The following is a 71,810-nucleotide window of genomic DNA, read 5'->3' as shown; positions in this document are numbered from 1 at the left end:
ACTCTTTTCAGCCTGTGACCTCCTGCCTCTGAAGGGGGAAGATAGAACCAGAACTGAGGCTAAAAGCAGGAAGCCCTCTGTGTGGACAGGGCTCCAGACAACGTGATGCTTGGTTGCAGCCAGGAGACAAATGGAGTCCCAGTGAATGTGGGCCAAGAGATTTTGCCTGTCTGCCCTGAGCACAGCTCCTGCTCTCTGTTCACGACTGTCTCCTCAGCTCCCGCTCTTAGCTCTTCTCTGCCTTTCCAGTGAAGTCTTCTCTGCTCTCTCCCACTGCCCCAGACTCCATCACCAGACAAATGAGAACCTTGCCAGAGATGATCAGATCGTTGCATAATTTTTCTCCATATATTTAAAATTTTTCTATTTAAAGTTTTTTCCCCACACAATATATTTTGACCATGTTTTATCCTTTCCCCAGCTCCTCCCTGATCCTCTCTAATCTCCTATGTCTCCGTGTATTGATAGCAGAGCCCAGTCTAGTTTACTTGTGTTTCTAAATGTGCGTCTGCTCGACTCTGCGAGAGCTGAGATCGTGTAGGGTTTCGCACAGTTACAAACCCACCTTGTCAAAACTCGCTCCAAGTCGGGAGCTTTTCTGAGCATCACTCGAACTTTTTGTTCACAGTGACACCCTAAGTTCCCAGAACTTAAGTTTCCTTCCACATTAGCACAGGAGCCTCAAAGTCAGTGACACACCTCCTTCAACAAGGCCACGCCCACTACTCCAACAAGGCCACACCCACTCCCAACAAGGCCACACCTACTCCAAGGCCACACCTACTCCAACAAGGCCACACCTCCTCAGGAGCTTTTAAGCGGGGCATTTCACATTTAAGAGATCCTACTGACTACCCTAACAGCACTTCAACACCAACTCACTGGTACATTAAGTAAACTGATACAGTCTTGCACCGGGATGCACTGAAACAATTAGAAATCTCACACACACACACACACACACGCGCGCGCGCAAGCGGGGGCAGTGAGGTGACACTGTGATAAATATCCAGACGTATGTGTCCTCTACCCAGCTCCCAGCATCTCCTACAGTCTCCTACAGTGACTCAGTCACTCAGTATTACGTGACGTGGACCATCAGTTATTCCAACTAGAAGCTATACTAGCTTCTTTTGTTCCTGCTATGACAAAAGCAGCTTAAGGAAGCAAGGGTTTGTTTAGGCTCATAATGACGGTATATAGGTCGTGGTGATGGTGAAGGTATGGTGGAAGAACGAGAGGCAGCTGATCACTTTGTGCCTAAGGTAGGAATCGGAGAGAGATGACAGCCCAGCTCTCTTTATTTTATTCTGTACAGGACCCCAGTTAATGGGATGACACCACTCACATTCAGGAAGGGTCATCTTACCGTAGTTATCTCTGGAAACATTCTTACAGAAGCTTACCTAGGCTTTTCATTGTTGGTTGATTGGTTGGCTGGTTGGTTTTTTCTCTATGTAGCCTTGGCTGTCCTGGAACTCACTCTGTATACCTGGTTGACCTCAAACTCAGAGATCCACCTTCTCTTGCTTTCTGTTTGCTGGGGTTAAAGGCATGCACCAAAATTGCCTGGCAAGTATAGGTGGTTTTAAATCCCAACATATAAACATTAACTATTAACTATCAATGAGGGACTGTCATAATTTTGTGTTGCTTTAATAAAAATAAAATTCTTTGAGAAAAGCACCTTAAAGGCTTATTGTGGTGGTTTGACTATGCTTGGAGAAGGGAGTGGCACTATTAGGAAGTGTGGCCTTGTTGGAGTAGGCGTGGCCTTGTTGAAGGAAGTGTGTCACTGGCTTTGAGGCTCCTGTGCTCAGGCTCTACCCAATGTGGAAGGAGAGTTTCCTCCAAGCGGCCTTTGAATGAGAGTCTCCTGGCTGCATTCAGATCAATATGTAGAACACTCAGCTCCGTCCCCAACGACATGTCTGCCTGAATGCTCTCGTGCTTTCCACCATGAAGATAATGGACTGAAACTCTAAAACTGTAAGCCAGCCCCTATTAAATGTTTTCCTTGTCAAGAGTTGCCTTGGTCATGGTGTTTCTTCACAGCAACAACACCCTAACTAAGCTAACCATCGTTCAAGTCATGACCCACCATTGCTAGGAAGTCACAGCAGCACGAACTAGAAGCAGTTGGGCACAGTGCATCCACCAGCAGGAAACAGAGAAGGCTGAATGGAAGTTGCTGCTGCTTGGCTCCCCTCTCCCATTCATGTAGTCTAGGATACTAGCCAAGGGAATGTTGCCGCCCTCAGTGGTAGGGTTTTTGTTTTGTTTTGCTTTTATTTGGATTTGTTTTGCTTCAATTAACATAATCAAGTTAATCCCTGCCACTAGGACTTCATAGGGTCTATCCCTCAGGTTATTTTAGATCTTGTCAAGATAATAATTAACACTAAGCATTACAGAGACAAGTATTTTTTCTCATCTCTTGTTCCAACCACTAAGATATTACCCAACCCTCCCACTGGTTTTGAGAACATCACTCCTATTTTCTCCAAGCTAGGGGAAATGGTTCAGGGGTTTCTTACTAGTATTAGCACACTCACCAGGGATGCATTGAGACCAGAAAGTTTGAAACTCTCAAATTTCTAGTCATTCTTCTTTCTCCCACCCACTGTCCTCTCTGTTAAGCACAATTACATCAATATCCCTGCTCTTTCACAAGTCCCAACCTCACAGCACAAAGCCTTAGACTCTAAGATTATCCACTTCCCTACAATGCTGAGAAGTGAGGGAAAGAAGAGGCCACAGTTCCAGGAAGTATCTAAAATCATTCCCAGTGGGGTTCACTCTCTGTGGGGAGTGTGCCCAAAGAAGCAAGTCCTCAAATTAAAACCTGAGGACTGCCGGGGTACCAAAAATATTTTTTCAGGAACCAAAACTATTTTCCTAATCATACCATGATGTCATTTGACCTCTTTACTGGGTCAACAGTTTCACTAATGGCACAAAATTGATGACCAATAAAACTCCTAGCTCCTTCCCATAAATCTAGGCAGAGGCAGCAAACCGGACCTATAATTATCGTGTCTTTTGCATCCGCGAGCTTGTCAGTGTTGCTGAAGAACCTCCTCAGGAAGCAATGAACTTATTACTATCATTAAGTCTCAACCCCGAGCAAAGAGCTTTTCAATATTTGCTCTGACAGGAGAAAGGGTCTGCACAAAGCGTTCCTGCAGCATGCCCAAGTATCATGTTTATCTTAAGGAAAAGCGTTTTGTTTTTTGAGCCGTATGCTGAACTAGCCACTTTTCTCATAAAATATTATTTTTCCTTGAATGAAAATTGACAGAGAAACTGTGACTATTTAGACCTGATAGTTGGGAATCATTTTCCCAGAAATGAATAAATTAGGACTGTCATTGCAAGGAAATAAACTGATAATATTTACTGCTAACCAGAGACAGTTTTTCCGGTGAAAATTAGAATTCTTGAGAAGAGCCTGTCTCTTTCACCATCAGCTTGACAGTTTGCTAATCTCTAAAGGTTCTTTTCAGATGTTAATGCATGTAATTTTGATATTGCGTCAGATGGATCAACACTAGGAGACATACAGAATTCAGATAACTGATAGTTTCCTCATGGACATTCAAACAATGCTATGATACAAAATTAGGCACGGGTGGAACCCAGTCAGAACTCAAAATAAAGTGAGAGACTTCAAAAATGATTTAGAAAAGGGTCTACGGTATGGTTTCAAATGCTATATTGCAAAATTTGAGTGTAGTGGTGTCTTAGTTGGGGTTTCTATTGCTGTGAAGAGATACCGAGACCACCACAATTCTCATAAAGGAAAACATTTCATTGGGACGGACTCACAGTGTCAGAGGTTCAATTCATTATCATCATGGCAGGAAGCATGGCAGTGTGCAGGCAGGCATGGTGCTAGAAAGGTACCTCAGAGACTCCTACATCTGGATCCACAGGCAGCAGGAAGTGAGAGTGAGCCACTGGGCCTGGCTTGAGTTTCTGAAACCTCTGGAGCTAGCCCCCAGTGACACACTTCCTCCAGCAAGGCCACGCCTGCTCCAACAAGGTCATGTCTACTAACAGTTCCATTCCCTATGAACATACGGGGGCCATTTTCATCCAAACTACCACAAGTAGCAAATGAAAAGACCCACATTTATCCGAAAAGGCTTTCAAATACCCTTCTACTATGCAATTCTTTATGAAGTTGAATTTTCATGTGTTTTAACCAAATAATATACCACAACATACAGAAGCAAGTGTTATTTTATTTAGGGATATACAGGGTTGAAGAGGTGGGTCAGCAGCCAAGAGCACTTGGCAATACTTCCAAAGGACCCTAGCAGCCATAAAGGGTGGCTCATAGCCACCTGCAAATCCAGCTCCACTGGACCCCATGCCTTTTTCCAGCCTCTACAGTCACCTGCACATATGGCATTCACTCACAAACACACACAGACATATATTGATAACAATAATAGCAATATATTAGATATACATAATATATATTAGAGAACAGTTCAGTAGTTCTTTTTTAAAAATAATTATTTTGCTAAATTTTTTTTTAACACATGGATTCTTAGCTGTGAATCTAACCAACTCTACGGTGGATTTGCATACCAAAAACTACAGAATCCGTAATCATACTTTGAAAGAAATAAAAAAGATCTAAATGTGGCAGCATACCATATTCATTGATAACAAAATTCAATTACCAGTGACAGATTCATTCCTTCCAAAGTGACGCATAGATTTCACACAATCTTAACCAAAATTCCAGCAGGATTCTTCATAAATACAAAGGAGTTGATTCTAAAAGCAATATTGTTAATGTAAAGAAACAAAGTAGGCCAAACAATTGTTTACAGTAATTTGAACATGGAGGATTCACTTCACCCAGGTTTAAATCATACAATAATTAAATGGGTGGCATTGATTAAAGGACAGGCGTGTAGGACCCAGGTGTCAGAGCTCAGTGATGGAGCTCTTCGCTTGAGGAAGTGAGTCTTAACTACAGGGAGACACCCTGCCCCCAAGTGAGACACAAGAACAGAGTTCAATGCAAATGCAAGAGGTTCATTTTTCTGGCCACATTGGGTTCAACCTTCAATCAGCCCCTCATGGCAAGTGACTAGAAGGTGACCTCGAATGGCTATAACAAGCTGTTTTTACACCTTTTACGGGTACAGGTTACATCAGCAAGGTTACATTTAAACTTATTTTCTAAGCATATTGACCTTTGAATCTCTTGGCTAGCAAGCATATGGCATGCATTTGAACTCTATCTGGGACCAGAGGGTCAGGTGACTGACAGTCAGTACATTCTGCAGTTTTTCAAGAATGTCCCTATTCCTCCCGAGAACTGTGGGTGGAGAATGGAACTCAGCCTAGCCTTGACCCAAGGCGGGAAGCTGGTACTTGGCTGAATCTTGTCCTGAGGTGGTGGGTGTAAAACTGGCGAAAGCCCCCAGTGTCCTTCACATGAACCCCATAACCTACCTAGTTTCTAACAGGCCAATCCTCTTAATAGCTCTTACACTTCAGTAAGAACCAGGGTCCTGCATTATATCATTCCCAGCACTGAAGAACAAATTAATAATAATAATAATAATAATCAGATCAATGGACAGAATATAAAGCTAGATATACATGAACACTAATCCACTCTATTGCTGAAGTACAGTAATGCACTTGCTGAAAGACAAAGACGATTGGATGAGAAACTTTAGACTTTTCAGCACAGAATGCTGGGACCTCGGGACATCCTTTTGCAGTCAAGCAAAACCAAACCTTAATCTACATTGGTATGAACGTGAATCGCTATCCTGATTATAAGACATAAAACATTAAAAATGTTAAACCATCAAACGGCATCCTCGTGAGCTTGGAGTTGACAGTTTGGGCTGCGAAGAAAAAGCTAATGAATTGATGTTAAAACGTTGGAATAATTTGTTCTATTAAGGATACAGCTGAGAGACCCCGGCAAGTCACAGAGAAAGGGTTTGCAAAGCACATTTGCAACAAAGACTCCAACTCGCGTATGTATATGCAGAACTGTGAAAAACTTGCATTAGCTACTTTTCTAATTGCTGTGTCAAAACACCAGACAAAAGTAATAATTTAAGGGGAAAAAATGTCTACCTTGGCTCACAGTGGCTGCGGTGCGAGGCAGCTGGCTGAGAAAGCAGAGAGCTGACATACAGCTTGCTTTCTCCAGCCACATTCAGGGTGGGAGGATCTTCCACCCTCACTCACACACCTGAGGAGTTGCCATGGTGATTCTAAATCCGGTTAAATAAACAAGGAAGACTTGCCATCACACAACTCAACAAGACACAACCAAAGAAATGGTTAAATATATATATATTTAAGCAGTACCTGGCCGAAGAAGATCTACAGACGGCAAACAGACACACAAAAAGATCATCGGTATCAAAAGTCTTTAGGAAAAGACAAATCAAAACGGCAGAGATGTCATTAGCTATCGGTTATACGCCTTACGAAATACTGACTATACCGAGTGCTGGAGAGACTATGAAATATGGAACAGACACTCTGGAAACAGGACATTTCTCTGTTAAACGCACAGTTGCAAGTGACCAAGAAGGGCTGGAGAGACGGGAGAGCAATTAAAAGCGCATTCTGTTCTTGCAAAGGACGGAAGTTTGGTTCTTAGCATCGGACCCACAGTCCCCTTAGCTCTGGCTCCAGGGGTTTCAACACTCTCTTCTGGACTCTTCTGACACATATGCTCATATGCACACTCATGCACACTCAGACACAAACCTATATATATATATGTATATATATATAAATAACATATGTATATATGTATATATTACATATATAATATATATATATACCAAAGCCAAGATGATTCAAGAAGAATCCCACTTGTAGTCCTTTGTTTCAGAGAAATGAAAACTTATGTTCATGTAAAAACCTGAGCATAATTATTGTTACCTGCGCCCATCTTGTTTTTTTTTTTTAATTTTATATTTAATGTATGAGTGCTCTGCTGCACTGCACAAACATGCATAAATAAAAGCCAAGATGAGGGCTGGTGAGATGGCTCAGTGGTTAAGAGCACTGGCTGATCTTCCATAGGTCATGAGTTCAATTCCCAGCATATCTGTATATATATATATATATATATATATATATATATATATATATATATATATATATCTGTAGGATGTCATACAGGTGAGGATGGGTACAGGATAGAACGAGGCCTGCCATTGGATGAGAAGGAAGAATGGGCGGGAGAAAAAGTTTGAGGGAAGAGGAAGAGACTGGAACGGAGAGACTGGAGGAGACAGCGGAAGCCACGGAGAGAACATGGAAGCTGACGTTAAGATTCCACGCTGTGCCTTTACGGGTTGTTTTGAATGTTCTTAAGGGATGGATGTGTACAGGGCTTTGTATGTCTAGGTGGGCAATTATATCTTATCAACCGGATCAGAGGTTATCGTGTTGTGTATCCTTTCTTGTGGCAATTTGAGTTGGGAGAGTGCGTGGCGGCAGAGACACTGGGCCGACATGGAGTTGGGATGTGTGCTTCTGGTAAGATATCTAGCAGATATCTTGGGGGGCACTACAGTTCGAGACCTAGCGGGGTAAAAGACAGCTCACTTTTATAATTTTACAACAACATATATCTGCCTGCCTGAAAAGGGGATCAGATCCCATTACAGATGGTTGTGAGCCACCATGCAGTTGCTGGGAATTGAACTCATGACCTCTGGAGGAGCAGTCGGTGCTCTTAACCACTGAGCCATCTCTCCAGCCTTCATCTTGGTTTTATTTATGCATGTTTGTGCGAAGCTCTTAAGAGAAGCAAGCTGTACCTGCTGGGGAAGTGGCTTTGGGGTTAGACAGAGGAGAGCTACCTGAGTCTGAATTTCTGAGACTGCGGGAGGTTTTCTCCACTTGTGCATTCTTCCGGGTGGTGCCCATGCCGACACCCAGCCTGGCAAGCAGTCTGCCCTGTGCTCCCTGAGGGAAGAACAGGAAAAGAGAAATCGTTCAGCCGTGCTGCAGCAGCTCAGTCAGATTAATCTGACTTAAGAAGAGATGTGACTTTCCTTGCATCTCAGTGATATGAAGCAAATCCCTGCCAGCTCTGCAGAAGTTCTTTAGAAACCCAGGCAGAGAATGAATGGACCAGCGAGCACAGAGCATTAGTACAGCTCACTGCTATGCTTTCCTATGGAATGATCCTTACAGGTTCATATGCTTCAACATTTGTTTCCAAAATGCTCGCAGGTAGCAATGGTATTTGGGGGGCGGGGGGCTGTCTTAGTTAGGGTTTCACTGCTGTGAACGGACACCGTGACCAAGGCAACTCTTATAAGGACAACATTTAGTTGGGGCTGGCTTGCAGGTTCAGAGGTTCAGTCTATTATCATCAAGGCAGGAAGCATGGCAGTGTCCAGGCAGGAAGGTGCAGGAGGAGTTGAGAGTTCTACATCTTCATTTGAAGGCTGCTAGCAGAAGACGGACTTCTGGGTAGCTAGGATGAGGGTCTTAAAGCCCATTCCCATAGTGACACACCTACTCCAACAGGGCCACATTTTCTAATAGTGCCACTCCCTGGTCCAAACATATACAAACCATAACAGGAGATTTGGGGTAAAATTATGGAACTTTTAGGAGGTTGTGATTTGAATAAGAATGACACCCATAATTCATATATGTGAATGCTAAGGGACCGGCACCATTTGAAAGGATTAGAAGGTTGGCCTTGTTGGTGGAAATGTGTCATAGGGGTGTGGGCTTCGAGGTTTCGAAAACCAGAGCCAGTCTCAGTGGCTTCCTCTTCCTGTTGCCTGTGGATCCGGAAGTAGAACTCTTATCTACTTCTCCAGCACTGTGTCTGCTTGTGTGCTGCCAGGCTCCCTGCCATGATGATAATAATCTAAACCTCTGAAACTGTGAGCCAATCGAATGCTTTCTATTGTAAGAGTCGATGTGGTCACAGGGAAGAATAGTGACAACGATGGAAGTGGAGCCTTGCTGGAGGAAATGGATCTGATGTGGATGTTGCCAGAGGCAGGGGCAGAGGAGTGGATAAGAGAGGTTTCTAACAGAAACCCGCTTCTGGTCTAGTAATAAGCCACTCTGCAACCCTGGTCCACTATGCCTTCCCTACCAGGAGGGACTGAGACTCCCTAAAACCATGAGCCAAAATAGACTCTTCCTCTCCATGCTGCATCTGTGGGGGGATTTTTGCCACTGTGAGAAAAGATGTAACCAACATAATTATGTACCAACAACACCATCACGGAATCTATGCACCACCACAAAAAGTCAGCCAGAAGCCCCGAGGAGAGAGGGAAAGAGTTGGTGACATGGAAGTTGGTGATTTTGTCAAGGAGGGAGTGCTCTACCGTGAAGAACCACAGAGACTTCAGTGAGCTGAGAACTTACACATGACCACTGGATGTAACAACATGGGCATTCATTAGCGTGGGCCAATGACTGTGGGAAGAGGATGAGCTTGAGGACACGTGACCCTCACAGCTCTGAACTTGTCAACTCCATTAGCGAGTCAGAGGCCATCGGTCAAGACATTAAGCTCTAGAGGAGAATTCTTCCATGTGACAAAGGGGACAGGTGACGTTCACTTGCTGTTTTGTGACTAGAGAGATGGCCTCTGGATAGCCACCTGCGCTAGGTAATAGTATCTGTTCCTGAAAGAATAGCCCACTGCTTAGAAGCTAGGAGAACGCTCATACAGAGAAATGGTAAATTTACTAGCACTTCAAGATTTGCTCACATGACGTCTCTTCTTTGTTTCCTGAAGGTACACAGTGACAAAGGAACTAGACAGTCTCTTTGTGTCACTTGCTTGAGAGATATACACACTTTGTATATGAGGAAACAGGCTTGCCCAGGATCACATAGTTCAGTGAGTGGCAGAGCTGGAATTTGCATCTCCAGGTACTCTGGGTCCAACCTCTATGACAACAGCGTAATTAGGAAAGCACGGGTGTGGCTGCCGCTTGGAGACTCTGGGTTGAGTAGGGAAGGCATCCTGTGAGGTCTACCTTCCTTCTCCTATTTGGAGGTGCTGAGCTGGTGAGGGTCAAAGATCAGGCCAGGCCTTCATCTTTCTGGGAGGCCTATTTTTAACAAAGCTTTGTTTCTGGGTGGTCCAGGAATGATCTTCTTGTGCATGGCCCTTCCTGTTTTCTGGGCAGATGTGCTGCAAGACCAGGATGTTGTTTACTTCCTGGACTGAGCCACAGCTTTTCCAAATGACAGGAGGTGAGGACCAGTGCAGAGGAAGAAGAGAATGAATGGTATGTGCCTTTTAGAGCCATTGACCCAGATCGAGGAGACAAAGAGGTGTACTGAATGACAGGGCTTTCTGGAACCATCCAGAGGCCTCTTCTGACTCCTGATGCCCTTCTCCAAGATTCTGGAAATTGCCAAGTCTAAGCTTTTGGTCATATCCAAGGGTTGTGCCCAGCTGTCCCTGGGGCATTGTTCTACTCCTCCTATCCAGAAAAGATACACAGAGCCAGACCCTACTGAGGTCTCAGGTTGGAGGGGCTTCGCATGGGTTTGGGAATAAGCAGGGTACAAAGTGTAGGGGGGAAGCTCCAATATCCACAGAACCAAAGTGCAGCTCTGGCTCCTGAGAGCCTGTGGCTTGGGAGGTGCACCTCCCTGTTTCCTTGCTTACAAAGTTGGGATAGCTCCCACATGCTTTGTGGGATTACAGGTTTGCTGGAGTAATGGATGTCAGGTGCCCTGCACAGCATCTGACACAGGCAGATACTGAATTGTTGTCCCAGGCCTCCTCATTGTCATTGCCCGGAGCATATCACGAGCATCTCCTCCTGCTCTCCCAATTACATCAGAACAAAGAAGAGCAATTATGGGAAACAACGGCCCTGGGAAGCTAATCAAACCCCAAAGGCGACCAGATCCTCAGCCAAGCTGTAAGTGGCTCCAATACCGAGTTCGCCAGCCATGTTCCCGACAGTTCCTGGGGCTTTCATTTGCATCCTAGATAAACTCATTCCGCAGATAATGGAGATGCCAGCCAAGCCAATGGGGCTGATGGCTATCTGGAGATGTTCAGGGATCTGGGAAGCTGGGACAGTATTCCTGTATTTGACCCCTTGCCACCACTTCACAACTCCCTGGGGATTCTGGGCTAGTTTGGGAAGTTCCACCCCTCTTTTATGTGAGATTTTTTTAGCCTTACAGGTGTCCTGGAATAAAGAAACATTTTCCGTTTTCATTGTAGAGCTTGATGTTTTTTCCTATATGATTTCCACGCCTTTCCCTATTTGCCTATCAGCTTACCCTGCAAAGAGTTGGTTATGTGTGGAGAAAGATGTACAGGAATGGCCAAAGTCTTGTTACTCTGCCCCAGTTTTGGGTTCAGGAGTAAGAGTGAGCTTCTTCAAGTGGACAGAGATACTTGGCTGTCCTCCAAAATGAGCATGTACTGTCTTCTGGGGCATCGGCCATAGCCTGGCCCCATAGCCTCTCAGTGACACTGGGACACGCTCAACGAGTATCACCTCTGAGCCAGGCATTTAAGAAATGGGTGTGTCTTCTGCATGGTTTCCTTTTCCTTTGGACCAAAAGCAGACAATACGGCCATGACAGTCCCACAGTGGATAGACACAGGACCTGGAAAGCCCACAGGGGAGAAAGCTTACAGTTGACGGAGTACCCCAGGGGACTGTTAATGGATGAGAACCACACTCTGATTGAATTAAACTGTGGACATGATACGCAGGATTGGAGCCCTGTTACTGTGCCAAGGAATCCAGTAGCCACAGCCACCACCATCCTTACGCCTTCTTGCGCAGACAAAGCAAGAAAAGAGTCAGAGAAAGGATCACCTGGGCACCGATGAGAGCTACGAACGAAATAGATGTATCATAGGCCAGGCACATGCAGATCTGGAAAATGCTGGCTGTGGCAACAGGCATGCACATGCGTGGTACATGTGTGGTAGTAGTGCTCGACAGCCATTAGTGGAGTCATAACTGTTACAGTTAGTATAGCAAACACTTAAAAATCGAGGGAGCAGCTGGACAGTGGTGGCGAACACCTTTAATCCCAACAGAGACAGATGGATCACTGAGTTCAAGGCCAGCCTGGTCTACTGAGCTAGTTCTAGGACAGTCAGGGCTACAAGGAGAAAGCCTGTCTTGAAAGACGAACAAACAAACAACAGCAAAAGTTAGGGAGCAGCGTGAAGGGGTAGATCTTGCAGAAGAGGCCAAAGGCTACTGATTCATCCCTCTTGTGAAGAAGTCGGTAATCACTGGGTCTTATAAGCACCCTTCTTGCTGAGATAACAAAGGCAGAGGGAGAGGACGGGGAAAAGACTGCTTCTGGAGTGCCCACCCCATGCCACATCTACTTTAGGAATGTTCACCTCTTTAAAGCTCAGCTCAAACCTCTTCTCCCCGGCCAAGCCTTTCCTGACCTCTGTGGATGAGGCCAGTGGCTCATATGTCCATGTTCCAAGCATGGTATCCACACAACCTTCCATCACACAGAGCAGAGGGTGCCGTGCTGCTTGTGGATCACCCAGACTTGGCATGAGTACCTGATATCACTAAGCTCTGGTATCACTGGGATCTGGGAACCTGGGGAATCATCGGGGAAGGAATCAATGAATGGGTGTGAATGGGTGAGCAGAATCCAAAGATGAGAAGGTCAACAAGAAGCGTGCCTGAGATGTCTGGGTGCTGGGGCAGAGTGCAGGCCATCCTGATATTTTTCTACACACGTCATCAAGGAAGCATTCAACAACTTCTTTGTGCCACACACTTTTATTATGGAAGCTCATTGCTGGGATCTTCTGCAGACATGGATGCTGCCCGCCTCCTTCCCAGCCTTGAAGAGATTCCCTAGTGTTCCAGCCCTGTCTGATGCTGCCCAATCACTCCAGCTACCTCCAGATGTCCTGAGCTGTCCTGAGCTGAGCTGATCGCCTTGAACTTGCCTCTGAGACTCAGTATCACAAGAGGTCAGGTAGGCCCACTGGAAGGTTGAAGAGAGTGGAGCTGAGGAACAGCAGGTGACCAAGAGAAAAGGCCCAGGGAAGACCAGGAGCATGGTCAACTTAGGCTGCCCAGAAGGACTGTTTAGAGGTTCTGAGGACAGTTCTTGCTTTCTCTTTATGGCCCTTTGAGTCAGTACAAGGCTGAACAATGAAGGATGACAGAAGCAAACTTCACAGTCAGCCCTTGGGTGTAATGGACGCTGTCTGTGTAGATTCCCTCAGAGGTGGAGGCGAACCAGGGCAGTGCACACATCTGACTGGCTAGAGTCCTTGGAGGCCAGATCAGTATGCACTGGATTTATTGATCAACCCAATCAAATCGAGGGTTTTCTTCCCTGAGTATTTCAAAGGTCCCTAGTCTCTACACCGACTTGGAGGTGTCTGTCCTGAGGACTTCATCAGGGCACCTGATTTCCTAAACCAGTAACTATCACAGGATGCTACAGTGGTACATCTCCCACAGGTCCCCTGGAGTTCATGGGGTGATTCATGCAAAAACTGCCAAGGTCCCTAGGAATTTTGGAGACTCTTTAAAGTTACATCTATTTCTATATTTTAAATATAAAAATAAAATCCATCCCAACAGCTTGCAACCAAACGTACGCAAGCCTGAATCACAGTCATCACCCAGAGATGGACAGCTACAGCAGAGCCCAGCTCTGGAATCCATAGCAGCTGCAAGGGACTGAGAGACCGGATGCTTGCAGCACAGATGGGAATGGCTTTCCACTGGGGACAGATGGTCCGGGCACTGAAAAGACAGCCTCTGACAAAACTTTCTGCTACCCCAGCACAGCAGTGGTGTCACTGACGGCTGAGGGTCTGACCAATCCATGCTGGTCTTCAAGTTGGAGTCAGAAGAGCGACAACTGCTGCTGTCATGTTCCAAGCCCTTCCTGGGCTCATTTTTGGCTCCACCTCCACTTATGGACTCTTAGGGACACACCTGGTGCCCAAACTCTTAACTCCAGATTTCCAGCCTGGGATTCTGAGAAGAGTTGAGTTTTCCTGTTTTCTGAAGAACTTGTAAAAATAGTAAGACACACACACACACACACACACACACACACACACACACACACACACAACCCACTTAGACACTCTCACAGAGACAGTAAGCAGCAGAGGTAGAAGGAACAAAGAGGCCTGGTGGTCACTGGTCCAGATGTTGCCAATGGCCAATCCCTTTGGCCAGGATCTTCATAGCAGTCACCAATGTGAGGAGGGCATGGCTAAGATTTCCGGAAACGTACCTCACTCTGAGGAAGAGACCAAGAAACAGGGGAAGCATGAAACACAGCAGCTCAAGGACTAGAGAGCCTAGGGCCTACCATTCAGTCCAGCCCAATGCTAGTTAGTGCATTCTCTGACAAAGAGGAAGTGTACCCTGAGGCTTATGGCAGTGTGTGTGTGTGTGTGTGTGTGTGTGTGTGTGTGTGTGTGTGTGTGTGTGTGTGTGTGGTGGGGTGTCTGATGCGGGTTTCTCTCTGAGTCCTTTATCATCTTGCCCACAGAGAGAGGGAGGGTTGACCATAGCCCTGGGCCTTACAGTTACAGACAGGAGAATGATAAGGAAGCAGGGTTGGGCTGAACTGAGGGGCAACTTCATGCCATGGAAGGTAACCTCTAGCACACTCTAGTGGCCAATGTAGATACCTTTGGGTATCACTGGGAGAGAATTATGTTGGTGTTGACCTCATACCAAAGTTCACCCTTTCACAATGCTACGGGCTCTGTTCCAAGGGAGGAGAAGGAGGGAAAACTGACATCTTGGGCTGGTCCCATGCCTGACATCTAGTCCTGTCTTGGAATCCTCAAATGTGCATGGCTCAGATGGCCTCTGACTGAACCCCCTCCGCCCTCCCCCAGGCTCCATCCCTGAGCTGAACACTCACCTCCATCTTTCTATAGATCCAGGGAAGTACTTCTGTCACTTTGGTGTACACCCCAGGCTTGTTTTTCTGGCCACAGCCTGTGCCCCAGCTGGTGACTCCTGCCAGGTACCAGCGGTTGTTTTGCTCACAGACGAGGGGTCCTCCACTGTCTCCCTGCAAGGAATAGCCAGAGGGTGTCAGTCTGGTGCAAAGGGAGGGGGTCTAAATCAGGAAAGGGTGTCTCTGAGATCCCCATATCAATCCTAGCACTCCAGCCCTCTCCCACCTCCAGGTTCATGAGACCTGAGCCTCACCCACAAGGACCTCACCTGGCAGGAGTCCCTGCCTCCTCGAAGGTCCCCCGCACACATCATCCTTGGGGTAAGGTAACTGTCATAGACCAAGTAGTCATTGCACTTCTTGAAGTCGATGAGGTTGACCTGAACCTCTCGGAGGAAGGGAGATGTCTTCTCTTCAGTGAGGAGAATTTGGGGAGAAAGGATAGGAAGCCAATGAGACCGTGAAAAGCTTCATAGCCATCAGCTGCACCCTCAGGACCCAGACCCTAGCCTCCTGGGAGTAGAGGGCACTACATCCATGTCCTAAACACCCTTCCATGGTAGGACGCACACCCTCATACCAGACACGACTCACTGGCCATCACACAGACACTCACAACCCTCTAAGCTACCTGACTATGGTGGTTTGTGTGAATTGTCAACTTGACAGGACCAATAGTCACCTGGGAAGGAAGCCTCAGGAAATGCCTGTGCGAGATTTTCTTGGTTAGGTAAACTGAGGTAGGAAGACCTATCCTAAATATGGGCTGTGCCACTTCCTGGGCTACGTCCTAGACTGAACATAAAAAGGAGAGGAAGCTGGGTAGCAGTACTTTACTCTGCTCCTGACTGCCACGCCACTGCTGCTGTGACATCCAGCCATGAGGGACCATGTCCTGTGAGCTAGTAAGGCCTTCTTCCTTAAGCTACTCTGTCAGGTATTTTGTGGCAGCAATGCGCACAGCGACTAACACACAGACTTCGCACACTCATCTGCATTCCAAGCGCCATCTCTTTGTGCCATTTGTTTTCAGATCCCTAAAGATTTTAGGGTATGCCTTGATCTCCCATTTCTATGTATAGAAACATAGGACTGAAGAAACTGTTTACCGGCCTCTGCTCTCTAATCGGTGAAACAGGTAAGGTCGGGAGGCTGTGTCCAGGTCAGTCAGCTTTCTACCACAGGAAGCCAAGGAATAGAGACTGCTGGAATAGGCCTGAGTGTAACAACCAGGCTAGCCAGACCAGTGTCCCTCTGAGAGACACAGATGTTATCTATAGCTGAGGACATCTTGCCTCAGGACAGGTGAAAACAGTGTCCCAGCCAGGCCTCATGGTGCCGCCTGTAATCTCAGCTGCCCTGGAGGCTAAGGCAGAAGGATCAGATCAGAAGCAAGCCAAGGCTGTAAAATGAGTTTAATGTCAGTCAGGGTAACCTACCGAGACCTTGTCTCAAAATAAAATGTAAAGAAACACCTGGACATGAGCCAGAGGCTGAGTTGAGGACCCAGTATGTAAGAAAGTCCTTATGTAACCCACAAACATGCTCTCTCCCAGTCAGTCCAGGGCCCCACCGCTCCTCTTCCGTTTTAGTCTTAGATTCCGATTTAGTTTTAGAAGAGATTAAGCTTTCCAGACACTGCTTCTCAGTAGTATCCAACATAGAGAGAAGTAATGCATCCTTGCCCTCTCCCCAAACTACCCTCAGCCTATGATAAGCCTTTTCTAATGGTCTCTTTAATGATATTTATTTATTTCATTTTATGTGCACGTACTCTTTGTCTCTGTCTATGTACCCTGTGCCCCTGGAGGCCCAGAGAGGGCCTTGGTTGCTCTGGAACTGGGGTTACAGGAAGGAGTGAGCCACTATGTGGGTGCTGAGAACTAAGCCTAGATCCTCTGGAAGAGTAGCATGGGCCCCTAAGAAACTGAGCCACTTCTCCAGTTTCTCTGATAACCTCTTCATGAAATGCGTGTTTCCTCTCACTGTCATGAGCAGTAAATCCACCTAAACAGCTGTGGGGGTTCCTGGCAGTCTTGCCTAGGTGTTACCATGTGGACTGTGCTGAAACGAACATAGGTGTCCATGTTCCTGTATTAACTATGAATCTATAACCCAAACTTTCACCCAGATAAGCCTTCATGTGCGTACCCACACCTACACACACACACACACACACACACACACACACACACACACACACACACACACACACACACACATGCACATGCACACACGGAGAGAGAGAGAGAGAGAGAGAGAGAGAGAGAGAGAGAGAGAGAGAGAGAGAGAGAGAGCTTTCATTTCGGCCTCTCACCATCTGTTTCCTTGGTTTTGCCAAAGCCAGTGATCCAGCAGGTCTCATTGAGGCCGAAGGTCTGTCCATGCAAAGGGAGGCAGGCAGGGTGGATGTGAGCTGCAACAAGACATTGAGGTGTCAGAGAAGCAAGGCTGGGGTTTAGGGTAGAGGGACATGGATGGGGCAGAGCATCTATCTACATCCTTGCTCTCTCAGCAGCTCTGAGTCCACCAAAGCTTTGGAACCACCGGATATGCAAGTCAGTCATTTCATCTGAACCTTGGCAGCCATCAGTGTGGGTTGACAGCACCCAGGAAGCCATTCTCCTTCCAGGGCTATTGCATACACAGACAGACAGCTTCAGGAGATTGTTTGAGCCAAGCTGACACAAAGTAGAGGAAAGTGTCTCCATCAAGAGCAGCTCTCCTGGCTAAGACTCTTCTAGACCTTTCCCTCAAAGCATGGACAATGGAGGATAAGTTTCAGATGTTAGGGCCATATTGGATGTCACCTGATCCAGGCATGCACCTATTGGATGGCCACCACTGGGGACTCTCTGTCTAAACATTCATCTGACATGGAGAGAAGGTAGGAAGGTAGGAAGAGTACATACCTTAAAGACTGAGACCACAAACCCCGGCTAACTAACTCTCACGTGGGCTTTATCTATCGAGTGTTTCTGTGTATCCCTTCTTAAGCTCCCCTGGCATGGGATCCCCTTGGATGCTCTCAAGTCTGAGTTACAAGAGGAGAACATTCACTGGTAGAATTTTGTGGTATCCTCGGTCATTTGTTACATCCATTACGGCATTCTACACCCACTTCTCGGCCTGACCCGAACTCAAGGATCAGTGAACATTTGAGGGTGGAGGGGGGACCAAGGAGAAAGGGAAGAATTCAGGTAGTGATTGTTAGTTTCAAATGTCAACTCGCCATAACCTGGCATCTCTTGGGAAGAGAATCTCAACTGAGGAATTATCTAGATCAGGTTGACCTGTGAGCATGCGTGCCTGTGTGTGTGTGTGTGTGTGTGTGTGTGTGTGTGTGTGTGTGTGTGTGTGTGTGTGAGTGAGAGAGAGAGAGAGAGAGAGAGAGAGAGAGAGAGAGAGAGAGCATATGTGTTTACCTTGACTGCTAATTGATGGAGACAACCCAGTCCATCGTGATTGGCACCATTTCATAGGCTGGTTTAAGTTTAAGAAAATCCTGCCCTGATTTGTAAACCAAAAATCTGAGCTTATGGCCTGACCCTAGGGCTACAGAAATCCAAACCGTAGTTCTTAGATGAAAGATTTGCTTCATGCATCGGGACACATCCACACCAGGAGAGGAACTGAGTAACTCAGATGTTTTAACCAAGTGTTTTTAGAGTTAGTTGTACAAGGTTGAGAAGGCCTGCTCAGATTCATGGTTTGTTTGTGTGAGTTGCAGGGGAAAGGGGGGGGAAAGGTTGGTTGGTCCCCCTCCCCCCATCCCCCACCAAAGCTGAGCCTGGGTGTGGCCATAGAGAAGCAGTTCAAAGACATCTTTACTTCAGAGCTCTGCCCAGGGCTTTTCCTCCTCACCTGGCTCTGATGGATGACAAACATTGCTTCCCTAACGGACACGTCTGGACCAATCAGAGCTCTCCAAGGATTCTGGTAAGCCTGGTCCTCCAAAGGAGAAAAAGTGTGTGCTTCACTTTTTCTTATGGTAGACAGCCCTGGCCCTATTCTTCAGGCTCTCTTCTAAGTCTCTTTAACCTGTCCTTACGAGTCCCTTTAAAGATTTTAATCTTCAATTACACATATATGTGTGTCTGTGTATGGCTATGTACACAAGAGTACAGGTGCCTATGGGGACCAAAAGAGACTGCGAGTTCCCATGGAGCTGAGTGAAAGGTAGTGTGCACTGCTGGACTTGGTGCTGGAGACTTGGGTCCTCAGATAGAGCAACATGTGCCCTTAGCCACTGAGTCATTTGCCCAGCCCCATCAGTTCTTTCAGATGTCACCTTAGCTATCCTCTGCACTGCCCACTGGCCTACCATGTCTGACTGCCTTGTCAACTCCTTCTGATCCCCTAACATGACATCATCAGCCCCTTCTGGAGGTCTTGGTGCTCACTTCCCATTTTCTTCTACTTGGCATTGTCTGCGTAGTAGACGACACACAGTAAGAAGTAATCAAATGAGCTAATGAATGAATGAGTGGATGAATGAAACCTTCTCTGACATTCAGTGTCCCCAGTGATCCGAGCACCTCTGTGATCTTCCTGTCACATAGCCTCATTTGGACCTTTTGCTCCCCCATTGGAGACTCAAACCTGTGGCCAACTCATGTTCTTCACTGCAGTGTATGCCATTAGCTTGCCCAAGGGAGAACCTTGCTTCGGAGTGAGACCAATCAAATATCTAGGAGCCTATCACTCAATGCCTCAGTTAACGTGTCTTTCTAAAACTATACTTCTCCATACGTTAAATGGAGATCATAGGCTCTGCTCTTCTGGGGCTGTTTGGGCTGTTTATAATTTAGATATAAAATGACCCACACAAACCTACGTGTTTGAACACTTGGTCCCGGCTTGCTGGCACCGCTGTGAGAAGTAGTGGACCCTTTAGGAGGTGGTCTTCACTGGAGGAAGTAGGTTTAAGGGGGTGGACCTCAAGGTTTATTGCTCATCCCCACTTCTTCCTGATCTCATTGGATATGAGAAAGCAGCTACACACTCCTGCTGCCATGAAACTACCTGCCATGTGCTTCACTGTGATAGGCTGTACCCTTCAAGCTAAGAACCAAAATAAAGCCTTCTGACCTTAAGTTGCTTTTATTAGGTGTTCTGTCACTACAGGGGCACTGTCTGGCAGCTCTCAAGTGCATAGTTACTAACAAATCAGTCAATTCAATCTAGTTATATTTATTAAGACCAGTATACAAGCCCTAGCTAGCCTTGAGGCCAATTTGGAATAGGAGATGTGTCATTTGGGCATGTATATTTCAAATCTTGGACCTAACTTTCCCCAGTTAGTGTTTTCTTTGTGTGTGTGTGTGTGTGTGTGTGTGTGTGTGTGTGTGTGTACACATGCACATACAATCACATAGACACTCATGTACAGACATGCACATATGGACATGTGTGAGTGCTGCCACCCATGCAAGTGTATAGAGGTCAAAGATTCTTGTCAAGATGTTGTGATAGTTGGTATATGCTCAGCCCAAGGAGTGGCACTATTAGAAGGTGTGGCCCTGTTGGAGTAGGGGTGGCCCTGTTCGAGTAGGTGTGTTCTGCTAGCAGCTTTCAGATGAAGATCGAGAATTCTCAGCTCCTCCTGCACCACGCCTGCCTGGACACTACCATGTTCCTGCCTTGATGATAATGGACTGAACCTCTGAACCTGTAAGCCAGCCCCAATTAAATGTTGTCCTTATAAGAGTTGCCTTGGCCACCATGTCTGTTCACAATAGTAAAGCCCTAAGACTGAAGTCTTTCCTCAACCTCTTCTATACCTTGTGTTTTAGAGGCACGGAGCTAGAAGCTTTGGTTGGCCATCAAACCCCTGGCACCCTCTCTTCTCTGCTCCCCAGTGCTGGCACTACAGACACATGCTAGCGTGCCCTTTTCTTTCCTTGGGCGCTGGGATCTGAACTCAAGTCCTCATTCTTGTTCAGCCAGCACTTTCCCCCCCCTGAGTCATCTCCTGAAGCAGAGACACACATTCGCTCACCTGACAGGGTCAAGGGCTTGGACAGCCTCACGAGGGCAATGTCATAGTCATCCTGTTCATCGGTGTAGTTGCCGTTGATGATGATCTGGGAGATAGAGGCAGCCTCAGGCAGCTGGTGCAAGTTGCTGGTGCCTGCGTACACCTTCCACCCCTCCAGAATCTTCTCCCGGGTCCTACAAGAGCCACAGGGTGTGAGTGCCATCCAGTTCTATACCTGGCAGAACTCACTGACTGTATCTGCTACCCACTGGGGGTGGGAGGCACAGCAGGAGCACCAGCCTAGAGACAGGAGGATGGATAAAATGACCTCTGGAGGAGTTCTTTATCTTATGAAGCCCAAAACCATCCTTCCATCTCCTCAAAATCGTTCTAAACTGGCCTTCACCTTAGAGTGTGAAAAGCAATGGAATAAACAATTTCTGTGCGTGGAGATTCACCCTGTTATCTCATCTGCATGCCACTAAGGATGGAGACTTGGCAGTGGGACAGATGCCATCTGCCACAGAGGTTTAGACAGGACAAGATAATGCAGATGCTTTCTTCAGGGAGCTGGTGCCCACAAGGCCTGTGCTATGGGTCCCCAAAGGCTGCTAGGAACTCTCAGGAATCACCTGTACCACCCTCCTGCTGTCCCTGCCCCTCAGGTCTTGAGACAGCATCCCAGAGTGTCAGACTCTTCTGCTGTTCGCTCTGCAACTGCAGCCTCGGTTGTGGGAGGTGGCAATGAGCCTGGTGCTTCATTCCGTCTGCTCTCCAGGGAAAGGGTGCAAAGGCCTTGAAGCCTGCTTCCCGTTTTCACCTTTGGCTCAAGCTCAAACCAAACCCTCATTCACACTTAGTCTTTTGAGCAGTAGCCGGGTTGTCCTTCCCTGGGGAACTCAGCTTAGTTATAGACGAGAGTGTCTATAAGCCCTTCCTAGTGGCTCCAAGTCCCCAACAGCATCTTATCAAGGACCCCTCAAGCACTTACACAAAGAAACAGTGGGCAGCGGTGAGCACCCACTGGGCGTCAATGAGCGTGCCCCCACAGATGTGGGTGGTGCCGAAGTGCAGGCTAACTTGCCAGGGCCACTTGCTCTCCGAGGTCAGAGCCCCTCCCACGATCCGCCCGGTCATAGCTCTCAGACCACAGTCTGGGGGAGAAATGGAGAGGACAAAACGTGACAAATGCTTCTTTTAGAGCCTCTCGGGCTCTTCTCAAGCTCCAGGCAGGCAACTCATGGTCACTCTTTGTCCAAAGAGTCTAATGTGCCACACCTATTCCCTGTCCAAGCAGAAATAGTACAAGGTGGTCTTAGCCTTCTGGAGTTATCTAATTGGAAGTCTGACTCCAGGCAGCTTCCGCCATGTTCCCATTCATCCGTGCGTTCTTCCACTAATCCGGCAATCGCTTACTTCATGCTCAGTGCTTCAGCATTGATCTGGCTTGGTTATGAGGGTGAGTACCAGGCCTGTCATCAATGGAGGACTCAGAAAAGCAAAAGATGCTATCACAACCCTGAGGGTGAGTACTAGCATGGCAGGCTCTCATTTCAAAATGAAGGAGAAAAAAATATATATTTCCTATGATGCACAGCTGGGCTTGCATAGGGAGCAAGTCTGGAGTGAGTCAAGTCTGGGACAGGGAGGGGCAGCCTGCTGAGTGTGCTCCAATACCGGGCTTTTCCACTTGCAGAGAAAGAGAGAGCAGCACACGATCTGAGCAGTGGGCACTGAGGCCACAACAGCGGGCCAGCCTGTGTCCTGTCTTCACCACCAAGAACACAGACCTTGTGGGCTCACTCACAGCTAGCGCTTAGGGGTCAACTCCAAGGTCAGATATCAGCTCCCCACCTGCCAGGGTCCTGATCTTAGGCAAGGAACAGTGACTAGTAAAGGCCATTGCCTTGCAGGGCTCTCAGAGTCAGTAACTCCATCCCTGTCTGTACAGACGCAGACGAGGTGCCCTCCATGGACAAGCACTCAAATGGATGTTGACAGAAACTATCAGCTCGCCCACACCTGCTGTCCTCCCTCAGTTCTCAGCCCCTGTCAAAAGTCTAGGAGACTCATATGACTCCCTGGGAGTGACAGGTAGCAGGACTGAGCTCCCTAGAGAGCACCTCATCCCACCCCCTAAAAGAGCAGCTTACTTACGGGCACACTGGAGGGAGACGTATCGCCGGGAAGGACATTCCGACCTGCAGTGTGAGGCACAAAGGGTGAGAAAGGACAGCAGCTGCCTCCTTTTCCTGACTGGTACCTGCTCAGGCCCTGTCCCATTTCCACCTTTAACAATAGCAGAGAGCCCTCTCCCAGTAGGACAGTCTTCCTTACAGGGCTTTCTCCAGGAAGGTGGATGCTAGCAAACTATCCCCCTCACATTCCCCGTCTCCTCCCAGTTTTGATATGGTGAACCATGCACACCCACGAGTTCCCTGTTCTTGGAACCCAGGAAAGCCTTCATGGGTCCAGCTCTTCCCATCGTCACGAGCCTCTTCCACAACCTCATGCTCCTCATTGTAGCATGCAGAGGGCTGGGACCAAGGCAGGTGCCGAGGGATCAGCTCTTAACTGGAGGCTTGCTTTGTCTCTCACCCTCACGTTAGTAAAGCAAGGCTGGAAGACTGTCTTCCACCTTCAGGGGGAGCTGGGACAGAGAGACACTGCAGTGCAAAGATGGCAGGAAGGACTGGGGCTTCCTCAGATGGACCTCCTGGGCCCTCACCACTAGTACCTGTCAGTCCCCTGCTCCGGTCCCTAGTGATGCATCTTCCTGCTCTAAGTCCATCAGGCGGAGCCTGTTAATCCAAACACCCAGCTCTCAGGAAGCCCAAGATGTCTTAGTTGCATTTAGAGACTAGGAGGCAGGATCACCTCTATCCAACTTTGGGGTGATCGCTGCACCAGATCTCAGACAAGAGCTTTTAACCCCAAGGCACCCATAGTGCTGCTGGCACTGCACGGGAGCCTTGGAGTCTGGGTCCCAGGGAAGCATGAGAGAGCGACTCCCCGACTCTAAGCACCGTCTACTGGTCCCTCAGTCCTGTTTGCACATGACAGTTGGGTTGTTCCACTGCACCTGGTGAGGCTTTCCTGGATGGTGGAGTTGTATTCGGAGAGTAAGAAGCTGCTGGTGACGTCCCTATGGGCCACCTCAGTTGTTCGGTAGGCACTGCAGGAAAGAGGGAAGAATGAATAGCTTGCGGGCAGTTAGACCCCAAGTCCTCCAGTGGCATTAGAGCCACACAGCTCTTCAGACAGGCAGACTAGAATGACCTGTGTGGCAGCCACTCCTGCACAGCTTTCAAAGTCCAGCTTCAACTCATGTTCTGCTCCTGCCCCTCCCAGCTCTACAACTGGCCCACTAGCTCTCCAGTATGGTGTTGGTCTGGCCACATCACCAGTACCTGGTAAGAAAGGCACATTCCTGGCCCCACCTCAGACTTACAGAAACAGCTCTGAGAGGTGCCCAGCCTGTTTTAATAGCCCCAGGCAGTTCTGATGCATCGTTGACTTTGAGAGCACCCATCTAGCCCTTTATATCTAGACTGGCTGGTTTTGATGTCAATTTGACACCGGCGAGAGCCAACTGGAAAAAACTCTGAATTGAGAAAAATGCCCCCATAGGATTGGCCTATAGGTAGGTCTGTAGGATATTTTCTTCCTTAATGATCTGGGAGAGCCAGGCTCACTGCGCGAGTGGTGCTGCCCTGGGCAGGTTATAGAAAAAAGCAAGCTGATGAACAGTATCCTTCTATGCCTCTGCCTTCAGTTCCAGCCTCTGCGTTCCTGCCCTGGTTTTCTTCAGTGATAGAGCAAGACCTGAGAGTGTAGGCTAGAAGAGACTCCTCCTCCCCCAAATGATTTTTGTTCACAGTGTTTCATCACCATAACAGGAACAGCAACTAAGACACTCTCCAAACTGTGACCCACAGTCCAGTGGCAGCACCGCCCCAAGACCTGCTGAGCACCAAGGGGCATGCTCCAGGTCCCCCCAAGAGTGAGCTGGTATATATGACGGGTGACTCTCAGAGGAGCACCCCTCTGGATCCCCTTGGGCATTTTGCTAAATAAATTCTTAGTCCTAATCCTAGAGATTTGGTTTGTGAGGGACATTTTCACAAGCACCCCAGTGATTTCGGTATGTCCTACTCTCTGCCTGGAACTTGTGTACATTTCTAGAGCATTCTATGTCCTTCTGGGAACTGGGCCTCTGAATATGCAGTCCCTCTAAGCAAGCATGAGTTAGGAATCTTCTCCATGGTGTCCCAACAGAGCCTCACTCATGCCCTAGGTGTGGGATTGTGGGGATAAGCCTTTCCCACATTACACTGGAGAGTCTTGTTCTTTTCCGCCTGTGTGTCACGTGGTCTCCTAGAAGTTCTAAAGAGGGATCCTCCCTGCAGAAATGGCATTCAAAGAGAATGCTGAGGGGGTCTCAGATCACCTGGTGGCTCTGAGGCAAAGCCCCTCAACCTCCATGCTGCTCGGCCCCAACCTCCCCACTCCATCCCCAACCTCCTACCCCCTTCTGCAGTCTGGATCAGTCAGCCTCTCCTTTACCTACCAGGGGCTGCGGTGGCAGCAGAGAACTCGCTCTAAGTCCTAGCTCTAACCCTATCATTCTAGGTGTTTCTTCTAAGGGTAACCCACAACTTCACATTCATTCATTCATTTATTCATTCATCCCTAGACTGCTCAGCTTAAGAACTCAGAGAAAGGGCCGAGGTTTTATTTCAGCTTAGAAGGTGCTTGCCACAAAAGCATGAGGACCCATATAGAAAGGCAGGCATGGAGGCGTGCTCACACCCAGCACTAGGAAATAGAGACAGGCAGAGCTCGATGGCCAGCCGGACTAGCTTACCTCACAGCTTCAGGCTAATAAGAGACCCTCTTAAAAAAAATAAGGTGGCTGACTCCCGAGGAACTCCTGAGGTTGACCCTCTAGCCTCCACATGTATGCACATCCATGTGACTACACCCACAACTCAGACCAAGACAGTGAGTGGAGGGGCCTCACTGGCCTTCAGGTGGGAGGAGCTTTCAAGGTGGAAGGTTCACTCACTACCTGCTTCACTGGCCTCCTGGTGTAAAACTTCTAAAGCCAGAGAGCTTCATAGGACTTGGCCAACCCCCTGGTCCTATCTTGACTCTCATTCAGTGAGCTTCATAAGCAAGTTGTTCCACAACTGCTACCGCTCACAATCCACAGAGGACTTGGCACATCTGGACTCCTAGTGCTCACAAGGCAGTCACAATATGGTGATGCCCCCGAGGTGCCTTCACGGAATGATCCCTGGGGACCACACATTCACCGCTCCCCGACACTCAGTGGATTCCAGGCCACTGCTTATTCAATGACTCTGGGGTGTCTTGGGTTGGTAGAATCAGCAAGGGTCCTGCATGATTCCTTCTCTTCCCCTTTTTCTTCCCTCCCTCCCTCTCTCCCTTTTTCCTTCCTTCTCTTTCCCTTCCCTTCTTTTTCGAGACAGATTCTGTGTAGCTCATGCTGAACTGATTCTGTGTTTACCTGTCAAAGCCCAGCTGCTGGCAGGTCCTCTCGGAGTCGGTGTCGTTCCAACTGCTGCTGCAGACAGGAAGCCACTCACCAGAAGACCCAGAGTAGACTTTGAGGAGGGACTTGTCCCAGTCGAACCTGACTGCAGAACAGAAAAGGGCAGAGAAGGATCTCAGCACCCAGGAGGCTTCAAGTTCTTGGGAATATGTTGTGGGAGGCTCTGGGAGAAGTGTGGCAAAGCTGCCTGTACAATGATGGATGGAGGGCCGAGGCCTTCAGGAAACACAGAGCTGAAGCAGAGGGGCTATGGCTGGGGCAATTCGTCATCCAGGAGGACTCAGGAGGCCATTTGTGGGAAAGGGACAAGCATCTCACCCTCAGAAAATGATATGCTCAAAGGAGTTGCTGATAGGAGTCTAGGGGCCATGATCTGAGTATGTGCTCATAGGAAAGGCTTGGTCCCTGATAGGTACAGTCACGGGCAAGGGCATGCATTATCAATGGAGAGGTAAAAGGATGGACAGCCACATCCCTCAGCAAGGGCATTGAAACCACACAAGCACAACTGCAGAGGACTGCAACTCAACCGGTCTCTGTGATCATCTAGGACATTAAGAAACCATAGGATTCACAAGGCAGGGGTCACCACCTGCTGAACAAGGAGGAGTAGGGTTCCAGTGCACCCTCAGCCCGTCTGTCTCCAGTCAGATTTTCTATAAGAGTCACCAATCTAGCCCAGAAGTCAGAAGCCCTAAGAAGCGGGTGATTTATCCATGTAACATGACACCCCGAATAGTTCCAAATCTTTGTCTGCTGTGACTCAAACCAAGATCTTCTGATTTTCTACCCATTGCCTCTGTCTGAGCCATTGCATTCTGCAGTATTGTGTGTAGTTGCCAGAGTCCACATGTGTGGACACACATGCATGTGCACACACACACATACACACAACACATGCACACATGTTCACATGCACACACATGCACACACATATACACACATACATACACACATGCACATACACGTACACGTGCACACACAACCCATGCACATGCGTTCACACGCACACACATATACACGCATACATACACATGCACACACACGCATATGCACACGCACACATACATACACACACATACACACTCATACATACACACATGCACACACACACGCACGCACACACATGCACTTCCCCACACCCAGCCTTCTTACCACAGCCCAGCTCATCACTCTTCATTTTGCAATCCACCACTCCATCACAGCGAACTGCATGCTTGGGGCAGCTCTCCAATGGCTCTTTGTACTTGATCCCTGTGTGGCCTCGCCAGAAGTAGACTAGAAAAACAAAACCAACAAAAACAGGCAGACAGCTGGTTATTACCGCGCCCGAGGGACAGGACACTCAGCAGCCCAAGGCCCTGGGGATGCTCAGACACCGACCTGCAATCCCTCTTGGACTCTGGGGCTCCCGTCCCCCATCTGTATGGAGAGAAAGGCTGCTCAGGAATGTTCTAGAAAGCTCCTGCAATCAGGGAAGTCCCAGACAGACTCTAACAGCTAGCTACCCAGAGAGGGAGAGAAAGAGATCAGGAGAAATAATGAGAGATGGCCATGGTCCTACTTTGGAAGCTTCCTTACCCTATATGCTAGATGGACTAGTCACCAAAGAAACCTTCTCCTCCAGTATCCCAGAGTTCCCTGTCAGAACCCCTCTGGTATCCCCCTCGTCTCTGTAATGTGTGAGAGCATATGTGTGCATGAGCACACACACACACACACACACACACACACACACACACACACACATACACACACACAGAGAGAGAGAGAGAGAGAGAGAGAGAGAGAGAGAGAGAGAGAGAGGAGAGAGAGAGGCCATCTGGTCTGTCTTCTCAATTGATACCACAATGTCAGCCTCAGCAGCTCCTAGGTTTGCATCCTCCTCCCTCACCCCTAAACATGGATAGCCCATACCCCTTGTACTTGGTCTTTCTCTGCTTCTCTTTATGCCTTTCAGTGTCTTCCCATAGAGCAAGCAACTCCAGGTGGCTGATTTCCAAATGTGCAAGGAAACTTTTCACACCTGATGTGGAAACCAGCTCCGTGTCTTCCTCTGCCTCTAACAAACCCGAGATGTCACTCTACTGTGTGACATCTACTCCTCCCTGTGGAGCCCCCACAAACCTATCATCAAATGCCTCACCCAACCTCCCGGCCTCTACCATCTCTTCAGCTCTGACCTCACACTGTCTTCCCAGCTCCAACATGGTCTCTGTCACTCAGGATAAGACATAGACAGTTTCTTCCCAGTCTAGACACACATCCCCTTAATCTCTCAGGCTGCACACTCTCCCCTCAGTGTCCTGCACTCGTCCTCCAATACCCTAGATGCTGAAGCTCTAGGGAGTCCTGGGTATCCTTCTTACAGTGCTTGGGATGCTGCCCATCACAGGGCCACTGTGATTGTGGGTGGAGTGATGCTGGGAGGTGAACCAGGAGACTGGGCTTGACCTACAGATCCTACTATCTCTCTGGCCTCCATGAAGGAGCTGTGGGGACTTTAGGAAAGACTACAGAGCCAGGTTGGAGCTTTAAGGTTTCTGGGTGAGCCTGCCCTTGAGTGCCTCATGTTCCCTGTATGGCTCATTCCTACTGTCCTCAGAAGCAAAGTACTCTGTTGGCAAAGGGAGGAATGGACAGAAAATCTCAGACCAAGGAAGCTGGAGGTGATCGCATGCATTGTGATAATGACCACACCACCCAGATAGGGAAACTGAGTCTCGAAATGTTAATTAACTTGCTGGAGTCAGGTAGCTCATGAGAAGCAGAGGCAGGATGCTGGAACAGGAACGTGTGACACTACAGCTACGATGTAACAGCACACAGCCTGTTCCTCTAACAGCTGTGCCACCAGAAGCTTCCATGTACCCTCCTGTCCCTCCGTTTGCCATGTCATGCTGCCTCTTCTATAGAATCCTCCTCAGCCTAAGTGGAAAGCTTTCTGGCCTCACGTAGCTAAACAGATGGGCCCCAAGCTCTCAAACGTGCATCTCCCCTCTGGCAGTCTTTCCCTCTACCCAGCGTAGGCCTTGGCCACCTGTCCCCTTCCTGCTCCCTCACATCTGACATCTAGGAGAACATAACTGCTCTCATATTTTCCAGGTCCTCATCTGAAACTGCCTGTACCCTACTCCACGCCACTGCCACTTGTTCCTGATGGTCACATAGCCTGACTTGCTTCTAGCTCTGCTTCTCAGGAGTGAGTGGCCTTCCTTTGGGCTGGCTTCTTATGCTCATCAGAGAGCCTAGAGCATGCTCTGGGGTTCTTTTTCCAAAGGACAATGTGAGGGGCCTGACTCCGGATATAGCACACCTTGTCCCTTCAACCTTCAGAGGCCTTCGCAGTATTTCACAGCGTGCTGGTTTTTGTAGGTAGGCACTTGTTTTCAGAGTGAGATTTTATGTCAAGAACTGTTCGCTTTTCCCACACAGTCCTCCTCGTCTGGGTAAAGTGGAATAAGATCTTATGAATTGTATGCTGGGTTGAATGAATAATGATGAACAGCGTCCCATTCAAAGAAACTGAATGGAGCCCAGGGTAGTTAATGCATGTTGCAGTGTATCATCAGAATCCATCTGCAGCGAAAGACCCAAACCTGGAAGCCCATGACATTCCACATGCTTATCCCCGGTCCTCTCAGAGGAGCCTGATACCCCATGACCCAAGGTCCCCGTGTGGAAGTGAGTCCCTCTGTGCCTGTGGTATGTGGCTCCGTGCCTGACGCCATTCCATTTTGCAATGACCCAAAGCCACCCCGTGCCCTCTGTTCAACTCACAGAGAAGGATGAGTGAGATCACCAGGCTGATGAGGAGGAGGACACACCCGATGAGTGGCAGCTGTCTCTGGGTTTCCTGCCAGGAGAACTTGGGGAAACTGAGACCTAAGAAGAGGGTGGTAGGGAAGAAAAACTGCTGGGGAGCAGTGTGGCATGGTGGAGAGCCCAGAAGGAAGCAAAACTGACTACCTGAGCGTCCTGCTAGGGCCCTTGTACCCCACAGGGCAGCTCCACCGCTCCCAGTATAATCCTCTTTGGATCCCCTCCCCTAGGCTCCTCTAGAGTAGGTATCACGTATGCGTTCTGCTAGTTCATCCTCACTTGCATGAGTTGAGTCTTATTAGATACCCTCTGTAGATAGGGAAACTGAGGTTCGTGGAACTAGTGATTGGCAGGACAGAGATTCAAATGCAGTGTCTCATTCTAGAATCCATCCCACCAAAGTGTCTCTCCTAAGGTCTGAGGTACATGGAAACAGTTTCCTGATGGGCAGAGCCACGCTTAGAGGCCCATCGGCCTCCTTGACTTCCTGACAGCTGAGCCTCATCCCCGACCCAAGTTTGGAGGCTGGGAGTGATCAGAGTCCCTCTCTTTCTCCAGGTATGAGCAGACACATTGACCATGGCCTTGTACTATTGGAGACCCTGGCTTTCTGAGCAGACATATAGGCTGGCCAAAGGATACAGCCCCTCCTGTGACTAAGAGCCCTTCCTCTTGATGTCAGAGCTTTACTCTGGGCAGAGCGGCTTCCACCATTCCACCTGGAGAACTCTGGAGTTCAGCAGTGAGCACTCTGCTTCCTTGCTCCTGGCTTCTGACCCTTCCTCCTTTCGCCTACGTTTTCACTGTCTTGGGTTGTCATGTCATGGTCCCTTTCCACCCTCACCTCTCCAGGTTCCCCTCGTGCCACTCTGGCTGTCTCCCATGTCATTATCCCTGGAGTACAAGGAGCAGTATGCTCACTGAGAGCTTCCCTCTGCGCAAAGACACTGCCCTGGATCTCTGCCCTCCCTGCAGCGGCCCCCTTACCTGGGCTTTCCCTGGTGGCCCTGGTGGCTGGTGCTGACCTGGCAGGAGATGCCCGGATGGGGACAGTCCCCACTGGTGTTGCTCTAACAAGGTACACTCTCGTTGGGGAGGATGTCGTGGAGGCTGACCAGGCAGATGATGATCTGCCTGACGATGACCTGGAAGGTGGTGCCCGGGCTGGAGATGCCCGGGCTGGAGATGCCCGGACTGGAGATGCCCGGACTGGAGATGCCCGTGCTGGGGAAGCCTGAGGAGGAGGTGTCCTTGCTGGGGAAGCCTGAGGAGGAGGTGTCCTTGCTGGGGAAGCCTGAGGAGGAGGTGTCCTTGCTGGGGAAGCCTGAGGAGGAGGTGTCCTTGCTGGGGAAGCCTGAGGAGGAGGTGTCCTTGCTGGGGAAGCCTGAGGAGGAGGTGTCCTTGCTGGGGAAGCATTCTGAAAATAGAATAAAGGACATTATTCCTGTGTCTGCTCCCAGTCAGCCTTTCCCAGCTGTGGGCCCTGTGAGTGGGAGAGGCTGCGGGCCAAGCGACTGGGACAGAGGAAGGCCTGTGCTTTTACTCAATACAAGTCCTGAGCAGGGCAGTTCAAGGTCCTCCTGTTGAGAACATCTGACACAACCAACACCATTGTCCCTTATGAATCGGACACTTTTTATGAATAGAGGACACTTTTAAAATCCTCTCTTCCAGGGATCGGAGCCAATAGGCTTGGTCACGGCTTCATTTTATGGGGACCTATGCATTGGATTCAAGGAAGGTTCTGACCACACTCAAAGCAGGGAGCGGAGAGTCTCCCTTGGGGAGCTTCTGGGGTCCATCAATAGAACGGAGTGGTTACACATGGGTACCCTTATCCCAGCTGGCTACACAGGGGTGCATCTTGACGTCTTTAGGGACATTCGGGCAGCTGCTTCTGCTGTCCAGCTGTTCGGACACTAAGGCCACCCTCTCACCAGTGCTGTCTTGAGAATAGATTTCCAAAACCTCTACAAGGGTGCTGGGGCCAAGGAAGGTAGAACTAGAGAAGACTTTCGTTTTTACGGGTGCTGAGAGTTGACTCCGGGCACCATGTATGGCAGGAAAATGTTCGATCGCTGTACTGTACTCCTTACCCCAACGTTGCCCCTGAGCAAGCCCCTCAGCCGAGAACGTACTTGATGGCACATAGTCAGGCAGCCCATGGCCCTGATCCTGACCTACTGATTCACTTAAGCTTTTTGTTCATCTATAAAATAGTCTGGCATTGATTAGGGAGTCCCCACCAGGCCCCAGGATATAGGAGTCATGTATTAAGTAGCAGTTTCCCCTCCCCTTGTCTTTCTGTACACAGGATCAAGAGGGCTGAGGGGTACAGATGAATGATGGGAGAAAAGAGAGAGTTGGAGAAAAGCCAGATTATGGTCCTTCTTTAGACGAATGGGCCTCAGTGACGTAAGGCCCTTCCCAGTGGCAGCCTGAGCCTTGGCTCCTGGCAGTGACCTGGCACTACAGCCCTTCTACTCATGTCCATTCACTCTGGATGTTCCCCAATACTAAGGAGGTGCCGATGATCCGATATAATGAAATACACTTTGGATTCTACAACAAACGTTTGTGTCTGTAGCCTTGTAAGGGTCTAACCTCATCCTGAGAGCTGTTTAATTCTAGAAGTTCATTTTCTTAGAGTCGGATTATGGAAGTCATGGAGTCAGGATTCCCCTCCAGGTCACTTCGCATCCCTCTTAAGGCAGAAAGAGAAGCCATTGGTGCTACATCCTGAACACAGGTGCAGGGCACTCCCTGTGCATTTGAAACATGACAAAAGAACTGGGATCTGGGGCCTTGTAAGGCAGGAGCTCCACTGGGGGCTGAAGTGGAGCCCAGGGGTTTCTAGGTGGGAACATGACTCTGTGGTACTTTTTGTTGTGAACTGTGGTTGTTGTCTCCCATTCCCACCCACGATTGCCAAGCCTTATGACCCAGAACTGCAACTGGTCAGGGTTACTATGCCTGAATTCAGCGGCGTGACATGAGGAACATGTCCTGACGCCTTTCCACGCCAGCTTTCTTATCTGCACAGTGTGGGTAACCACCCTGCTTCCTATCTCGGTAGTCATAGACGAGACATGCCAAGCGGGTGTATACAGTGAGGGCTGGAGAGACGCCGACTGTGACAGTGGGTCTGCTTGCTTCTTTAAGAACGTTTGGCTCAAAATCAATGCTGCACCCATTCCCTATTGGGTCAGCAAGAGCCCGCCAGAGCTTGTTTTACGTGTACAAACAGGGCTAATCTCATCTTCTTTCCCATACAATCGTGGATCTATGTGAACAAGCCTGGACTACACACAAGGGTCAAGCTCTGATGAATATGACAGCCAATGAAGTCTCTTTCTTGGTACCATGCCAACTTCCTAGTGACTCTTTTTAGTTGGCCTGGTTAGGTCCACTTTACAGATACTGGAACTGGGGGCTGATGAGATGGAGCAGAGGCTAACAGAGTGCTGCCATTACTAAAACCAAGAGTTCAATTCCTGAAACCCACATGGTGGAGAGAACTGATTTTTTTTGGAGGTTGTCTTCTGACATCCATATTAGTGTACACACACCCCCTCACATACACACTTAAAAATTAATAATAAAAAGGTGATTAATTTTCAAATCTCCAGGTCAAATAAGGATGAGGTCTTGGGTTATAACCAAGTCAACTTGTCACAAATGACCAGAGCAGTCTCCCTCGTGTCTCCAGGCTCCAGGCTTCATACATACTTTGTAGTCTGGTTCTGACAAGGGGCCTAGTGAGTAAACTGGTAAGAATGGCCATCCCTGTCATCTCTCTGATTGCTTGCCTGTTGAGATAGGCTCTCAGGTAGGTCAGGCTAGCCTTTAACTCTTGTTGTACTTGAACTTCGGATCTACCTGCAGGTGTGCTCCTGTGATCCTGGCACCTCAGCACATAGGGACCGGTGCTAGAAGGAAGACGGCTACGAAGGTTGGGGCAAGGTGCACAGGGGATTAGAACAAGGAGCCTTGTGAAGTCGGAGTGAGGAAGAGAGTGAGAACAGAGAACTGTCATCAGCCAGCAAGGTGGGAAAGCAGTAGAAGCCAGAATAGATAACACTGGAAAACTAGCAGTTGACCCTGAGTTGGTGGGCATTCATTTAACCCTTGACAGACTCAGCACTCGCTAGGTAGTATAGTTCCCTCAGACCTGTGCAGGAGGAGAGACCCGGAACCCCAAACACATGAATGAAAAAATGCCACTTGAAGAACATCTGTGAGTCCCAGGGGGATGTCAGAAAGGAAGAACATTCCAGATGCCAGAGGACAGCAGCCATTGAACTTTGACCCTGAATTTAGACCCTGAACTTTGACCCAGACTCCACAGGTCATTAGGCAGCACCCTGATCTTCAGAGACCATGAGAATGCAGAGCTCACGCCTCCCTCTTTATGCATTTCATGGCCAGCCACTCCACCCAGCTGGAAGAGCTTCCTGATGTCTAACCTACTACAGCTTCAACTCATTTCCTCCCCCCCCAGCCTGGGAAGGCAACTGTGGAGATGGGATGCTCCCATATGGAGACTTGACTTCACCCTGACAACAGATGGGAACCCCAGGAAGGGAGGAGACTCCTGTCTAAGTCCCTGAGAACTAAGGCAGAACCAGAGGACCAGACCGCAGGCCTCCCAACCCCAGCTTTTGTCAATGATCACAACCTCCCAAAAAGAACTCATGACCAAGTCCTCGCAGGGTCCTACCCTTCCCAAAGCCTCCTGCAGACCAGAGGCTGTTCAAGCTGCAAGGGCAGGCGTCTACGACAAAGTCAGCACCTGGATAACTTGGGCCATTTCCCACCGCTACACTTCATTCCTTCTGACCCACCCCCATGGTCTCTAGAGTAATAATTAACCATCAAACAAGCTGCACCAGTCATTCCTATGCTCCTGATGGTGCTGGAAAAGCTCCAGGTGTGTTGTTCACAGCTTGTTGGGCTTTCTAGAGGTTCTGGTGCACCATTGGAGACGAGGAGGGCAGAAAGTTGGACATGGCTGTGTGTGGCTTTCTTTCTAGTGTTAGGGTAGTGAGGCTCTCTCTGATCAGCCATAGACTAACAATCAGTGAGTTCTGGTCCAGGAGAGACCTTGTCTTAAAGCAATAAGGAGAACAGCAATAAAGGAAGACAGGACATACTGCTCTGGCCTCCACATGTTCAGATAGCCATGCACTCACATGCATGCATCATGCACATGCACGTGCGAGAATGAGCGCGTGTGCGCGCGCGCGTGCGCGCGCACACACACACACACACACACACACACACACACACACACACACACCTTTTCAAAAGTCCCATGTAGCTGAACTGGGGCTAAAGATCCCCAAAGGTCCCTTTTCTAGACCTGCACCCACTCTACTTCAGCTCCCAGGGATGGATTCTGCACCCCGAGATGAACGGGGCATTTTGTGATTTGTCTTACCTGGTGGAGGGTGGGAGTTGGTTAGTAGCCCCTGAGTGTCTGCATTGTCCTACCTGGGTTTCCTGTGACTAGCTAGCTGCTGGTGCAAGCTGAGTCCCCCATGCAGACCACAAGAGCCCTACACAAAGCTTCTCTGTTGGACTCAGAAAATGACCAATGGCCACTGCAGTGACTGCCCATCATCCTTGCCTAAGACAGGCTGCAGAAGCTCCCTCCTAGAGCTACTCGTTTTTTAAAGCCATCACCCTGGGGATACCCTCAGACAGAAGGATCTCGAAACCTCACTAATCCAAGCTTTCTTTCAGAATGAGACGGCCAAGGTCCAGAGGGCCTCTGATGTGCCCAAGATGCCACTTTGAGGCAGTGATGTGGTTTAGTCATGTTATCTCATTCTTGTGCTGTACTGTTACCTTCTTCCTACCACCTCCAGAGAGCAAGACCAGACTTAGGCTCTGGGGCATCCCTCTTTCCCAGCAACCCTGAGTTTTAAGAGCTGTCAAAGGGTTGGGGATTTAGCTCAGTGGTAGAGCGCTTGCCTAGCAAGCACAAGGCCCTGGGTTCGGTCCCCAGCTCTGAAAAAAAAAAAAAAAAGAGCTGTCAAAGGAGGAAGTGCATGGGAAGAGCACGGTCAGAGACCGGCACTCTGGGGCCCCACTGGAAGCTACTATTGTTTTGTTTGTCTTTTCTTTCTTTTTTCTTCTTTTCTCTATTTAGCTCAGGCTGGCCTGGAACTCACAATCTTCCTGTCTCTGCCTTTCAAGTGCTAGAATAATAGGTGTGCCTTACCTCGTCTAGCCTGGGAGCTCCCTTGGACAAGGTCTAGACGTTCTAATAGGGGACAGGGGCAGGTTGTGACAGGGAACTCTGGCTCCACCCCTTGAGGACCAGTCTGGCCTAGGACAAAGCCAGGTTTCACTGTACCCCTTAGGACATGGCTCTCCCCACCCTCTTTCTTTAGAGAACCCCATAGACACAAGCCCCTTCAGAATGCAGGCTGTTCTCCATTGCCTCCTCCCCAAACACAGGACTGGGTCCCCCAGGCACATGTATGCAGAGCCCAGGAACCCCAGGTCAGTCTGTGCTGCAGACCCTGTGTGAAGCACGGGGGCTTGTTAGCTCCTCATCAGTGTGAACTAGGGGACAGTCATGTCCCCACCAAGCTCTCGGCACCTTCATGCCTCAAATGAAGGGATTGAACACTGTTTGCCAGGGGTTCCCAAATGGCATAAGGTCTCACGAAGGTACCATGGAGCCCAGCCTCGGCCCTTATGCTAGAGCTTGAGCCCTTTCCCCACCTTAGATAGAAATCCACAGTTTTTTAATGTGATGGTCTCTACCCAATATTTCATTTGAATAAAAGAAGCGGCTTCTGCAAGAACTTGGGTGAGTATTTCACTTTCTTTAGCTTCAAAGGCCTCGATGCATGAAAGAGACCAGGAGGAGCTACTAGATCATCCCTTGCTTGATGGTTCATTTGTTCATTCACCAACGACTTTAAAGAACATGGTGTGTGGACTTGTGGAGATGGCTCAGTGGGTAAAAGTACTTGCCACGAAGGCATGAAGATTTGACTTCAAATCCCCAGAACCCATGTAGAGCCAAACATGGTGATGCACATCTGTTATCCCAGTGCTCCTATAATGAGATGGGGGAAGAGATGGAAACTCCTGAAAGGCATGGGCCAGCTAGCCTCAAGTATGTATGTAACAGCAAAACCAAGAGACTGTCTCAAGGAAGGGCCAACACCTAAGGTTTTTCCCTGCCTCCCACAAGCACTACACACACACACACACACACACACACACACACACACCACTCATATACCGCTACACACATAAAGATTAAAAACAAAAACCATACGCTGAGTGCTCACTAATGCTAAGCAAATGGTATTTCCTGCCTCTGTTTCCCTGCTAAGTCTGTCCTGTCTGCAAATGCAGGGGTGATGGAAGCGAAGCACCAGGGTCTAATGAGTACTCTGAGCTGTCCCCCATGGAGGAGCCTCCACCTGGGACTGCCCAGGTCTCTTGCTTGGAGGACAAGCTGGTGTTCTGTGGTGTTTCCCCACCTGTCCAGCTGCCAGGGTACAGTCCACCCCCGTTGTTGTTAGACCAGGAGGAAGCTGTGTTGCCAAAGCAAGACACTTAAGCTAAGTGGCCATTGTTACATCAGCCAGTCTTCCCACCCAGCGCTGAGCCTAGAGCCTGACATGAACTCCCACATATTCGCACTAAGTCACAGGGGACAAGGCAGAATGAGGTTCGGTGGGGTGTGCCAGGTGCATGCTGATCAGCACCGGTGACAGCATGAAACTGATGTTCCAGGTGAGGGGTGTGGTCCTACAGGACAAAGGCAAGCTGTTGGAGGTGCCTCCAGCTTGGGGCTGTGGAATGACAAGGGGTCTTGCCACTAGTCTGCCATCTTGGAAACCTGGGCGGCCTCCTGGGGAGGGTACTCATGTTGGCCCACCCTATGCCTCCCACACCCTCACATATAGCTAGGTGCATGCAGGAGCTCCCAGCATGAGCAAATCTGTTCTCCAGTGGACCGTTGCTTGATCAATGGGCTGACTTCAGTCCTCCTGGAAGGCACAGCTGTTCCCCAAGAACTGAAAAGTGTGACCCACTTGGCAAAAGCACGGGATTGTCATATTTGGCAGGAACTGTGCATATACCCGGTGACACACACTGGGATCTTTTATCTTTGGGGTCATTTGTCCAGCCCTCTACTTTGGCAGGTGGGGAGACAGAAGAGGAGCCAGTTCTAGACCCAAGATAGAGCTGGCGATTGAGAAAGCCACATGTCACAACTGTATCTGCACCTCTGGTATATATCGGAGGACATTCTAAAGGAGCCTTAACACGCAAAAGGCTTCTGAGATTCCTTGCAGCAAGTGCTCCATTTTACAGATGAAGACACTAAAGGACAGGAAGTTAAAGTGACCAGGTTCTGTCACTTTTGCCTACCATAGCAAGAGACTCTTTCTTAGGTTGTTTTCCTGTTGTGGTCTTGCTACCTAGCTCAGTCTGGCCTGGAGTTAACTGTCCATCCTCCTGCCTCAACCTCCAGCACAGCTGGGATAGACAGTAAGTACTAGTCACCTCTTCCAGCTCTGCTTTCCTTTTGAATACAGAAGAGCAGGGTGCCTTCTCCACTCTTAAAGAACCTTCTGAAGGTCCAACACGTCCTGCAGGAGCACCAACAGCTCCGGCCCATTGGCCACCTCTTACTCTCTCTTTGTAGGGAGAACAAAACCCACAAAGCATCTCTCTGCCATTGAGTTCTCACAGGGGAAGCTCAGCCCTTAACCTCCAGTGTCTTGTCTTTTTCTTTTCTTTTCCCTCCTCTTCTTCCTCCTCCTCCTATAGATACAGAGTCTCACTATATCCTAGAACTCACTTTGTAGACCAGGCTGGCTCCCAAATCACAAAGATTCACCTTTAATCTCAGCACTCAGGAGGCAGAGGCAGAGGCAGAGGCAGAGGCAGAGGCAGAGGCAGAGGCAGAGGCAGGGGCAGAGGCAGGGGCAGGGGCAGGGGCAGGGGCAGAGGCAGAGGCAGGGCAGGCAGAGGCAGAGGCAGAGGCAGAGGCAGAGGCAGAGGCAGAGGCAGAGGCAGAGGCAGGCAGATCTCTGAGTTTGGGGGCTAGCCTGGCCTACAGAGCAAGTTCCAGGACAACCACAGCTACTCAGAGGAAACACTGTCTTGAAGAAAAAAAAACAAAAAGAAAGAAGACAAACAACAACAACAACAAAAACAACAACAACAACAACAAAAGCCTGCTATAGACAAGATTGGGGGCAGCTATAGGCTCCCTGTTTTGCCCTGACTCAGTATCTAGGGGTTCCACCTGGACCCTTAAATAATGGGATGGCTCAACTCTCACTCCCAGAGAAGCTTAGCCCTACACAGTGATCACAGGGTCTACCAGCCTTTTAACACTTAACTCTTTTGCCCATGTCCTGTCCTTCCGGCCACCTTCCATACTGGTTCCTAACCCTGAGGAGAAAAGTTACCCATATGGACATCACTTCTGCAACCCCATTCCAGGGGAGAGGCAGCTCTCTGCCCATCTCCAACTTGAACTGATGCTCAGTGCCTATCCTGGGGTCTGGGGACTAGCCAGTTCCCAAGGAAGACAGCCATGGTTGTGACAGGGGTGCCCCGTGCTTCCTATGGAACACCATTCCCCCCTGTGCTTCCTTTCCTGCTTCCCGTGGAGACTTGAGCCCAAAGGACCAAAGCAGAGAGCAAAGGAGAAGAGTGGAGAGGAGTCAGGAATAGCATGGGAGATGACAGTGCCCTAGGCAGAAACACTGGGGCTCAGAATGGACCACAAACTAGGCACAGCCTCGAGCATAGGACGGGTTGAGTTTCTTCAAACCCAGGGCTCGTTGGACTTTGTAGCGTCTCAGAGTCCACTCTATTAATGGAGAACAGAAAAATGTGGAAAGAGGCAGAAAACAGGACCTAGGAGAAGTTAAGCAAAAAGACAAACTAAATAAAACTTTGCAGACACCCGATGGGTGTGCGTGACCCTTTTCTACACAGGACGGCCCCATCACTCACTATCACCTCTAAACGCAGCAGAAGACGGAAACCTGAGATATAGCAGAAGACACCATGGCTAGACATAGGGAAGCACTTCCTGTGTTCATTAAGTCCCCTAGTAAGTAACCAATGAAAATCTTAAATGTACATTAAAAAAAACAAAACAAAACAAAACAAAACACACGTTTCTGGGAAGGCTTAGGAGTCTACCTAGGAGGTAATCCTTGAAGGTGAATTAAAATACCCTTGGGTTCTCAAACTGGCAAAAATTAATCTAGATTAAATCGGATTCTCAAACAGCAAAGCTGACCAGGTAACGCCAGAGAGCTGTCTTTGCCAGGGTACAGGGCACAGAGCCCCGTCCAGGCCTTAACCACACAGCCCAGGGGTGCCTAGTAACCAGACCCCATATTTTATTGGTTTCTCCTCCTTCCTTCTAGGGACTAAGGTGAAGAGGTTGAGATCCCTTCCCAGGCAGTTTCCAGCTAGCAGAGACATTCTATTTTCCCTAAACCCAGGGCAGGTCTTGGCAGCACCCTGCCTGTTTCCAGCCTGTCCCGACTCAAGCCTGGGGACAGCCCAGGAGACATTGGCCCACTCACCCGGTGGCTGCCTCTGTCCATGGTGTAAGAGGTTACTTCTTCCAGGCTCAGCTGATGTCAAGAGGAAGATCCATGTTGGCTCCCGGTCCCCCAGCATGTGAGGAAAAGGAGGCTGAAGGCCGAGGGCCGGCCCCCAGCCGATGGGGCGGGGAAGTTGGTGGGATGTGTGAGGTAACTCAGATATAAACAACCTAGAACTTGCCAGACCTGTCCTTCAGCCCCATCCCAGTTACTCAGCTAATACCTGGGCTCTAGAAACTGCCACCACATGAGCTTCTGTGGAGCTTCTGTGTGTGGGGTCCCCCTCACCGCCCATCCCAGTGGGTTCCCGACGGACTCTGGAATCATGGGAAGCCCTCCGAATGGGTGCATCTGAGCCCTCCAGGAATGAGTACCCCTGTGTTTAAATCCCAAATCTGGGCAGGGGATGGACTTATTTTTCTGAAAACTCTTAACAACAACAAAAGAAATCAGATGGTTTTGAATCACCCATGTAATGAATTACCTCTATTGACGGCAATAAAATATTATAAACTATATCAAAGTCAATTAGTATAAAACGTGTACGCATCTGAGTGGGAACCGGTCTGGGGAATATTAGGCTGACTCATGACCTCTCCGATCCTGTGTTCCATCCTGATCATTAGAGGGAAAAGAAACAGAGGAAGAGACACGTGTCCTAAACTAAAGTAGCTCTGCTCAGAACGGTGGAGGCAGACACTCCCGGTGGACGTGGGAACGCTCCCTTTGTGATAAAGCCCCAGGGTTGCCGGAGCTCCGCTGAGAACCATGGATCCCGAGATTGAGTTCGTGTTTCCCCCATGCATGAGTCTGCAGCCAAATACAACTTTCTGCTTTTATTTTTGCCTCCTTTGTGAATTCTTGGTTTGCGCGCAATCCTAGAAGCTCGACAAACTTAGCACCTGGAGCTGCGCTACCCGCACAGATGGGGCTGGGAGTGATGTCCAAACTCAGCAAACCAGTGGGGCAGTTCTGGCCCCCAGGCAGTGGGAACGAGGGAAGCGAGGCAGGAAGTGATGGGGTGGCCGAGAAGGCCCTGACAATTAGGAGCAGTGTCCAGGGGTAACCACTAGGGTGGAGTCTGAGACTGACTCCTGCCCTTTTACATAAACGGACATGGAAACCGCTCTGGTTTAGGGTGTTCTGGGAAATCTAAGACACAGAGGTTCATGGGAAAACTCCTGGAAGACCCAGGCAGAAAGCCAAGGAGGCTCTGACTTGGATGTGTTACTTCATTGGCTGCTCTTCCAGACACCAGAACTCAGCCTTGGTTCACTTTCTCTGACTGTCCACACTCTGGACATCCAGGTCCGGGCACAGGCTGGCATTGTGTACTGGATCTTCCTCCCCGCCTCTCCTAAGGAGTCCCCTCTGGGCACCAGTGAGCTACAGCGCATCCTTAGCATCCAGAGGCCAGCCCTGGAGGGCTGCAACAGTCTTCTAGGCAGGTCAGGTCAGGTCCCCAGCACCTCTGGGAGGAGCTCAGATAGGGGCTTCTGGGCAAGTCAGAGGGAAGAATTGGAGGCAAGGTCGATTTGGAAGTCTATGGGTGTGCCGTCTGGAAATCGGCGATGGCACGTAGCACCCAAGATCAGTCGACTCTGAATCAGTGTCAGCTTCTCCTTGGTTTCCTGTTCCAGAGTCCCTGCTAACCAGGTCACGTGGCCCTCAGCATCCCACAGAGTGGGTTCAGTAGGCGCAGAACGCTGATCCTCAGGATCTTGGGGTGGGGGTGGGGCAGGCATGGAAGTAGCAGGCCATTGCAGGGGAGAACACAGTATGGTGCTCAGGGCACACTCAGGCATGTAAGACTTCTGAGGTGTTTTCCTCGTTTGAGAAGAAGGCTTTGGGCTCCCTGGACAAGACTCAGACCCTTCCCCCTGGCAGTCTTGAAGCTGCCCTCGCTTTGACTTCCACACCTACCCCTAGCTGGGATCTGCTCTCTCCTAGTGCCTTTCTTCCAGATTCCATGCCTTCCTACCTGGCTATCCAATCCCGTCTTCCTCTGACTGACCCTTTCCTCCCAGAGCTTCCAAGCTGCTTTCTGGAGGGGCGCTTGGCAGGCCTGCCTTCTCAGCGCATTTTCCCTCCCCGGATGGGGACCCTAAACAATGATGGGGACCCTGGGCAATAGCAAGCCCATCTTAACATGGGCATTCCCTCCTTCTGCTCATTTCCTTTTGGGTTAGAGGGAGGTTTTATGTAAAAACCGTGTCAGCCAGGCAAAGAGCTCATGGCTTCTGGCCTGAAAGAACCTCAGTGTGGTTGGAAACTGTGTTCCCAGCCCCAGTAGCTTCAAGGTTCCATCCAGGGACCTGGGACACAGCACTGTTTGCCACTCCATTCTCACCCTTCTCACCTTCTTGGTTCCACTTTGGGTAAAGCCTCTCTCTGTGGAGCCTCGCTCTGAAATCTCCTCCCCGGTTCCTCCCCTGGGCCACCTGAGTACCCTCTCCTCTTTGCCCTCTTGTTCCACTTTTATTCCCCATCACCCGACACTAAGGGTTTTGCCAGGCTCGAGGGCAAGCAGGAGAGAAAAAAGACACTAAGCCCACCCTAAGGGAGTGTCCACCAGGAGTTACCCCTGAGGCCCAGGACACCGTCCTCCCATTTGTTCCATGCCCAGCTGCAGTGAAGGGCAGGTGTCTCCTACCCCACTCCCCTGGGTGGGCAGCTATGATGCCAGTCCATTCTTCCCAGTCCCGGGCCTACAGCAGGTTGATACAGCTGCTGCCTGAGTTTAGAACCTAAAGACAAGTTGAGTTCTTTCTTCCTGCTTTGTCCTTAGCGCTGTAAGAGCGTGAGCAAGGGAAGTAATCACGTAGGCTGTTCGGAATAAAAGGGTTCCCCCAAACCAAGATTTATCTTATTTTAATGCAACGCTTAAAACCCACCAACATTAATGCAGGAAGTCTATCTCCGAACAAAATATCAAAAATTTAGGTAAAAATGGGATTAGGTTTCTGCCTAGATTTCACCATCTATTTTTCTTCCTTATAGGGTATTGGGGCCTCAGTTTCCCTGGTAACGGATCCGTATATCTTTGCAAGCTCCCAACCTATAGGTTTTCAATGAAAGAGAAGCATCTAGAGCAAACAAACAAACAAACAAAAAAACAAAAAACAAAACACAAAACAAAAACAAACCAAAACAAACAAAAAACCAAAAACCAAAACAAAACAAAAAACAAAAACAAACAAACAAAAACAAAAACAAAATAAAAAATAAAAACAAACAAAACAAACAAACAAAAATAAACAAACAAAAACAAAATAAAAAACAAAAACAAACAAACAAAACAAACAAAAAAAACAAACAAACAACAACAACAAAAACCCAGGGACCGCATCTTAGGAAGGAAGAGTTCTCTTGGCACAGAGCAGACTAGGGAGCTGCTGGCTTCCTGGAAATATTGTTTCACCTCCAGCCTCCATAAACCTGCCTGGCTCAGAATCAGAACCTAGCGCCTGTCCGACTCTTGCTTTGGCTGCTACTGCTACAGACACACCCTGCGACTTTCCTATTCTTTTATACAAGGTCTCACCTTAGCCCAGACTAGCTTTGAACTAGATACATAACCGAGGACGACCTTGAACTTCCAGTTCTGCCTCTGTGTCCTAGGTGCTGGAATCACATTGCCATTTTCTTGTGGTGGCAGGGATTAAACCCAGGGCTGCCTGCGTGGTAAGCAAATACCCTATGGATAAAGCCATAGCCACAGTGTCGGGGTTTATTTTCTAATTAACAATGTATCAAAGAGAAGCACAAGCCAGAAGTAGTGGCAGGTGTGCCTGTGATGTCAGGACGAGGGAAGCAGAGTCAGGAAGATTTTGAGTTGGACAACAGCCAGCCTCACATAGTGAGACTACAGTGTGTCCCTGAGGAGCCTGGGATGTCAGCTAAGAAAGACTCTGTCCCCAAAATAAAACAGCCACAACGAAGCCAGAGGAAGTACGTGATTGATTTCTAATATAAGGAAAAAGTGGACACTCGTGTAAGGACTATGACAGTCAAGATCTAGAATATTCTGTCACTTCAAAAATTACTTCCCCACAGTTCCAGCCACAGTTCCCCACACCAACTTACCTCCTGTCTCTAGGCTAACTTTCCCTTTCCCAGAATCTCACCGAAATCTGCCTTATGATTAATGGTGGGCAGGACCACAGGTGGGCAGAGTGACAGTCTGGCCCTCAGACAGGGCTCAAGTAGAGGTTTCTGGGGCCTGGGGTTATTTTGCAAGGTGATCAGTAGGTGGGGGGACTCCTCAGGCCCAGAGGTACAGCCCACATCAGTGCAGCTCAGTCCCCAGCTGCTTTCTTAGTCCTTCAAAGAAAGGCTCACAGGGCTCTATAATAACCCACCTCTGTGGTTTCCATTTTCAGTAGAAACTGGGCCTCTTGTTGGAGAATAGGAATGGGGGGGAGAAACACCCACAAGAAGAGACCAAAAAATAAATGTGACCAAAGGACCACCCAGTGACCCACTTTTCCAGCACATCTGTGGATCAGAGCGCCTGGAGCCCTCACCCCAAGGGCCAAGTGTTTCTTTAGATTTTCCAGAATAACATGGGCAAAAACAAAGACCTCTTTTCTCCCTGTGCTGGCCCTATTCCCAAAGTACTGTCAGATCTCCTCAGTCAGAGGGCATGAACTGTGAGGACCACCTTTTAGGACCCCAGCCCAGAGCACACACAGACCCTCTTGGAAAGGAAGCAACTTGTGGTGACAGGGACCCGCACACACATCCTTCAGGACATCCAGGCTAGAACAGCTGAGCCCTCGCTGGTGTTTCAGTGATCGTCCAGCACAGAGGCTTCATGAACTGAGTCCAGATGGCTCCGGGGAGTGGAAAATACCATGGTCACATCTGGGCAGGGGCCTGACTGTGTAGGTGCCACCTCTTTCCAAACAAAAGCATGACACAGCTGCCCATATGATTCACTCGAATGTCCCTGGGTCCTAGTCACTCTACGGGAACACAAGGCAGAAGTCAAATCCTACTTCCCCATAGTAGCCCTTCTCAAGCTTGACGGCGGCAGAGGTTTGGTGACCCTCGGAGTGGGTCGCCTTTCCCAAATGAACACATTCAGTCCTTTCCTCTGCTCCCAAACTGTGGCGGTGTCAAGACCGTTCAGTTCGGTGGTTCTCTACAGTCACAGGCTTCTGAGGTGGAGCCCCGAAGTCAAACTTCCACAGGATCCCCTGACTCTAGATAAAGCTCACCAGTTGTTCTCTCAGACTCCCGGAAGGGCTGCTACTCACTTCCCCAGAGAAACAAAGCAGTACTGGGCAGAACAGAGGGACTGACAGTCAGGTGGGGCTTTGCCCAGCTGTCGTGAACTGCTGACCTCCTGGTGCAACTGTCACCCAGCAAAGAGGCGAGGAAGCCGTCTGTGCTGTGACTGCCAGAAACACGCATTCAGATGGGAGCATCTTTAGCTTCCGGTTGATCCATCTGAGCATTTTCTGGAGAAGGAAGTAAGAGTCCAAAAGCTATGAGGATAGCAAGGTGAACTGAAACCTTCCAGTGGCCAGAGGAGCGTGATAACCCTGGGAGGAACATTCAGAGCAGACAAGACCAGATGGTACCACATCATGTGCCACACAAGGCCATGGGCCTACCTATGCATGCATGAGGTCACCGGTGTCTGGGATCCTGAGTTTTCTGTTTTGGATGGTTTTCACATGTCTAGTAAGCTACTAGGAACAGATACATGCACTTTGCCCATGTATCCCGAGGAGAATTTTATACAAAGCTTTCACTCTGCCTGTGTTTTGACTGCAACCCATCAGGTGAGGTCAGGTGTGGAATTCCAGGTAAGCTGGTATCTTAGTACTCGGAGCATTTCTGATTTTAGAGTACTTTGGATTAGGGATGTTCCACTGTGGCTCTGTGTCCTTGGTCAAGGCACGGCTTAGCATTTCAGAACCTCAGTTTTCCCATCTATAACATGAAGATAACAATTCCTCACAAATGGGATACAGATGTCCAGGCAGCAAAATCACTTGCAATACACAATTTGACATAGGATCTGGTAGACAATGTTCAAGAGTAAATAGTAGCTATCATAATATATATGCACACACACACACACACACACACACACACACACACGCCCATAGTAGGCTGAATCCCAAACCCATATAATGTTTTGCTGAATATCTGGTGGAAAAAACTTTGGAACTGGGCTTTTGTGGTGTCTCCAGTTACCTCTAAGCAGTGTGATCTCTTCTCCAGTGGCCTCTGGACATCTCTTTTCTCATCTCCCTCCCCATCCCCAGAGAAAACAGATGTCTCTAGCCAGGGAGATTGTAAGAGAAGAGAATAAAAAAGCAAGTGAGCGAGCAGCTGTGCAGACGGCTCTGTGGGTAAAGCGCTCGCCATGCAAGCTTGAGGTCTTGAGTTCAGATCCCCAGCACCCATGCAAAAAGCTGGACAAGGTGAAATGGACCTACCGCCGAGAAGGCAGAGAGGGAGGATTTCTGGGGTAAGTGTAGCTGTATTAATGATTTCCGGGTTCAGTGACAGACTCTACCTCAGGAAATAAGGGGGAGAGCAACCAAGAAAGACACTGTGACCTTTGGCTCCCACATGTGTGTACGAACACTTGCATCTCTCTCTCTCTCTCTCTCTCTCTCTCTCTCTCTCTCTCTCTCTCTCTCTCTCTCTCTCTCACACACACACACACACACACACACACACACTCCCCAAAGTAATTGACTGGTTTGGAGGTTCCCACCAAAGAAAGAGCTATGAGGCAGAGAATCTGAAAGGGAGAAACTGAAGTCAGGGTAAGGCAACACATGTACCCAAGGACTGGCCAGAAACAGGGACAGAAAGGTAACCAGGAGTCAGAGAAAAATAAAATAAAAGCTCTTTGTGCTACAGATAGAAGTTAGAGGGGAGAGGTTTACGGCTATGCATTTTCCATGGCTCACATTTGCAAGGCCCTGGCCACATGTCGCTGTGTCTTCATTGCATATGGCTATGATTACCCAACCCATTTTGAAACAAGGAAGCGAGGATTCTAAGAAATAGTTTCCAGTGTCAACGGCTTGTAAAAGATGGGGCTGAATCTCTAACCTGTGTGCCTCTTCACCTGTCCTCTCCTGAATCAGAGCGATACAATAGGCCATTGTATTTTCAGAGTTTCCCTTAATGTCCACTTAATTGGACATTAACATCTTTCCGCGTTAAATCTGCGCATACTCATTCAAGGCTTTACCCTCACTCTTCACAGCTAGCGTGCCTGAGAAGGAATATTCACGTCTCATGTCCGTCAATGCCCTTCTTTTCCTGGGTTTGTGTCTCAGCTGCTCCAGATGTGTTTTTATCAGAGCAGGTGGTAAGTTGTGAAGTCATCGAAGGTGACTTTCAGCAGGCCTCCAGATTAATTACGTTGGGTCACCCAAAACAGACAGTTCCCTTGTTGTTACCGTAAAAGAAAAGCACTATGCAATTTAAATGATTAAAAATCGGATATAAAATTAACCAGACTTTGAAACTAGTTACCACAAGACACGTCTAGATATCTGAGCATGTGTCCATGTAATATCACCCCTCACAGGTTGTTCAGAGTTTAGAGTCTTTTGCTTTTTCATTCCCAAAGGACTTCTCTACACATAGACACAGTTAATAAAGTCAAAGGTGGATGGTTAACCTGAGTTTACATTCTTACCCTGCCATTTTGGAGAAGCCTGTGAAATCAGCCGTTTTTTATTTGACTTTAATCCAACTCTAACTGGGAGGAGGAATTGGTGATATTTGCTGGGTGAGGCCCACAGGCTGACACTGGAAGGATGCTGTCTCTAACAAGGCTCAAGGGCCTCCAGCTCGATGCTATGATTCTGAATATCACATTGCAAAGTGCTCTTTCCTTCCTAATCTTGTCGGACCCTTCAAACAACCCCTGGGTGGACAGGACAGGAGACATTTTCCCTCCTACCCAGGGGAGACCAACATCTTGCTCCCAGGGCCACTGGCTTGGCTGAGCCTGCCTGTGGCCCATGTGTCTGTGACCCCACCAAGTGATCTCAGAAGTCTGTTAATAACTGTGCTGCTTCCCTTGAACCTGTCTCTGTTTTCATCCAATGGGACTTTTCTGGGGAAGTACACCATGGCCTTGGTCCTAGAAGTGTAGTCTGGGCTAATAAGTCAGCTCGAATCCTATCAACAGTGATCCTACAGAGGTCAGTCTGCTCTGCCTAGAGGTCACAGGATGGCATGAGCTGGCCCAGGTGGATCTCTGAAGCATGGGTAGGATATGGGATGTTTTCACTGTCAGTTTTAACTCCAGCAAACCATTCTTCGTATAATATCTTTACCCAGTGCTTTTCAGTTCGAAAACTCTTCCGTCTTACTCTACCCAAGAGGGGTTGTGATGTTCACGGTAGCTTCTGATAGAGTCGCTTAGTAATGTAAGTGTCAAATGGGAGAAACACTGCACAGGGCACCCAGCCGAATCCCAGAATCCTTCCTCCAAAACATCAAGAACCCATTGTCTCAGGCTGTGGGGAAATCTAGGAACACTCACTAGTTGGCTAAACACAAGTCATACATTCTAACTCTGACAGCCCTGGGTTGAGTCAAAATAAGGGACTGGAAGCCATGACCCATCGGCAGAGCTTGGGTCGTGTTATTGAGATAGGCTTCCTTCTCTTAAACTGCTTGTTCAATGTATTTCTTTACTGGGACTATGGGATGTGCCACAGCATGCATGTGGGGGTCATAGGACAACTTGTAGGAGTTGGTCCTCTTCTTCCCTCATGTGGGTTTCAGGGGACAAACTCAGGTCATCGGGTTTGGAGGCAAGCACCTTGACCTGCGAGCTAGCTCATTGGCACCCATTGATTTTCTGGTAGCAAACCAGAGGGCTCGTACTCAATCCCCAAATCTCACTCGTTTTTGTATATTAGACCACAGCTGTTGGCCGTGTGCCTTCCTGTTTCAGGAGTTGCTGGAACACAATAACAAGGCAGGGGCAGCTTTCTCTGTCTGGCCTCATGGACTTCCTTGTAAGCCAGAAGACTCCTTGCCCTAGCCATTGTTGAACTTTGCTACCAAAAGTCAACAGCCAATACCATTGGGCCCACTTTTTTTTAAAGACAGGGTTTCTCAGTGTAGCCTTGGCTGTCCTGGAACTCACTCTGTAGGCCAGACTGACTTCGAACTCAGAGATGCACCTGCCTCTGCCTACCAAGTACTGGGATCAAAGGCATGTATGTGTCACCACTGCACAACTCTCTTAACTGCAAAAAGATGCTATATTTGTACCCATTTTACAGATGAGGAAGCAACTGTGGTTCACAAGATTGTATAGTCAGTAGATACCAGAAAAAGGATTTTTGAAAAAGCCTGTTTAACTCAGCTGCTGACCTTCGTGAGCTGAGTTCTTGCTAAGCATCTCAGGTTGCTCTTAAATTCAAGCTCATCTTAGAACCTCAGTATGCACCATTCTACCAGCTACTTGGATTTATGAAACTATTAATGCCTCTTTGTGCCTCTTTATATACATCAGATTCAAATGTGGTGGAAGTTACTAGTCACTCTTTTCCCAGAGTTCAGGAAGTTTTGAATAGCCCCACCATAACAAATTAAAAACAAACCACAGCAACAACAACCAAACCAAACCAAACCCCCCCCCAAAAAACTTCTGAATACCTTATGTTATAAATCAAGTTACGTTATTTACAAAATTACTATGTAAATCTCAGGCTCTCTTCTTCTTTCCCTTCTTCCCATCCCCTCCCTCCCTCTTCCCCTCTCTCTTTCCTCTCCCCTTCCTTCCTTTCTATCTTGCTATATGAAACATATAAGATCTCACTAAGTAGCCCAGGCTGGGCTTGAACTCCTGGTCTCGCTGCCTCAGCCTCCCCTCTGCTAAGATAACCAACATGTCATCATGATTGACTTTAGCAGTTCTTGCTTAAGATTTTTCTCAATAGTTTTGGATGCAAACCCTCTTCAACATACCAAGATAAGCTAAAAAGATACTGTACACTGTTATCAAGCTGGCTTCATAAGTGTATTTTACCCCATTCAGAATGTACTAGTTTATATGAATTTATTTAACATTTAAAAAAATGCAGTTAATAATCCTAGGAAGCCTGGCTTTCCTATCAACCATAATATTCGATGATTAACTGATAGCAATTCTTTTACTTCCCCCTTACAACGTCTAGCAAAAAGCTAAGCAAACAGTTAGTCAATCAACAAGTCTTTATTGAATCTCTACTATGCACCAAACAGGAGTTGCTTCATATCTAAATTGCTCCTAGCAGGCTCCCATCACAAAGAAAAATTGCTGGGTCCTCCCACAAAATAGCACCAGCGGATGAGTCATGGCTCTGCCTTCTTCAGATGGTTCCTGCATCACTTGGACATTCCCTAAGCCAGTCAGAGCTCGACTCTTCAGGATCATAAAACTATGGCGTAGGCAGTGGTTGACTGATACTTCGATGTCTGAATCAGGCAGAGCAGGATTTGAATACAGGCTCCACGGCATGGAAGTTTTGTGATGTATGGCAAATAATTGATTGACTCTTCTGAACTTGGGTAGCCCGCACCAAATCAACAGGTCTCAGCACGGAGTTCAAAGCCTCCGGGCTAACGTAAGCTTAAACCAGTGAGCTGTCCTCAGCCCTCCCCGCCTGGAACTACTGTTCCTACAAGCTGCAGGCTCCAGTTGGAGGGCAGGGGCTGAAAAAGGGCAGAGAACTCTCCTGTTTGCCAATTCCCCTCACCTCTGGCTCTCAGTGCTATGTACCCTGGCTCTCCACTCTTCCCAGGGCCTGGACGAGCCAGTTCTCCCAGACTGCTCTAAGGCTGGTGTGATGCCATGTGGTCCGAGTCATCAGCCCCGAGTTCTGTTTAATTACCCCGAGTATAGATCACACACACACACACACACACACACACACACACACACACACACACACACAAAGAGAGAGAGAGAGAGAGAGAGAGAGAGAGAGAGAGAGAGAGAGAGAGGCTAGTGGTGTAATTATGAGGGGTGGGGTGAGTCCAGCTGACAGGAGAATGCTTCACTGTGGTGGACTGTGGGGATAGGTCACCAGGGGCTCTCCTGTGTGTGACCACCATGAGTCCCATGAGATCTCTTGTTGCATTCACAAACCGGATGTGGGAAGAGGGAAGGTTGTGCGTGCACAGCCTGCAGGAGCTGTGTGCTCTCAGCTGTAGATTTCCAAGCTTAGTGACCAGGTCCTGGAACTCAACCCTCCTGGTTTGTCCACCTAAGATAAGAGTCAGGAGGCAATCAAAAGGAACAGATTCAACCAGTGTAACCCAAGCACAGTAACTCCAACCAGTAACCCCAGCAGTAAGGAAATAGAGGCAGGAAGAATCATCAGGAGTTTGAGACCAGCCTGGGTTATGGTATGAAAGTTTGTCTCAAACAAACAAACTAACAAACAAACAAACAAACAAATGGGGAGCAGAGGAAGAGATTGGTATATTCATTCCATAAAATGGTTTTAACTACTAACTTTGTTGAGACAGAACTCATGTATGGTGTGAGTCAGTTGTAAAGTATATAATCAATGGTTTTTATATCTACAACATTGTGCACAATTAAACCGTTATCATAACTAATTTCATTTTCATCCCCTCCCCCCCAAGAGGTTCTCATTAGTGGTCAGACCCTGTTTTACTCCAGTGTCCCTCCCACAACCATAAGTAACATCTACTTTCTGCGTATATAGGTATGTCCAGCCTGCACATTTCTTATGAGCAAAACTATAGAATATTTGCTCTCATATTCATGTGTCAGCATTTTATTCTGTGCGTGTGCGTGTGCGTGTGTGTGTGTGTGTACACTCAAGAACATATTCATGGATGTGGAGAGCCAAGGTCACTATTAGAGAACTTTTCTCTTCACTTTAATTTTAATTTGGGGCTGGGGGGGGATGGGGTGGGCAGCTCATCGATTTCCGCTGAAACTGGCCATTGAGCTTCAGAGGTCTGGGGGGTCTCCTCTCCTGACAAAACTGGGTTTACAGTCACGAACCACTTTGCCCAGCTTTTGATGCAGGTTCTGGGAATCCCAACTCAGGTTCTCACCTTTGGGCCCCAGGCGTCCTCACCGCTGAGTCATCTCCATTTTGTTACTGTAGAATAATACCCACTTGGAGGTCATGCTCCGTTTAATTTGTCCATTTATCACACACTGGTCATTTGGGTCGCTTTCACTTCGGAGCAGTCTCGAATACGGGTGCCATGAACATCTGCTTCCAAGTCCTGAGGTGTAGACACCTAGGAGCGAACTTTCTGAGCTGTATGGTAACTGTGTGCACATGCTTGACTTTTTTTTTTTTAAAGGGTACAGCCTTTATTTGATGAAACAGCAAATAAAAGGAGGAAACACATCAACTTTGGCTCTAGGGGAAGCTTCCACAGGCTCTTTGAAGCCCAGTGATATTTTAAAATATCTCTTTATCCTATTCTTAAATATTCAGAACCACACTTTCCTGAGGGACATCAGGGGCCTCTCCGTTCTGCCCCTAGGAAATTCTAACTCAGGGCTGAGGGGAGCTGCATCCACTGGTTTGTTTGTTTCTTTATTTCTTCTTGGGCCATCTCGCACATCCGTGTCATGAACTTTAACCCTTTCATTCCCATCAGCTTGCCTCATGCCCCTCTACTGCATCAAAACCTTCCAGACAAATCCCCTCCTACTCCCCCCAACAAATAATTTTGAAGTCCCACATGCCAGACCTGATCTAGGTGCTGGGATTCTGAGTAAGTCAGGAAACAAACAAACAACAACAAAACTCTTCTAAGTTCTGAGTAACTTTGGCCATCCAAACATAAGGCCCTTCCCCCTCACAGTTAAGGACATAGAGGACTCCGATAAGGGATCCATATTCTTAGAAGAAACTCAAATCTTCACAAGGAAAAGAGGAAGAGTTAGGAAGGAAACACCTCCATGTCACATTGGGATAAATAAAAACACACATATATATACATACATACATACATACATACATACATACATACAGTACATAACACATACATACATGCATGCATGCATAATACATACATACATACATTAAGTACATAACACATACATACATGCATGCATGCATAATACATACATACACACATACATACACACATACATACACACATACATACATGCATTTGATAAACCAGAACAGAGGAGGGAATCAGTTTTGAACGAGGCAGTCTAGAAAGGTCTCAGGAAGAGGGAAGGAGACAGACTGCAAACAAGTGGAGGGACTGGCTTCTTAGCAGAAGGAAGAACTCAGGCACTGAGGAAGAAAAAGAGAAAGACAGGAGCATAGAGCGTGTGAGGTCTCATGTGTTGGAAAGACATCCTTTGTTCCATTAAAGTATCTTTGCCATTTTTGTCAAGCATGAACTGACTGAACCAGGGTTAGAGCTTCTTGGTTTTGGGAGCCTTAGGACAATCTGGAACATTCTTCCATGTTCAGAGTTTATTCCTCACCAGCACTGAGATGGTTTAGAAATCTTGTTGAATCCTATAGTGTAGGTGGAGTAGAGGCCTGGTGTTGCCTAGGGTTGCTGTATGTATGTATGTATGTATATATATATATATATATATATGCCTATGTATGTATGTATATGCCTATGTCCATGTCTATGTCTACGTCTATGTGTGTATATGTATGTATGTGTGTATGTATTTGTGGGTGTGGGTGTGCAAACATGCTGTATGCATTCAGGTGCTCACAAAAGCCAGAAAACAGTGTGAGATCCCCTGAAGCTGGAGTTGTGGGAGGCTCACCAACCCACAGAACTGTTTTGTAAGTCCGTTGTGCTACTTACACTTCACTATCCCCTTGATATGGGGCTGGGAATCAGATACTCCGGATGAGCAGCAGCACTCTTAGCCACTGAGACACCTCTCTAGGCTATGCACGATCACAGACACCACCCCAAATGTTTCTCTTGCGAGGTGTCAGAGGGGCTGTCAGTGGATGCCCTAGTCAGAGGTGGGACGGAGGGAGAGACATTACTGACGGAACTGCGCCTAGAGAACACTGATGGAAGGAGTCAGAGTTAGGCATATCAGCAATCCTAGACAGAAAGATCGAATGAGAAGCAAAGAAGAAAAAGGGAAAAAGAGCAGAGAAGTCTATGTTGTGTCACCCATAGAAGCAACAGCTCAGCCTAGGCCTGGAACCGAGCAGTAAATGAATTAGGATTTTGTACATGACAGTGCCACAAAGCACTTTGATTACGTACAACAATGTTCCCAGTCCCAGCCTCACAGAACATCACCTGGCAACATCCAATAACTCGATGATAGCCAGGCCTGGTGGTACAGCTCTTAGGAGGCTAAGGCAGGAGGATCTCAAGTTTGGGGCTAACCTGGGCTACATAGTGAGTTTCAGACCAGCTTGAATTACAGAGACCGGTCTCAAAAATAAATAAATAAATAAAAAGAACTCACCAGAAGATAGGGCTTTTAATGCTAACACTGAGGAAGTCCCAGGAACTGGGATAAGTTGTTCATCTCATATAGAACGCTTGGTGTCTTTTCCCGTTTAAGATGGCGGAATGGGTGAACAGGGAGTTGTAGACCACCAGTTGAGTGTTTGGCTGTCAAATCCTTAGTACGTAGACATTTTCTGTCTAGCTTCCCTCTGGACAGGACATCTTCAAAGATCAGCTATAAGGTGGTTGGCCAATTTGTTCCTCCAGAGACATCTATCAGTGTGGCGGCAGGTGGGCTCCATTGAAGTCATATACGGCTTGGCACAGACACCTGTTTCTATACAGTTTCCGAGGTCTGTGGGCTGAAAGGGACCCCTTTCTTATCTAAATCTTCCTACAACAGGCCTTCATGTGGAGCACTTAACGAAGCCATAATTTCATACTTCACAGTATGTGATTATTTGAGACATAGCTCAGATCATCTCTAACTGTAAAGCCAAGGATGACCAGGAACTTGTGATCTTCTTGCCTTCGCCTCCTGAGTGCTGGGAGTACAGTTATGGACCACCGTGTCCGTTGTATGTGATAATCTGATGGCTGGTGGGAAGATTTTTAAGCTCAGTAAGGACAGAGGCCAGATCTACTTTAGTTCTCTTTATTGCATCTCATTATCAGTTTTAGTAGTAAAGCGAGTGACGTAAAGAAAAGTAGATGCCTGACCAGAGAATGAATGAATGAATGAATGAATGAATGAATGAAATATCCTTGCATGGAAGAATAAATGAATAATATTACTTATTACTGATTTTTGTTTTGTCTTATAAACTTTATTAGTCTTGAGAAGAGGAGAAAAAGCAGCTCCTGTCTCTTGTGTCCTCTATGGTTTGCCATTGTCATTGATCATTGATGGGACTGGTCACATGGTCAGGGGAGGCCGGAAAGGCCTTCATCTTGGGCCCGGCCCTGAGATGGGTCACATAGGCAGAGAGAGGGAGGAGGTTGTCTAGGCAGCCAGGGGCCAGGACTCGGTGGAGTTGTAGCAGATCTAGCAATTTATAATCGACCAAGGAGATCTGTGCACCCATGATAAAGGCTTTGCCTCCCTGGTTCTGGGTCAGCAGGGCCTCAAAGGGCTTCAGATGCCCAGGCAGGGCCTTCACATAGTCATCCTTACCACTCTCATCCTTGGTGGAGACGAGGGTGACATATTTGCAGCAAAGGTCCTCCACCCCATCATTCACCATACCCACCAGGGTGGCTTCCCTCTGGTCTTCCCCATAAAGCCCCAAAGATAGGCCCAGGTGCCTCAAGATGGCATCAGATTAGTAAAGGGTGAGGTTTCCATCCTCAGACGTGGGAAGCTGCCCCTACAGACAAGTGGGTGTGTACAAGCCTTGCATCTGAGTATCTTTGGTAACCACCTCCTCCTTCCATCTCTGGCCCTGGTCAGTCAGCAGCATGCACATGGCTTCACACCACCCTCACCTCGAACTGGGGAGTAGACAATGGGGTACAGTGGCATGGCTGCTCTTAGCATTCCTTCTAGGCTCCGCCCAGCAGTTACCTAGCAACAGCCAGGTAGGCCTGGCTTGCTATGAACCCCTCTTTGCTCTCTGCCCCTTCTCTCTCTCTGACTCTCTTCTTTCCCTGACCCTTTCTCACTCTCTCCCCTTCCCCCTCTCTCTCCACATGTTCCTGGCTGTCATCTCTCCCCTCCTGCCCCTGTCTTTCTGTCTCCCTTCCCAATCCCTGTCCCATGCCATAAACTCTACACTATACCTGTCACCCGTCGTTGTCGTCTGGCTGGTACCTCAGGGGAAGGGATGTCTTCGCATGGGCCTGCTGAGGTTCCCTCCCACTGCACATACCCAGTTCTATCAAACATATCCCGGCGCCCTTTTATAAAGCACAACGACTGCTGTGTAGACAGAGGTGCGGACTCAGTGCCCCATAGACAGAGAAGTATTTTGGACGCCTCCTTACTGACGTTTAGGCCTTGCTTTCCTCTATTACCAGACTGCAGCCCAGTAGGAGATGTCGATGGGGTCGTTGTCCAGTACGGCCCAAACTGCTCTGTTAGCAGTGGGGGTGGTAAAGGCCTCACGATGAGGCTTCTCTGTACCACTTCCTGCCTAAGATACGCAGCTTCTCGAAATAAAACTGTTGGGTACCCTCACATCCAGCCCAGGCACCTTCCTGCCTCAATGACCTTTGTCATCTTAATATCTATGACGTGCAGGACTTGCTAGGCAGGGTAACAGCCTCACTGGAGATGGCCTATGGATCCCCTCCTCCCTTCCTCCCTTCCTCCTCACCATCACATCATCAGATCTTGACCAAACAGGCCAGTGGTCCAGATACTATGCTGAATGTCAGGGAGGGATGTTCATGAGATAAAAGTGATTAATAAGATATGACCAGCATGTGCTGCATTCCACAGATGGAGAGATAAGATATGTGCTTTTAAACAGGCTACTCAGACTGTAGGGCAGTGTGTCATAAATGTCAGGCACAGGGTTAAATTGATTAGTGATGCCTGGTTTCAGGGGGAGAGAGAGAATGCGCTAGAACTGTGAGCTGGGCTGGGCTGGGTCAGAGTGTTTTCTACTGTGTCATTCATTTACTTCACGTTGTTCTGTGCAGGAATCAGTCAGGTGCTCCCACTACACTGCTCAGATACAAAAGAACCCCGACTGATGTTGAGTGAAGAGCGGGTAATACGTGAACGAAACTCGAAGACCACCTCATCCGCGCCCAGCGCCTGCTGAAATGAGGCGATGAGGTGATGACGTGCTGCCTGGGTCGCAAGCGGAAGAGCCCCCACCTGCTGAAGTCACGCCTGCTGAGTCATTTCCGGGGAAGTGACTCCGAGACTCTGCCTGCTCGCGTGAGTGTATAGCCTTCCAGTTTCTGTCTTCGGGCGCCACCTAGTGACATCATTCGGAAAAACTCCGCTCCTCCCACTTCCTGGCTTTCCTCATTTGCCTCATACCCTGTAGCTCCGAGTACAAGATACCTCTCTTTCCAGTCCACTTCTCCTATGATTTTCTCACTGTGATCTTTCCCCTGAGCATCCTCTTGAAGAAACATCATCTTGTCAATGTCACGGACTTCTCGGAGTTCTCTAAGATATCCTGGGCTTTGCCAGGGAGGTGTTGGGGAAGCCTGTGCTTCAGGTCCCTCTAGATCTACATCCTCTTAATGCATCCACTTTTCTGTACCACTTGGCATACCACACTATACCATATTCTTGAGTCTTCACACCCCAAAGTGCCACCAACCCAAGGCTGCACATATAGCTCACATTATTGTATGAAGGGAAGGGTCACGGTGGAGGCTGACATTGTCAAAAAACCTAAAAGATTAGACATCCTGTCCCACTGCCCAGAGGTTTAGCTTAGAGGAACAAAACATGCTGTTCACGCATAGCCCTGGCCTTATGACAGGGTGACTGTGTCCTGCTGGCACATGTCTGGGTATCCTGGGTATGCAGACTGGCAAGAGCCATACTCCAAGAGATGGGACAGAGGGAGGCAGGTGACAACTGACAAATTAACTAATGGATTATTTCTGTAACAACGAAGGCTATAGAGAAAAGAAAGGAAACGGAGTAGTTGGTTGAAAGTGGAAGAATCTACATGGCGATCTGAGCCAGACAGGATGGCAAGAAGGTCTCAGAGGGAGACAGAGAAGAGGGGCCTGGAGAGATGGCTCAATGGTTAAGGGCACTGACTGCTCTTCCACGGGTCCTGAGTTCAAGTCCCAGCACCCACATGGTGACTCACAGCCATCTGTGCTGACATCTGATGCCCTCTTCAAAACAGCTACAATGTACTCATATATAATAAATAAATAAATCTTAAAAAACCTCTTAGAGAAGACCCAGGTTAAATTCCCAGCAGCCATGTGGTAGTCCACAGCTGTTCATAACTCCAGATCCAGGAGCTCTGGCACCCTCTTGTGGCCATGGCCACACACACTAGACGTACATGCGGGCCAGACACTCATACATACAAACATACGCATAAACAAACAATGAAAAAAAACCAGTGAGTACAGTGAGGACGGAGGGGAAAGAGGTGAACAGTGGGTCCCTTCAGGGTTGACGCACTAACATGAGACCAACGGGGCAAAGTGGTTAACATGACTTTAAAGGTGGCAATGTCCTTGTGTATGCTGGAGTGTAGGCCCCTGAGACAGGCATGCTGGCTTCGCCTCAGCCCTTCATTTTCAGAGGACTGACTACACACAAAAGGGAGTTTTTATTCTTTCACTTGATTTCTGTGTTGGTTTGGGTGGGAATCAAAGGGAGAACTGAGATTGACACCCAGAGACCAGAGCAGAGAGCTGTTTGGAAACAGAAGTGCAGAGTGAACTCTCATAGGCCTCCCCTGGAAGTCCCTCCTGAGAAGACTCAGATGACATCAGCTCTGGGGCTGGGTTGAGCTCATCTTGTGGGACTCGCAAGAAGGGAATGCTACCGAAAGCTGGGGGTAACAGTCTCTACTTCAAGAAGCCAAGTTCAGCCTCCTGGCCTCCAGAAGCCAAATTAAACAGCCAGGTCAATAGAGAGAAGCAGAAAGATTTGTTCGTTGTGGTCACGTGGGGAAGAGGAAGAAAGAGATCCAGTGACTACTTCGAGTCCATCCTAAAGTGAAATTGAAATTTAAACAGAGGGCTAGAGACATGTACACCTAAGCAGTTCTGGTCAGAGCATGGTAACGCCCACCATTGATCCATCATTGTCTGAGCTTCATTCAGTTTCATAAAGTGAGCTGGCAAGCTGTGAATGTCTTTCTGGGAAACAAGTACTCTCCCACTCCCAGCCAGTTTGCTACTCAGGTCAGGAGACACCTAGTTCTTCCAGGCTTGTAACTGGAGAATGCCCGATTTCTTGGATTAGTCCTCAGTGCACTCACTGTGCCCTTCAGGACTGGCCTTTGGGTATCTCAGGGTGTCCTGAACCCCAGGGGCCACTGTGATGCCCACTTGACAGTCGAGAGAGACCAGAGACATCCAAGTAACTTGCTGAAGATCAGAGAGTTCTGAAGAGAGAGAGGCAGGGTTGACTCTACCTTGGCACCCAGAACCACATGTGAAATGCTTGAATGAATTTTTTTTTTTGGTTCTTTTTTTTGGAGCTGGGGACCGAACCCAGGGCCTTGCACTTCCTAGGCAAGCGCTCTACCACTGAGCTAAATCCCCAACCCCTTCTTGAATGAATTTTAAGGTGTGTGTTTGTCCAACCCCTGATGCCGGCATCCAGGTGTGCATGCAAAGTCCTTGTTTCTTTCAATCCCAGTCATAGTGATTCTGTCTTGAAAGCTGAAAGAAACCTGACAGTATAAGCTGATAGTTTTCTATCAACGGTGCTTTGGTCAGTTTCTAGAGAGAGTTTTGATTGAATATGAATATGAAGCTCAAGGGGACACTGGGACGGAGTATTGGAGGTAAAAAGTTTATTAGGATAATTATTAACTCCTTAGAGAGACAGACAGACAGACAAGAACATTATGGGAACTTTTGGAGACTTCAGAGTCCCAGGATCAGAGACAGACAACATGGCAGGGGATCTGAAAAGAGGAATCAGGGTCCACATGGCAGAAGTAGGATCTCTTCTGAGGATCTGAGGATGTGGTGGTTTCTGAGTAGGGTGCTTTGATTCCCTGGCAGGGGGCTGGGGAGAGAGAGGGGAGCAGGGTGTGGGTCACCAATACCCAGTTTGATGTACACTCACATCCATAGGAGAGAAACCTGGCATTTGGAAATACGTTAACCATAGATCACCAGTCCTCTCAGTACGGTGCCTGTCAGTAGCTGGGAGAGGAGAAGTGCTGCCATGGGTATTATACTCTGAGCTGAAGTCTGCTCTGGGTTCTCAGGGTCATAACTGTTGGTGGGATGATGGTAGCAACAGGGAAGTCGGGCTAGGACAGATCACCCCCACTGTGCACGAGACAGACACACACAGCAGAGTCAGCTGGACCAAAATGTCACAAGTACTGGGGTTGCAAAGCCCTGACAGGGTAAAGCAGGGTGGGGGTAGGGGTGGGGGTGGGGGTGGGGGTGGGGGTGGGAGTGGGAGTGGGGCTCACCAGGAAAGCAGCCGCTGGCCATTGTAACATTATCTTGATTATTTGACCTCACTCTGGGGCCTGGTTTTCAGCTTGTCAAACTTGAACCTTGGTTTTGTGACATTTCAGAGATAAAGATTCTGCAGCAATGATTCACAGCAAGCAGGAAGCTTGAGGAGTGGACTTGTAATGGTTTTCACGCTGTTACTCCATGAAACAAGGCAAGGAGCTCTCTCCCCTGGTGCGCGCAATGCCTCAGAAGCGCCAAGAGGAGAAAACAAATAAAAAGGCAGAAAGAAAAGAGCAGCAGAAATTTCCCTCAACATCTCTCCTCACTCCCAACCCTTAAGCAAAGAGCCTGGAATCCATAGCTTGAGCCACTTCCTGTCCAGGAGTTCTTCAGTGACACCTGAGGAAAAGGTAGCATAGGCAGCTCCTTCTAGAAGGATTCAGACCTAACGAGAATCCAAGACACAGGGACAGGTCCAGGGCGTTCTCTGACGACACAGCCATTCATTTACTCTAAGAATCCGGAAGATAACACAACCTAGAATTTTCCTTTAAAATTTTACCTTTGTTTTATGTGTCTGGATGGTCTGTTTGCACGTATGTCTTGTGCACCCATTACATGCCAGATGTCAACAAGTGTTGAACGGAGTTCCCAGCTCCTCTGGAAGAGCAGCCAGTGCTCTTGGACACAAGAGCATCTCTCCATCCCCCTTCTAGAATCTTCTTTTCGATAGAACTGTGAACTATTGCTTCAGGAAGCCAATGGCTTACCCCCTGGGGGATGAGTTTGCATGGTGGATGGTTGAGTCTTCCACAGTGTCTTCCTCACTCCATGACTGATAAAGGCAGAGCCTGTTACATAGCGTTGAGTACCCATGTCCCTCAAGCTCCTTCCATTGTTCTCTACCAGTCCTCTACCCTCATGAACACCCCTGCCATTCTGTCAGCCCATCATCCAGGCCGTGTCTGGGTCTGCAGCCTGAAGTCTGTCAGGCTCTTGACGGGGTGTGAAGTGTTGCTGGTTGACCATGTGTTTTCTTCGTTTACTTGCAGAACTGGCTCATGAGGCCTCAATGCACCTCACCCCGGTCACGTGTCATTTTTTATGTTGTGTCACAGCGACCTGAGCATATTGTCCTTTCTACTCTATCTAGGGTTGGCCAGGCAGGTTTAATGACGCAAACTTCTGGCTCTGTCAGAATCAGAATTAAATCCCAGTTACAGCACATAACCAACCATGCAGCATCCCAACATCCTGTCAGTCTCTCTAAGTCTCACTTCCGCAACTACTAACTATGGTCTCCTGGGGTTAGAATACGGACCAAGTACAGTACAGTGGTTTGTCAGACTTCTTGTCTCTGAGACAAAGCAGGGAATGTATCTTCGGGTTTACCACTTGAGATCCCGGAGTGCGATCATCAGCTCTGCAGATTCTGGGCCCCAGCTCAGGTACAACATCAAGCCAACACACGAGTGTGTGGCCAAGAACACTCACCGCCTGACAAAACAGGAAGCAGAGGTCATAATAGAGAGGGAACTGAAGCAAGAAATATCTCGCAAGAACAGGGCCCCGGTGGCCTACCCTCTCCAGCTAAACCTTCCTCCTTAAAGTTTCTAGAACTTCCTAGAATTGCGCCAGGAGCTGGGGACCAGCCCTTCATACATGAGCCTGGTGGAAGGGACATGTCATATCTAAACCGTCACAAGTCACCATGTCTGTGAGGTAGCTAGCAAAGTGCCTGGCAGAGAGAAAGCCTTCAGTAAATCACTGTCATCGATGTCCCTTTGGACTGAGTCCAGCAATGGTGGCTGGCCCCTCCCATCATAGGTGCCCAGTGCATGTTTGTGACTCAAGGCTGGTTTGGGCTCCTTGCTCAGTACTGTGCCAGGTACAGGCTGTGCTCGCCTGACCGGTGTGGATTGGAGACTTGAGAAGGATGCGAATGACTCGGAATGGAAAAGCGGGTCAGAGACTTGTATATCCACTGTGCTTCACTCTCATGATCCATCGGACCCCAGCAGGTCACCTGACTACTCACTTGAAAAGTAAGGCAGATGGCAGCTACCTTCCAGGCCAGCACTGCCCAATAGGAACACAGCATGAGTTACAAGTACAGATCACCTGAGTGATTCTAAGAGATGCAGTATTACAAGCTAAAGCAAAACTATAAGTCAGTGGAGTGAATCTCTCTATCTTTTATTTAACCCCAAATATCCAAAATACTATTTTGATATGAGATTTATCTTGGGAAAAAAATGACATTTTATATTTTCACTGTCTCTGTCTCTCTGTGTCTCCCTGTCTGTCTCTCTACGTCTCTGTGCATGTGCATGTGTGCTTGTATGTATGTGTGTGCTTGTATGTGTGTGTGCATGTGCCTGTATGTGTGTGCACATGTGCATGTGTGCACACATATATGTGTGCGCGTGTGTGCATGTGTTTGTGTGTGCTTGTATGGCTTGTGTGTGTGTGCTTGCACATGCATGTGCATGTGTATGCATGCATGTGCGCATGTGTGTGTGTACAAGTGCATATAGAGGCCAGAGATCTGTGTTGGATGTCTTTCTCAATGGACATCTTAGTTTTCAAGGCAGAGTTTCTCACTGAACCAGGAACTCGTCTATTTGGTTAGCCTGGCAAACTAACAGACCCAAGGGGTCCTCCTTTCTCCATCTCCCCAGCACCGGGATGATAGGTCAGCACTGCCAGACTTGTGGATAGAACTCGGGACCTCAGGCTCACATCAGAGCAAGCACTTCCCCAACTAATCATCTCCCTAACCCCTGTGGTGGTGGTGGTGGTGGTGGTGGTGGTGGTGGTGGTGGTGGTGGTGGTGGTGGTGGTGGTCGTCGTCGTCGTCGTCGTCGTCGTCGTCGTCGTCTTCTTCTTCTTCTTCTTCTTCTTCTTCTTCTTCTTCTTCTTCTTCTTCTTCTTCTTCTTCTTCTTCTTCTTCTTCTTCTTCTTCTTCTTATCATGCATTTTAGTTCAGACTAACTGTCTATCAGCAGCTACATGCGGAGAGCCCCTATCATATGGGACAGCACAGCTCTAGCATGTAGAAATATAGATGAGCTCACAGGTAAAGCAGGACTCCACAGGGGTATATGACAAGTGTTAGCATTATTGCTTCACCGCTTAGAATAGACAGCACGGGCAATTCTCTGCACAGCTACGTGCTTGTACTTTAAAATGCGCACATTTTCACTTTGAGAACATGGGATGTTGCAGGTGGTAAGTACAGCCTCTGCCGGGGTGGATCCCACCTCGGGAGCTTGCTATCACATGGCCTGTGTAAATGGCACGTCTCTGAGCTTCATGGACCAATCTGTAAAAGTAGTTAACTGGAGTCCACATCGCAGGGAGGTTACAAAGTGAAATGAACTGATGCCCAGGAAGCCCTTAAGACAGTGCCTGCACATAGCAAACACATACAGCAGTAGGTATCATTGTGTTATTGTTGTTTCTTCAATTGAAAATGCAGAACAACTGAAGGAAATGTTGATTTATTAATTCAATGGCTTTTTCCACACCTCCAAACCCACATTTGACATTTTTTTCAGTGGTTTTTGGTTTTTTTTTTTTTATAAAAGCTGGGGCCCCACCCATTTCCTCTTTTGATAAGTTATAAAGAGCCTTTCATAATTTCAGCTACAAAATGCCTTTGAGAACCCCTCCCTTCTCTGCTCTTATCATCTTTGGTTCCAGAGCATGACCCAGAAGCCAGGGAATGATCAAAGGGCATTTCTTGCCTAGGACAAAGGAACAAACCAAAGGCTTAACCTTTGGCCCAGCAGCATTTCTCTGGTCTGTCATCCAGTGTTTGTGTCATGGGCAATTAGCATATGACATCTTGTTTCTGACAAATGTCAACTGAGATGAGATTGTTGATCTAGTCATAAGGTTGAAGCTCCTCGTGTCCAGGATGTGGCACCATTACGTGTGATAGATCCAGTGCCCTCCTCACCCGACCTGAACAGTCCCAGCATGCTTTGCTAGCCCAAATATGAGCAAGGCATGCCTATGTGTGCTTGCAAGCTTGAACCTCTGGCGTTAGGGCCCTCTTTCTGAGGCTGTGTTTCGAAAACTCAAGGTGTACTTAGAGGTTCAGTTGGAGAAGGTGTTAAGATTCTTATTTTGGGTTCAAGTCTTAGAAAACGTAACTTAAAAGCCAAACATGGTGGAATTTACGAGTAATCACCACACTTGGGAGCCCGAGGCAGGACGATGAGGAGTTCAAGGGCATCCTTGACTATAGTGGGTTTAAGGACACCCTGGGCTACATGAGACCCTGTCCACAAACAAACAACACAGAGAAAACGTTACGTGATTGCTTTATGGATGCCCACTAATGGGCCAGTCCAATCCCTTCTCTCCTTTCCATGCAGGGATCGTTACTCTCTTTGCACCTCCCTGATGTTTACAAGTGCAAGGACTGAGACAGGATGGAGACAAGCAGAGACAACAGCCGCACCCACCATGTGGAACTCGTGGTGTTTGACATGTGCCGCCCGTCTACAAAGTTCAGTGTCACCTTTCTAAACCATTGAGGACACGCCAGTCACTGTGTTCAGAGATGACAGGACTTACATGCCACACGACATTATAATATCAAGATTCCATTGATCCTGGGGATGGGGGTGGGGAATGGTGTGTCTGGAGTCTAATGTTACTCTTGAAGCGTGTTAAGGGTGTGGCTCTAGACAAGTTTCTTCCTCTTTGCCTGTCAATGTATTTACCTTGAAAAATGGAGATAATGAAGCCAATGAACCCTTGAGTTTGTGAGGTTACTAAGTAATGTTACGGATGCGGATGAAATACAATCAGTGCCACCTTCAGAGCAGACAGCAGGTATTCATTCGTTTAACAATTATACATTATTATAAATGTGCTTTTGTGGATTATATGCCGCACACATATGTAACAGTGTGTACATATGTCCATACACACATTCATAGATGTGTGCCAGGCTCCATTCTAGTTTGGGGAGTAAAAAACAGGAGGTGCTGAGGCTGCAAGGTGCTCTCCACATGCTGTCAGGAACGGGGAGCTAATGGGCATCCACTAGAGACAGAAGAAGACCAGGAGGCAGGGGTCTCCTAGGAATATGTGCCTCCTTGTTCCCCAGATGATACTATTAGTTCCCCAGATTTCTAACTATTCAAGAGTTGGGACATGTCCCAGGGTTCTCTCCTCCTTGGTTGTATCAAGTCAAACCAGCCTTCAGCAAAGCTCACATTCACCGAGAGAGCTTTGAAGCGAGTGAGGGCCCAGTCAGGCTTCAAAACTCTTGCCTTACTGACAATGAACATCCAAGTCTTTCAATACTCAGTCCTATGACCAATTACCCTGTAATCTAGGTTCTGGAAATTTCCTTCAAGGAAATAGTCTTGAAAAGAGGAAAACTTCACCTTTACGCAAAATTAAATGTCAAAATGTATTTCAACAAAATGCATGGCCCTTAGCCACAAAATCCCACACGTGACAGCTCACCCTGAGGGAGCCATTATAGATCTCCCATGGAATGCATGGTACAAGGTTCATTGATCTGGGGGTAAGAGTTTTTGGTCTAATGTCCATTAAAAGAACAGTTGACTAGGTAGATGTGGTATTTTCAGAAGTAAAATACAAAACACGGAACAACCAATGCCAATAAGAGTTCAGGGTGCCCATCTTATCCCAGTTGCCAACTTTATAGGTGTTGATGAGGGGAAGGTTGAGGAGGGTGCCAGGGCTGGGGGTGATGGACAGAGTGAGTGCTACACCAGTGGGTGTACTCTGTTACTGAGTTGAAAAGACAGATATCCAGAGAAGAATTATGCAGACATGAAAAAAATGTAATTGTAGCACTTGGGAAGCTGAGGCAGGAGAATTGCCAAATTGAGCTCCAGCCCAGCCTAGACTGAAAGTAAACCACACATACATATATGTCTTTGTGTGTGTGTGTGTGTGTGTGTGTGTGTGTGTTGTGGTTTCCATCTATATGGGAAAAAAAAAAACAGAACTCAAAACTGAAAACGACTGTGGTATAAATGCCTGTGTGTTTGTAAAGATTCACCAAACCATGCTGAGGCTCAGTGGGTTTTCTCTGTGTCATGCTATCACAGTCTTCTGAAGCATTGTGGTATAGAGTGCTGACTACAGTTCTGTGTTCTGAATATAAACGGATCTGCATAGTCCTCAATGTCACAATGTAAGAAAGCAGACCTTTAAGAGGTGAGCCTAGAAGGTGACCTTCACTCATTTTCACCAGGTCTCTGGCTTCCTGTTTATGGTGTCATCTGCCTCACACGTGGTCTCCCACCATGATACCATCTGTCCCGAGGTGCTCCGGCCAAGTGGCCTTCCACTAGAGCTGCTGCCATGCCGCTTGTGCTTCTTAAGGGCAGAGGAAGAATTCAGATAGGTGACAGCATATTTCTTAGCAGGAACTACACAAGACAGAAGACTATGGCATGCCATCTTTAAATAGTGAAAGGAAAGCAAAACACAGTCCAAGCAAAACTACCTCCTAAAAATCAAATCTCCAGATACACCAAAGCCAGAACGAACTTCCCCCAGATGAACCGCACTGCTCTGGGAAACCGTTCAAGCAGAAAGAAAATGATACCGGGTGGAAATCCGGGGCCTTCACAATGGGACATGGAGTGCTTGGGATGGCGGCGACTTTGTTAGTCAACGTACAGATTCTTAAAAAACAATTAAAGCTCTTTCAACTATAAAAGACTATTAAATTTAAAAGAAGCCTGTGATGTATTGTGGGGTTTAGAATGTATGTAAAATGCTTAACAAAAGTAGGCTAAAGGGCGGGAAGAGAGAAACACATGTGTGTTACAGTTTCCTATACTGTGTGTGCAAAAGAAAGTGTCACATGACCACTTGGAGGTAAAGATGTGTATCATAACCCCAAGAGCACCCAAGCACACCCCAGTAACAGACTCAGAATAAGGATATAGCTGAGTTGGGAGAGCGTTGGCCAAGCTTGCATAACGCCATGAGTTTGATCCCCATCCCCATTTAAACTGGGCGTGGTGACACAAGCCTGAATCTCAGCCCTCAGGAGGGTCAGAAGTTCAAGTCCAGCCTGGATTACACAAGACCTTGGCTCAAAAAAAAAAGCCAGCAAAGAGAAGTTGAAGTTACTTCATCCACCCAGAGAAGGTGGAAACAAAGAGGGAACAGGAAATATAGAAGAGATGAACTGAGGATAAGAGAAACAGGAAGAAGTCTAACCCTATCAATAATCACTTAAATGTAAATTAAAAGGCAGTGGTTGCAACACCTGATAAAAGTCAACTATGCCAACAAGAAATGCACTGTAAGCCAGGCACAGTGGTACTTGGTAGGCAGAGGCAGGTGGATCTCTGTGAGTTCGAGGTTAGCTTGGTCTACAAAGTGAGTTCCAGGACAGCCAAGGCTGTTATACAGAGTTTAATAAAAAAATGCATTGTAAGTACATAGATACATGTAGGTTAAAGGTGAGAGGACAGCACAGATGTACTGTGCTGATACCGGTCAAGAGAAAGTTGGGACAGCAATATTAATATCAAAGTCAGAGCAAAAAAAAAATGCCAGAGATAGAGAAGTTCATGTCATACTGATAGAGATATCAGTTAACTGAGAGGTTGTTAATGTTGACTGTTTATGTGCCTTCAAAATGAGGGGGAGAAAGCTGGTGTGAGGAGAGACAAATCTACCATTACAATGGACAACTTCGACTCTGTTCTCCCAGTAAGTGTGAGACAAACCCGTAAGAGCACGGTACACTTGAATAGAACTGCTCATCGATTTGACCTGACTCTTGCAGAACACCTCACCCAACAACGGCAACATATACTCTGTTTGCAAGGGCACACTGAGACTTGAATGGGATATGGCATATTTGGGGCCATAGATTTTGTCTAATAAATTCCAAAGGATCCAAGTCATGCAAATACGTTCTGTACCCTTGGGCTGCACATCTGCTTTGCTGCTGGGGTGCTGCTCAGGGGGAGGCAGAACACAGTCGGTGACAGGGTTCCCAGCTGTGTGTGAGGGTCTGGCCTTCTCCTACCTGCCAGGTAGAAAGGGGATCGCTGAGTCCCAGACTGGGCAGAATCCCGTTTGTTTCTGAGTGAATGCTGAAAGTAAGAGTTTGGAGGGGCTGAAAGAGAGAAGGCCTTCTCTGGAAGAATTAGTCGAGGGTCTTTATGAAGAAGCCCCCCCCCCACTGTGGCAATCCTTGATGAAGGAGATGGTACTTGCTTGTCCAAACTGTTTTATTCTTTACGTCATATGTAAATGCATTTGTCGTACTCAGGGTGAATCAGGAATTAAATACCCTTTGCAGAAGGGGATGCCTAGGAAGGGAAACTAGCTGGCTGAACACTCGGGGCCTATATGGATACCTCATTAGCATGGAGAAGTCCAGGTTCTTATGCTACGTGACCTTTGTCATGGTCCTCTTCGTGGGGTGTCATGGTACATGTGCCAGGGACAGGTAGAGCTCAGCAGGGAGCTGGCTCCATGCCGAACGTCAGCTCTAAGATTCCCAGGGTTGTGAACCTGCTTCCACCTTACCAGTTCTCCACACGCCCCATACTGTACTGGGATGGAGTTAATTGGAAATTAGTATCAGAAAGGTATCTGGAAAATCCCCAAATGTCTTGAAATAGAATCCTGTATTTTCAAGTAGCCCACTGTCCAGTAAAACAAAACTTAAAAGGAAAATTACAGAGTATCCCGAACTGCGTAACATGAAGATACAACATGTGGAAATGTATGGGCTAAACAGAGTGGAGAGGAAATGTGTAGCTTTCAATGCCTCCCCTAGAAAAGACGTATTAAGTAGATTTGTCTTCTACCTTAGTAAGCCAGGAAGGAAGGAAGGAAGGAAGGAAGGAAGGGAGGGAGGGAGGGAGGGAGGGAGGAGAAAAATTAGTCTCCAACAAGCAGACAAGAAAAATAATTCAGATCAGAGTAGGAATTAATAGACTAAAAATAAAACATACGTCAGAATGAAGGCACAGCTCAGTTGGGAAAGTGTTCATCAAGGATGCATAAAGCCAAGGGTTTGATTCCCATTCCCATTTAAACTGGTCATGGTGGCACATGTCTGTAATCTCAGCACTGGAGAAGTAGAGGCAAGCAGGTCAGATGTTCAAGGACAGATGGCCTGGATTACATAAGACCTTGTCTCAAAAAAAAAAAAAAAAGTCAATAACATGAAAATGCAGCTCCATGAAAAAAAAAAGTCAGTAAAATTCATAGGGCCCAGCTAGACTGATTATCATAAAAAGAAATGACATGGCAAAATGACTTGGTGGGTTAAGGTGCTTGTAGCCAGGTCTGAGGACTGGGGTTCAATCCCCGGAGACGCAGGTGGTAAAAGAAGAAAACTGACTTGTACAAGCTGTCCTCTCATTCACCGTGCTCTCACTCACTGTGCTCTCTCTCTCTCTCTCTCTCTCTCTCTCTCTCTCTCTCTCTCTCTCTCTCTTACACTCACACACTCATACACACACACACACACACACACACACTCAAACAAAGGTAAAACCAAAGCTAAGTTTTTTCTTTTCTTTTTTAAGAAAATACAAATTACCAGTGTCAGAATAGAGGTGACCTCTCTTACCAGGCTTTGCAGATAATTAAAAAAAATAACAAAGCCACTTTATAAATCATTTGAGGTGGAGAAGCTGAAGATGTGGGTAAAATAGACCAACTTTGGAGAAATAGAAAGTATCACGGCTTCCTTCAAAGAGATTCACCGACCTGAGCAACCCCTATCTATTCGGTGACTCACAATTACTATGAGAAGTCATCCCACTAAGGAGCCCTCGAAGGCCAAGTTCACACAGCATTTGTGGAAGAAATAATACTTGACACAAACTCGACCAAAAAATGGAAGAGATGGGGCAGTTCCCATTTTATGAGACCAGAGTCACCTGACACCAAAATGAGACGGAGACACTTGGTGGGGGGGAAGAAAACTGAAGGCTGATGTGTCAAGTGAGCACGGACATAAACCTTCCAAAGAGAGTCTCAGAGAGCAGAGCCCAGTGACACAGTAAGAGGAAAACAGGTTATAAGCGGTCAGCTTCATCCTAGGGCTTTGATGCTAACGTCAAAAGGGCCACTGTGAACCCCACCAACTTTAACAAAGTAGATAAAGCCACGTGGTTATCCCAGCAGATTCTGGAAAAGCACTTGACCACATTTAACATCCATTCCCAATGTAACTTCTCAGAAAACTAGGCATAGAAGACAATTGATTCAGTTGAGTTTTAAAAATATACACGCACACACACACACACACACACACACACACACAAATCCCCTTATCACTCTTGCTGGCAAA

General features: G+C 48.0%; 1 protein-coding gene and 1 pseudogene across 2 annotated transcripts; both read right to left on the bottom strand.

Moving 5' to 3' along the window:
- Positions 1-14,201: 14,201 nt before the first annotated feature.
- Positions 14,202-40,951, bottom strand: Tmprss13 (transmembrane serine protease 13). 2 transcript variants are annotated; one of them, XM_032910012.1, is made up of 13 exons: positions 40,931-40,951; positions 31,326-31,755; positions 30,297-30,401; positions 27,672-27,794; positions 26,472-26,601; positions 24,021-24,113; positions 23,096-23,139; positions 21,930-22,092; positions 20,960-21,132; positions 17,276-17,374; positions 15,228-15,370; positions 14,920-15,072; positions 14,202-14,283 (listed from the first exon to the last, which is right to left on the bottom strand). In XM_032910012.1, exons 1-13 carry the CDS (start codon positions 40,949-40,951, stop codon positions 14,257-14,259), a joined length of 1,704 nt encoding a protein of 567 aa, XP_032765903.1. In that variant the 3' UTR covers positions 14,202-14,256. The 2 variants fall into 2 exon arrangements, with proteins under 2 accessions (XP_032765903.1, XP_032765904.1); XM_032910013.1 differs by lacking the exon at positions 30,297-30,401.
- Positions 40,952-56,283: 15,332 nt separating this feature from the next.
- LOC116908159 lies at positions 56,284-56,912 on the bottom strand (annotated as a pseudogene).
- Positions 56,913-71,810: the final 14,898 nt, after the last annotated feature.

The sequence above is a fragment of the Rattus rattus genome, chromosome 8 (genome assembly GCF_011064425.1).
Source record: "Rattus rattus isolate New Zealand chromosome 8, Rrattus_CSIRO_v1, whole genome shotgun sequence".
Classification (NCBI taxonomy): domain Eukaryota; kingdom Metazoa; phylum Chordata; class Mammalia; order Rodentia; family Muridae; genus Rattus; species Rattus rattus.
Note: the sequence above shows the minus strand (reverse complement) of the source record. Positions and strands in the feature narration are given on the sequence as shown.

Coding starts and splice junctions, on each gene's coding strand:
- Tmprss13 (XM_032910012.1), bottom strand. CDS start 40,951: ATGGACAGAGGCAGCCACCGG. Junction 17,375..20,959: donor CAAGCCCTTGACCCTGTCAG/GTGAGCGAATGT, acceptor GTCTTGTTGCAG/CTCACATCCACCCTGCCTGC. Junction 14,284..14,919: donor GGATCTATAGAAAGATGGAG/GTGAGTGTTCAG, acceptor TCTCTTCCTCAG/AGTGAGGTACGTTTCCGGAA.